The sequence below is a fragment of the Mustela putorius genome, unplaced genomic scaffold (assembly GCF_011764305.1).
Source record: "Mustela putorius furo isolate JIRA1106 unplaced genomic scaffold, ASM1176430v1.1 tig00003856_pilon_pilon_pilon, whole genome shotgun sequence".
In the NCBI taxonomy this organism is placed as follows: domain Eukaryota; kingdom Metazoa; phylum Chordata; class Mammalia; order Carnivora; family Mustelidae; genus Mustela; species Mustela putorius.
The window spans coordinates 2,304,355-2,374,097 of NW_025422008.1; the positions used below are offsets into that span (position 1 = coordinate 2,304,355).

Here is a 69,743-nt window from a genome sequence, read left to right on the forward strand (position 1 = left end):
TGGATGGGTCTTGCTTTTTTATCCAATCTGATACCCTGTGTCTTTTGATTCGGGTATTTATCCCATACATCTGAATAGCTGTTGAAAGATATGAATTCAGTGCCATCATATTGCCTGTAAATTACAGTGACTTTCTGTATATTGTCTCTGTTCCTTTCTGGTCTGTGTTATTTTGGTTCTCTCTTTGCTTAGAGGACCCTTTTTAATATTTATTGTAGGGCTTATTTGGTAATCACAAATTCTTTTGTTATTTTTTGTTTGTCCTGGCCACTTTTTATCACTCCTTCTATTTTGAATGACATCCTAGCTGGATAAAATATTCTTGGCTGCATATTTTTCTTGTTTAGCACCCTGAATATATCCTACCAGTCCTTTCTGGTCTGCTGGGTCTCTGTCGATAGATCTCTTGCTAATCTAATGTTCCTAGCCTTGTATTGTAGGTTACAGACCTCTTGTCCTGAGCTGCTTTCAGGATTTTCTCTGTGCCTCTAAGATTCTTAAGTTTCAGTATTATGTGTCAGGGTGTTGACCTATTTTTATTGATTTTAAGGGGGGGGTTCTCTGTGCCTCCTAGATTTTGATGCCTGCTTCCTTTCCCAGATTATGGAAGTTCTCTGCTATAATTTGCTCCAATATACCTTACTGCCCTTCTTTTCTTCTGGGATCCAGTTATTCTAATATTGTTTCCTTTTATTGTATCACTTATCTCTGGAATTCTCCCCTTGTGATCCAGTAGTTGTTTATCTTTTTCTCAGCTGCTTTATTTTCTATCATTTGATCTTCTATATCACTAATTTTCTTCTGCCTCATTTATCCTAGCAGTTAGAGCCTCCATTTTTTATTGCCTCTCTTTAATAGCCTTTTTTTATTTTGACTTGGTTACATTTTAGTTCTTTTATTTCTCTGGAAAGGGACTTTCGGGCATCTTTGCTTTTTCAAGCCCAGCTAATATATTTATAATCATTATTTTGAAGTCTAGTTCTGATGTCTTACTTATGCCCATACTGATTAGGTCCCTAGCAGTCAGTACTTCCTCTTGTTCTCTTTTTCAAGGTGAGTATTCTATCTTGTCATTCTGTCCAGGGAAGAATGGATGAATGAAAGAACAAAATACTAAAATGGCAACAATGACTCCAGATTAATATACACTAAACAAATCAGTAGAGACCTGACACCAGGGTGAAAAAAGAGAGAGAGAAAGAAAAAGAGAATATAATCAGACAGGTGAGCAGAATAGAGCAAAATACTGGATTCTGTTTGTATTTTGGTCTGTTTTTTAGAAAATTAGATTCCAAATTATAAAGAAAGAAAAACTTATATATGTACAAAAATAAAATTAAATACAATGAAAGGATAGAATGTAACTATAAAAATGTAAATTAAAAGAAAGAAAAAATGAATGAGAGAAAAGCCACAACAACAGAAAAGGAAGGGATACAAACAGGTGAAAAAAACTAAGCAATACACTATTTCCCAAGTGTATTTTGGTCAGTTTGTTAGAAGAAACTACATCTCAAAATTGTAAAGAAAGAAAAGTTAAAAAATAAAAAACAAGAAAGAAAAAGTTACAAATACAAAAATAAAATTAAATACAATGAAAGGATGGAATGTAATCGTAAAGATGAAAATTTTAAAAGACTTTAACAAAATAAAGCAAGAAGAAAAACAAAAAGAAGAAATAAAAGATTGAATATGATCAGACAGGTTGATAGAACAGAACCATACACTAGATTTTGGAGGTATTTTGGTCTGTTAGAAGAAACTGCATCCCAAAATTATAAAGAAAGAAAAAATATATATATATATTTATAATAAGATTATATACAATGAAGGGATAGAACATAACGTAAAAATGAAAATTAAAGAGGATTTAAAAAAGGAGTTGATAAGGTGCATCTGGGTGGCTCAGTCGGTTGAGTGTCTGCCTTTGGCTCAGGTCATGATCTCAGAGTCCTGGGATCAAGCCCTGCATCAGGCTCCCTGCTGTGGGGGAACCAGCTTCTCCCTCTTTCTCTGCCATTCCCCTTGCTTGTTCTCTCTCTCACTCATTCTCTCGCTCTCAAATAAATAAATAAAATCTTAAAAAAATTTAAAAAGAGTTAAAAAAATAAATTGTTTGAAAAAGGAAATAAAAAAAGTAAAGTTGAAAGACTAAAGAATCATGGGGGAAAAAGCCATGAATTCTATGTGCTGTATTCCCCCTAGAGCAGGAGTTTTGTTTTGTTTTTAAAAGATTTTATTTATTTATTTGACAGAAAGAGATTACAAGTAGGTAGAGAAGCAGGCAGAGAGAGAGGGAAGCAGGCTCCCCTCTCAGCAGAGAGCCTGATGTGGGGCTCGATTCAAGGACCCTGAGATAATGACCTAAGCTAAAGGCAGAGGCTCAATCCACCGAGCCACCCAGGAGCTCTAAGCTGGAAGGTTGTTTTGTTTTGTTTTAGTGCTGGAGTTTCGCAGTTCTAACCTTGGTCTAGGCTGGATATTATTCTGGGTCTTATCTTTTTGGGAGGGAACTGTTGCACTGATTCTCAAGTGTCTATGCCCTAGGCAGAATTGTACTGCCCTTGCCAGGGGACTGGGCTAGGTAATCTGCTCTGGTTTGCTCTGTTTGTTTTTGTTTGTTTGTTTATTGTTGTTGTTTGTTTTTAAAGATTTTACTTATTTATTTGACACAGAGAGAGAGCACAAGCTGGGGCAGCGGCAGGCAGAGACAGGGGGAGGAAGAAGCAGGCTTCCCACTGAGCAGGGAACCCAGTGCAGGATTCGATCCCTATACCATGGGATTGATGAAGTTCTAGAACCTTGGTGAGGTTCTGTGGGCAGAGGTCCGGAGCCGATGATCAAGAAAGAATTCTTGAGACATCTTTGGTGCAAAATGGTGGTTTATTAAAGCATAGGGACAGGACCCTTGGGCAGGAAGAGATGCTGCCACAGGTTGTGAGGGATAGCAGGTTATATACCTTGTGGTTGGGGGAAGGTGAGGGGAAGGGAGGTTTCAACGGAGTTTTCATATGTTAAAGAGGGCCTACAAGGTGCTGGGAGGAGGTCTTGCCCTTGTGGCTTGATCCATGCCATCTTTAGGCCAGCCATTAACATAAAGATAGTTGGGAGATTCTTGGTGGGGTGTTATGATCCTGCTATCATTTACATTCCCTTCTACCTCAGCTTCCTCCAGTTCCATTTATGGTGGGGAGGGAGACATTAGGGCTTCGGGAACTGAGAATTATTTGCCTCTGGAAATTTGTGCTATTGATAAGGTAACCTCCCTGTTTGTAGATCTCTAGGACATCTGTAGAGCAAGGGAGATTCCTGTCCTGCAGGATTGTGATCTCTGCAAGTGAACTATTTATTGTTTTATGGCAGTCAGGGGTGCCTGAGGAATGCTACACATATTATGCAGGGGAGCAGGTGGAGAGGGGGGGTGTGAGGCGCCAGCTTCTGCTCTGTCCTCAGCCAGCCTCCTGCTCCCTCATCAGGATCATGACTTGAACTGAAGACAGATGCTTAACTGACTGAACCATTCGGCACCTTCTATGTGGCTTTTGTTCCCCAAAGTCTTTCCTCACATCTTTAGAGGATGAAAATGAAAATAGTAGCCTCCAGGAGCTCCTGGGGGGCTCAGTGGTTTAAATCCTCTGCCTTGGGCTCCAGTCGTGATCCCAGGGTCCTGGGATCCAGCCGCACATCCAGCTCTCTGCTCCACGGGGAGCCTGCTTCCTCCTCTCTCTCTCTCTGCCTTCCTCTCTTCCTACTTGTGATCTCTGTCAAATAAATAAGTAAATTCTTTAAAAAAAAATGAAAATAGTGTTAGGCCCCCCAAAAATGGATGCCCCAATAATGGGTCCATGATTAAAGGAGTGAGACTGATACAAAGCGAAGGTCAAGCAAAGCTTTATTTTGCGCCAAGCATCCAGAATCAAACTGATCGTCAAACAGACTGGTCAGAGCCACCTCTCTGCTTTCCAGGCTACCTTTTATAGAGCAAAGGCCATATGGTTGGGCCTGGCCATACACAGGCAGCTAATTGAATTACAATTCACCCCACAGTAGCCATGGAAACTAGCCCATCACCTTGGTAGCTAGGAGACAGTATGCGCCTGGCCTGACCTACCCTTGTATTTGAGCTTTGTTACCTGAGGCTGGTTTCCAGGACTTGTTTTTAAGTCCCCTGGGGGACTGCTTAAGGGTTAAACAACAGAGTTATTGTTTAACCTCAATGGAAGCCTCTGGCTAAAATAAAAATATAAAATAGGTCCTTACAATAGTAGCTCCAAATCTCTGGCCTGGAAGACAAAAAGTTGGAGCCCCACTTCTCCGTGTGATTAAGTTTTAGAATATAGGTGAGGTTAAGTGGGGTGGAGTCCGGAGGCAAGATAGAATTCTTGAGACATCTTTGGTGCAAAATTGTGTGGTTTATTAGAGCATGGGGACAGGACCGATGGGCAGGAAGAGCTGCTGCCCCGCTATCCTGAGGAGTGGCTGCTTATAGACACAGGAGTTGGGTAGGTGAGGACAAAGGGGGTGTTCAGAAGGGCTGTCATGGTAAAGAAGACGGTCAGGATACTGGAGGCCTGGTTATTGTCAAGCCAAGGCTGTTTTTCCCTCTAATGAGGCACTAACATGAAGACAGCTGGGAGTTTCCTGGTGGAAAGTCACATTCCTCCTATTGATGAGGGAGCAGGAGGCTGGCTGAGGACAAAGCAAAAGCTGGCACCTTGCACCCCCCTCTCCAGCCGCTCCCCTAGGTAATGTGTGTGACATTCCTCAGGCACCCCTGACTGCCATAAGCGGAAAAACAAATAGTTAACTTGCAGAAATCACAATCTTGGTTTACAAATGTCCTAGAGATCTACAAACAAAGAAGTTGCCTTATCAATTAGCACAATTTCCAGAGGCAAATAACTCAGTTCCTCAAGCCCTAAATAAAGTTAAATTTCTTCTAAACCCAAATCTCACTAACAAAGACACTTGATAGCAAAAATGTGAATCGCTTGCCAAAAGACAACACTGATCAAGCTGCAAGACCTCTGTTATCCCGGTACCTTGTAGGCCCTCTTTAGCATATGAAAGCTCCATTGAAACCTCCCTTCCCCTCACCTTCCCCCAACTGCAAGGTACATAACCTTGCCATCTCTCACAACCCCCGGCAGCAGCATCTCTTCCTGCCCAAGGGTCCTGTCCCTATGCTTTAATAAACCACCATTTTGCACCAAAGATGTCTCAAGAATTCTTTCTTGGTCATCGGCTCCAGACCTCAGCCCACCGAACCTCCCCTAGGTTCTAGAACTTCATCACTATCACACATCCTTGTCAATGAGCTTTAGGTTTAAAAGAAATTTAACTTTATTTACATTTCCTTCTGCCTCAGCCTCCTTCAGTTTTATGGAGGGGAGGGCAATGTTAGGGCTTTAGGAACTGAGTTACTTGTCTCTGGAAGTTAGGCTATTGATAAGGTAGCTTCTTGGTTGTAAATCACTAGGACATTTGTAAACTGAGGGACTCCTGTCTTGCAGGATTGTGGTCTCTACAAGTTAACTATTTTTTTTTTTTTCCCCCGGGCAGCCAGGAGTGCCTGATGAATGTCACACAGGTCACTGAGGTGGGGGGGAAGGGGGCATGTAAGGTGCCAGCTTTTGCTTTGTCCTCAGTCAGCCTCCTGCTCCCCCATCATTACTATCTAATAAAACCTTAGTCATGAGAACTTTCAGATAAATATTGGTGAGCTACATGCTTGGGGATGATTGCCAACCCGTATCTTGGAGGGTTTAGAGATAAAAGAAGTTTCCAAAGGAATTTTTATATGTTAAAGTAGACCCACAGGATCCTGGTTGGGGCGGGTTGGTCAGGCTAGGATTGCCTTTTGTCCCTTAGCAAAGTATTAAGGTGGAGGCAGTTGAGTCCCTAGAGGAATGTCACTCTGCCTGTTTCAGGGGTTTGTCAGTGGGTAAGGAAACTTAGTAACTTTTCTTCCGCCTCTGTTTCCCACATCAAGTGCACCCTTGGAGAAAAGCACAGTCACTCCTGTCTCCCTGGTCTGGCCACACTCTGTGCTCACCTGGCCTGTGACAGAGCATTTCTTTCTCCAGCATATGGTCCTGTTATGAGTCTTCAAACCCAGCAGATTCCTGTGGCATGCTCCTGTGCTGCTTCTCCCAGGGAAGGAAGGGGAGTCTCTCCCAGTTCTGCTGCTTATTGGGCCCCTGCAGTGAGGGGCCCGACTGTGCTATGGAGCACAGTTTATGGCAACACCGAGCTGAGAGCCCACTCCTGGGCTCCATCTTTGTAGCTTTGTGGCTTCCCCACTCTGATACCTGGGAGCTCTGCCATGCTCAGTCACCCCCTCCTTCTTTCTGTGACCCTGAGGGTTCTGTGGCCACACTGTCCCAGGGAGGGTTCCACTCCAGCAGGGCAGACTTATAAAAGTTCTGATTTTATTCTCCACTGCTCTATCACTTGCTGATAGCCGGTTGATGGAGCCCCACCGTCCCTCCCCCCACTCATATATTGCTGATGAGGGAGCAGAAGCCTAGCTAAAGACAAAATACAAGCTGATTTTCTGTGACACCACCCACCCATAAGTGGGACTTTCTTCCAGGAAGCTCCCAACTATCTTACTATTTTTTAAAGATTTTACTTATTTGAGAGAGAGAGAGAGAGACAGAGAGAGTGGAAACATAAGCAGGGGGAGTGGGAGAGGGAGAAGCAGGCTTCTAGCCTAGAAGGGAGCCTGATGTGGGGCTCAATCCCAGGACCTGAGCTGAAGGCAGATACTTAACAACTGAACCTCTTAGTGCCCCTCCCAACTATCTAATGTTAATGTTTTACCAGAGGGAAAAACAACCTTAGGTTGATAATGGGCTAGACTTCCAGTTTCCTGGGGGTCGTCTTCAACATGTGAAAATCCTTTTGAAACCTCCCTTTTTCCTTACTTCCTCCAACCCCATTGTATATGATCAATTTCTGCTCACAACCCTAGTGCAGCTCTTTCAGCCCACCAGTCCTGTGCTTTAATAAAACCATCTTTTTGCACCAAAGATATCTCAAGAGTTCTTTCTTGGTTGTCAGCTCTGGATCCCATCTGAATCTCACCTATATTCCAAAACCACAGCATTTCCTCTGATTCTCTTCTACAAACCTCCTACCTTGCAGGAAGTGGTGGCTTTTCTATTTGTAGAGTTGCAGCTGTTCTTTTATTAGATCTCAGGTTGTTTGCTGGTGTTCAGTCTGGTTTCATAGCTATCTAGCTGAATTCCTGGGACCAGACGAAATTAAGGTCTCCTCCTCTTTCACCATCTTGGACTTGATTCTGTATTCTATATCTTTTACCAGGGAAATTGGAAATCTTGGCTCCTAGTAACCTGGACATACTTGCCTATTTGCTTTATACTAAAATATACATAAAACATATATACATAAAATAGCTTTAAAACTGCAACAATTAGGGACGCCTGGGTGGTTCAGTTGGTTGGACGACTGCCTTTGGCTCAGGTCATGATCCCGGAGTCCTGGGATCGAGTCCTGTATCGGGCTCCCAGCTCCATGGGGAGTCTGCTTCTCCCTCTGACCTTCTTGCTCATGCTCTCTCTCATTCTCTCTCTCTCTCAAATAAATAAAATAAAATATTAAAAAAAACCCTGCAACAATTACTACTCCTAACAATAAAATTACTAAATAAAATTTTATATAAATTTGTTGTTCTCTTACTCCTTAGAATATTTACCATAAAGGATGTACAGAGTTCTATATTCAAAAGTCACCAGAAATAATTATTTTCTTTAATAGGTACCTTAAAATTTGTTAAATAAATAGGTTTTATTTGCTTTAATTTCTAATATTAGACTTTGCTTTTTCTTTCAAAATTAATTTCAAAAAAATTAATTTCAATTTTGAGGTGCTTGTGATGAAGTTCTAGAACCTAGGTGAGGTTCAGTGGAGTGAGGACCATTGCTGTGAGGGAGGTGTTAAAGTCCCCTACTATTATTGTATTATTGTTGATGTGTTTGTTATTAATTGGTCAATATAATTGGCTGCTTCCATGTTAAGGGCATTGAAGGACGCCAGGTCAGAACTATACTATAGCCTATAAGTTTTAACATTCTTTTTATAACCAGCTTATGCTAACTAAGAAACTGTGGCCAGCTGACCATAGATAAGGGAGTCAGCAAGCAGCATAACAGGATAACGAATAGCAAAAATCTGTGTTTAACCCAGCTGTTTCTGGCTTCTGTATAATAATGCTTCTAATGCTCTGCTAAGAAATGAAAAATTGCTTAAACCCTCAACTCTAAGGAGCAAGAGGCTGGCTGAGGACAAAGCAAAAGCTGGCGCCTTGCACCCCCCCCTTCACCCGCTCCCCTCCATATGTGTAGCATTATAAATAGTTATAAATAGTTAACTTGCAGAAATCACAGTCCTGCAGGGTAGGAGTCTCCCTTGGTTTGCAAATGTCCTTGAGATTTACAACAAAGAAGTTACCTTACGTTTGATAGCAGGAATGTAACATTTCACCAGGAGACTCCCAATTGTCTTTATGTTAGTGCCTCATTAGAGGGAAAATAGCCTTGGCTTGATAGTAACCAGGCCTTCAATATCCTGATAGTGCTTTCATTCGCATGCGTGGGCTAACTACCGGCCAGTTCTGCTTCTGTAAGATTGCTTTGTCTGCTTTCGCACATGGGTCCTCTGATCCACTCCACTGACGCCAAGTATGCCTGTTCAAACTATCAATCAGTCAGCTCAGCCCCTCCCGAAACTTGTTTGTCCATAAAAATCCTGCACTACCCCAGCCTGGTGTGCTCAGCTAGCAGGAGCTGCTGACCACCCGCAGGCGCGCGCTGACCACCCGCAGGCGCCTGCGAAACAATAAAGAACGTCTTGCTGTTTGCATCCTGTGGCAGTGTTGAATTCTTGGGTAAGGGGATCCGCAGGTCTTTCAGCATAAGTATTTATAATTGTTAGATCTTCTTGTTGGATAGATCCTTTAATTATGATATAGTGTCTTTTCTCATCTCCTATTACAGTTTGGTTTAAAATCTAGTTTGTCTGATATACGGATTTCTACCCCAGCTTTCTTTTTATGTCCATTAGCATGATAAATGGTTCTTTCCCCCCCTCCCTTTTTTTTTTTTTTTTTAGATTTTATTTATTTATTTGACAGAGAGAGATCGCAAGTAGGCAGAGAGGCAGGCAGAGAGAGAGGAAGGGAAGCAGGCTCCCTGCTGAGCAGAGAGCCCAATGCAGGACTCGATCCCAGGACCCTGAGATCATGACCTGAGCCAAAAGCAGCAGCTTAACCCACTGAGCCACCCAGGCGCCCAATCTGGTGGTGTCTTTGTATCCAAAATGAGTCTCTAATAGACATCATATTGATGGATCTTGGTTATTTCTTTTTAAAAATTTTTTACTTATTTGTCAGAGAGAGAGAGAGAGAGAGAGAGAGAGAAACAGAGAGTGAGCACAGGCAGGTGAGTGGCAGGTAGAGGGAGAAGCAGGCTCCCACTGAGAGGGAGTCCAATGTAGGACTCAATCCCCAGACCCTGGGATTATGACCTAAGCAGAAGACAGATGCTTAACTGGCTTAGTCACCCAGGCATCCCTGGTCTTGTCTTTTTTTTTTAAAGATTTTATTTATTTATTTGACAGAGAGAGATGACAAGCAGGCAGAGAGGCAGGCAGAGAGAGGAGGAAGCAGGCTCCCTGCCGAGCAGAGAGCCCAATGTGGGGCTCGATCCCAGGACCCTGAGATCATGACCTGAGCTGAAGGCAGCGGCTTAACCCACTGAGCCACCCAGGCGCCCCTGGTCTTGTCTTTTTAAATCCATTGTGATACCCTATGTCTTTTGATTGTAGCATTAGGCCATTTACATTCAGGAGTAATTATTGAAAGATATGAATTTAGTGCCATCTATTATCTGTAAAGTCCCTGTTATTGTAGATTGTCTGTTTCTTTCTGATTTTTGTTAGTTTCGGCTTTTCTCTCTGCTCAAAGGATCCCTTTACTGTTTCTTTCAGAGCTGTTTTAGTGTTCACAAATTTGTTTTGTTTGTCCTGGAAGCTCTTTATTTCTCCTTCCATTCTGAATAACAGCTTTGCTGGATGAAGTATTTTTGGCTGCTTATCTCTCACATTTAGCACAGTGAGTATATCATGCCAGTCCTTTCTGGCCTGCCAGGTCTCTGCAAATGGGTGTGCTGCCATCCTTATGTTTCTACCCTTGTAGCTTTAAGGACATCTTGTCCCAGGGCTTCTTTCAGGAATTTCTCCTTATCTCTGAAATTTGCAAGCTTCACTACTATGTGTGGAGGTACTGACCTATTTTTATTGATTTTGAGGGGCATTCTTTGTGCCTCCTGTACTTGAATACCCATTGCCTTCCCCAGATTAGGAATGTTCACAGGTATAATTTGTTCAAATAAACCTTCAGCCCCCCTCTCTCTTTTCATCTTCTGGGGCCCCTATCATCTGGATATTATTTTGCTTTATGGTATCTCTGATTTCCCAGTGTCTCCCTTGGTGATCCAGTAGTTGTTTTCCCAGGTTCCCTATTTCCCATCATTTTGTCTTCTATATGCTGACTCTCTCCTGCCTCATTTATCCTAGCAGTGAGAGCCTCCATTTTTTACTCCATCTCAGTAATAGTTTTTTTGTTTTGTTTTAGTATTAGCATTTTTAAACCTACCTAGTATCTTTATAATCATTGTTTTGAAAACTAGTTCCAACATCTTACTTATCCCTATTGATTAAGTCCCTGTCAGTGAGTACTACCTCCTGTTCTTTTTTTGGGGGTGAGTTCCTCTGTCTCATCAATATATTGAGAACAGAATAGATTAAAGAGAAAAGATGAAAATAATAACAACAGAAAAAAACAAACCAGAACAAAACAAAAACAAAACAAAATAAGAAAAAAATCCAAGAAGAAGTAAACCAGAACAAAACAATAAACTAGATCCTGGGTGTATTTTGGTCTGTGAAAAGAAACTAGATCCCAAAACTGGAAAGAGAAAAATTTATATATATACAAAAATAAAATAAAATAAAATACAATGACAGGAAATGTACAATGAAAAAATATATAATGTATATATGAAAATAAAGATAAAAATGAGTAAAGAAAATAATTGAAAAAATAAGAAAATAGGGGTGCCTGGGTGGCTCGGTGGGTTAAGGCTCTGCCTTCGGCTCAGGTCATAATCTCAGGGTCCTGGGATCAAGTCCCGCAGCAGGCTCTCTGCTTGGCGGGGAGCCTGCTTCTTCCTCTCTCTCTCTGCCTGCCTCTCTGCCTACTTGTGATCTCTGTCTGTCAAATAAATAAATAAATTCTTTAAAAAAAAAAATAAGAGGGGCACCTGGGTGGCTCAGTGGGTTAAAGCCTCTGCCTTCCGCTCAGGTCATGATCCCACAGTCCTGGGATCAAGCCCCACATCAGGCTCTCTGCTCAGCAGGGAGCCTACTTCCTCCTCTCTGCCTGCCTCTCTGCCTACTTGTGCTGTCAAATAAATAAATAAAATCTTAAAAAAAATAGCTGGAAAAAATAAAATTGAAAGACTAAGGAATAATTTTTAAAAATCCCACAAATGGTATATACTGTTTTCCCCAAGAGCTGAAGTTGTGCAGTTTTCTATGATCAGTAAACTTCGCTAGTGAATTGTTCCTGCTCATCTTCTGGAGGAGGAGCCGGTTGTGCCGATTTTCAGGTGTCTTTGCCCTGGTGGAAATGTCTCCCTTGCAAAGTGGCCAGGCTTAATGTCAGAAGCTCTGGATTCCACTATGGGGTGATATTTTGCTCCTTGAAGGCTTTCAGCACTGATGGTGAAGCTTCAGAGCTGGGTTCTTGTCTCAAGGAGTCAAAGAATGAATCTCCCAGATAAAGGAGAGTGAGTAAAGTGATAAGAGTTTTAAGCAAGGATACAGGAAAAGCTCCCAGGAGTGAGAGAAGTCCAGACAGGGTTGCAACCGAGGTCTTTTAAGGTCTTTTAAGCAGTCCTTTATTGAAAGCTAACCAGGGAACTTAAAATCTTTTTGACTTCTCTACTGGCAGCACCATTGATTAAGGACTAGTGATAACATCTTTCATGGCTTACTTCCTTTTAGGGTTTGATTATTTTCTGTTGACCACAGGAAACTGTCATAAATAAGACTCTGCACTTGAACACTAGGGCAGGGTGGTCTGGAGTTTTCCCTTATCTCTGGTTTCCTTCCACTTCTGCATTTTGGGGATTTCTGTGAGCCTGATTGCATAGCCCTCTATCTCTCCCTACCTAGCCCTTCCTGTCCCTTTACGCAGTGGGGAGATGAAAACGGTGGCACCATGATCTCTAGCACTGGAACTGAAAGTTCATGCCCCCTACTCTTTAGTGATCCCTCACAGAAAAGCAGTCAGTCACCCTTGTCTCCCTGGTTTCCATCTGAACTCTGTGTTCACTCCACCTGTGACTGACCATTTTTAGCTCAGGAAAGTGACCCAGTTTCAAGTCTCCAAACTTTATGGGCTCCTGTGACGTGGACTTGAGTCATTCCTGGTGGGGGATTGGTGGAAAGGGAGGGAAGTCTCTCCAGGCTTCTGCCTTGTAATAGGCCCCTACCTGGAGTGCAATTGTGCAAGTGTAAAGCCTTTTGTGGTTTATGGCAAAATTGAGCAGAAAGTTGGCACCTGGACTCCCTGTGTTCAGCCTGCTTCCTTGCTCTGATGTCTGGGAATCCTGTAGCATTCAGGCACCCCTGTTCTTCTTGTGACCCCAGGGATCCTGAGATAATGCTGTCCCATCTGAAATCTTTGCTACCTAAGCACCTTTAAGCCAGGGACATCCTCCACAGCAGCAGACTTTAAGAAGTTCTGATTTTGCATGCCACTGCTTATAAAAATCTGTGGTAGACTCTTTAGGCAGGCCCCCTTCCCTCTGCAGTATCCTCTGACATATATATTGTCCCTGATTCACATCTCCCATCACCTACCTTCCAAAAAGTGGTTTCGTTTCTTTTCTGAAAAGATTTTTATTTCTGAAAGAGCAAGAGAGAGAGAGAGAGAAAGAACACAAGCAGGGGGAGCAGCAGGCAGAGGGAGAACTAGGATCCCTGCTGAGCAAGGAGTCCGACGCTGGACTCAATCTCAGGACCCTGGGATCATGACCTTGATGTGGTTTTGGAATATAGGTGAGGTTTGGTGGGGTGGGGTCCAGAGCCAATAACCAAGAAAGAATTCTTGAGATGTCTTTGGTGCAAAAGGGTGGTTCTTTTATTTTTATTTTTTTTTAAAGATTTTATTTATTTATTTGACAGACAGAGATCACAAGTAGGCAAAGAGGCAGGCAGAGAGAGAGGAGGAAGCACGCTCCCTGCTGAGCAGAGAGCCCGACGTGGGGCTCCGTCCCAGGACCCTGGGATCATGACCGGAGCCGAAGGCAGAGACTTTAACCCACTGAGCCACCCAGGTGCCCCAAGGGTGGTTCTTTTAAAGCACAGGGACCTGTGGGCAGAAAGAGCAGCGATCGGGTCATGAGGAGTGACCCATTATATACTTTCAAGTTGGGAGGGGGTTAGGGATAGTAAATCTCTAAGGAATTTTGGAAGCAAGGTTTCCAGGATTCTGAAGGGGCTAGCTATTACTGGGAAAAGGTCATTTATTATTGTTTAATAAAACCTTAGACATGAAACCCTTCAGATGTATATCGGTGGGCCATATACTTGGGGAATGATTGCCAATATGTATCTTGGGGAGGAGAAATAAAGGAAATTTCCAAAGGAATTTTTATGTTAAAGTAGACTTACAGGATTCTTGGGGGAGCAGGGCTATGATTGTTTTTTGCCCTTAGGAAAGTTTTAACATCCAGGCAGTTGAGTCCCGAGAGGAATGTCACTGCCTATTTTCAAGGACTTGTCAATGGGCTGCAGATAGTAAGGAAATTCAATAATTCTTCTTCCACCTTTGTTTCCCACATCAATTTCTATCATTTAATAATATGTCCTGAGGATTGCTCCATATTACTACATGCAGGTCTTTTTCATTCTTTTTATAGCTGCACAGTGTTGTTGTCTGGATGTACCAGTTTATTTGGTCTCGTACTGATGGACATTGTGTCATTTCCAGTGTTACAACAACTAATGCCAAAATGAATGCACTCATGCATGTTCACTGTGGAAATATATACTGAGTAGATTATTAGAAATGAAGTTTCTGAGTCTAAGGGTGATTAATAGATGTAATTTTCTTAGATGGTACTAAATTCTATTCCACAGGGATTCTATTAAACATTTTGCCCTCCAATCAGCAATGCTATGGTGGGACCATTTCTCTACAACATTACTAACAGCTGCTTTGACAAACTTTGGCACTTTTGTCACTGTGATCAATGTTATGCCAGTAAAATGACATCTCAAATCTCTGGGGGAAAGACAGGCTTTTAATGGTATTAGAACAACTGGATAGCCTCTGGGAAAAGATAAAATTAGAGCCACACTTCACATCACACGCTACACTAAGCCCCAATAAATCAGAAATTTAAACATAATGATACCATATAAGTACTAAAAGAACACATTGATAACATCTACAACTTGTGGGTTGGGAAGACCTTTCTAATTATGATTCATTCAGAACAGAGAATAAAATACTAACAAATGTGATTATAAGATATTAAAAATACATGTGTTTATTTACTTATGAGAGGGAGATAGCACAAGCAGGTGGAGTAGCAGGCAGTGGGGAGGGAGAAGCAGGCTCCCTGCTCGGTTGATCCCAGGAGCCCAGGATCCTGACCTGACCAGAAGGCAGATGTGCAACTGAGTCACCAGGCACCCCAGGAGACTCTTAACTATAGGAAAGAAATTGAGAATTGCTGGGGTGGGAGGAGGTTGGCAGGATATGGGATAACTGGATGATGGGCATTAAGGGGGGCACTTGATATAATGAGCAGTAGGTCTTACATGCAACTGATGAATCACTAAACTCTACCTCTGAAACTAATGATTTGCTATATACTTTGTATTGGTTTGGCTTTTTAAGAACATTTTTATTTAAATTCTAGTTTAAGGGCACAATATTGGTTTCAGGAGTAGAATTCAGTTATTTATCACTTATATACAACACCCAGCACAAAGGGTACACATTTTGAATTACTAAATTGTTTAGAAACATTAGGAAAGCCGTTGCATACTAGGATTTGATTTCCTGCTTGTTATGCGGAGTCCATATATTTTGCATATATTAGCAATTTTTATAAGTAAAAATGAGAAGTACCTGGCCTGCTCAGCCTGAGCAGCATGTGACTCTTGATCTTGGGGTTGTAAGTTCGAGTCCCATGTTCTGTGTAGATTACTTGAAAATAAAAAAAAAAATTTTTTTTTAAGATTTTGAGAGAGAGCAGAGTCTGAGGAAGAGCATGGGTGTGTGGGTGGGTAGGGAGACGGAGAGGCAGACTCCTCACTGAGCAGGGAATCCAACCCAGGGCTCAAGCCCAGCACCCTGGGATCATGACCTGAGTGAGTCGAAGGCAGATACTTAACCGTTTAACCAACTGTGCTGCCCAGGCAACCCCAAAATAAAAAAATCTAAAAAAAAAAAAAAAAAAAAAAAAAGTAAACATGAAGGACAGAGGTTAAGAAGGAGGAATAGGAATATTCTCTCTAGTTAGAGGAACCTATACTGATAAAAACATAACAGATGAATGAACCCGAAACTCCTAAGTGAACTGTATTCCACATTATTTCATCTATTTTCCGAATTGGGACATTATTCTCATTCTCCCACATGAGAGGTATCACTCTGTGATTCAGCCACAAAACAAAAACTCCCAAGTTCCCCTATTATCATCCCACTGTGGGCATGTTCAATCATGAGCAACCACAGCACACTTAAACTTAGCCAAAAATCAGACCTAGTGTTCAAGAGCCAATGAACTCAGAAATGAGATTCGTGGGCGCAGCCAAGGAATATGAGCTGAAAACAAAAAGGGTCCAGGTCTACCCTAAACCAGGTAGACGTTATCTCCAGAAATAAGTGATAAAGTACTCAGAAACATTTAGTTACTTGAGCACTAATTACTATTTTCCCTGCACATAATTTATTAACATATGAAGCAATCAGTGGAGACACTGAATCAGGGATGAAGGCAAAATAAAGATGTAAATTTCCACATTAGTGGACCCCAGGGAATGAATGAAATCTCCCAGTATTCATGTCCCATTGCAGCCCCTTCCCTGTAGAATCTGGGCTTGGGTTACATGGCTTGCTTTGTCAAGGGGACATTAGCAAATGTGAAGAATACAGAGTCTTGATAAGTACTTGTAACTTGGAGCTTGTCCTCTTGAAATGCTCTCTTGTGAAGCCAGAGCATGTAAGAGGTTCAACCACCCTGAGACAGCCATGCTGTGAGGACCTGAAAACCAGCTATGTAGTGAGGCCACACTGAAAAGCAATGAGGTGCCAGACATGCAAAAGAAACTTCTTGGGTCTTCTAGATCAGGTGCCATAACCACTTACTGAATGCAGCTGAGTGATTCCAGCTGATGCCATATGGAACAGAGTAAACTACCCAGCAAAGCTCTCAGATAGCTTAGTCCACAGAATCATTGTTTTTTGAAGCCCCATTATGCAATGACCTTTGTGCAGCAGTAAATTAAGTACAACACAGGATTTATAAGAGAAAGGAAGGGAAAAACCTGCATTCTGGGAAGAGTGAATTTTATTTTTATGTTTGAGGTAAATTGATTAGCTGGAACCTAGCAAATAAGTCAGTCTGAAACTATCTTTGAGTAAGTTCCCTAGGGATAATAAAACAATTTTCTTGTTTACTCATTGTTAAGAAAACCCTGAGGGTTTACCTATGGGGCATACTTGTGTAGTGTCCACCAGTGTCCTTTCATTAGCACCTTTGACCTTGTTAGTTCAAATTTGTACAATTTCTCTTAGTAGGATTTTATAGAAGACGACTGACTGAGATTGGGAAAGGCTGAGTAAGCTGGGAGGATATGAAGCCACTCTGACCCTCTAAATTTTTTTCCTTGTTTAAAAACAACAGCAGGGGCACCTGGGTGGTGCAGTTAAGCATCTGCCCTTAGCTCAAGTCATGATCCCAGAGTCCTGGGATTGAGCCCCAAGTTGGGCTCCCCAGCTCAGCAGGGAGTCTGCTTGTCCCTCTCCCTCTTGCTCCTGTCCCCCACTCCCACTTGTGCTCTCTTGCTAATAAAGAACTTAAAAAAAATAAAAATATCGCCAGTGGCATCAGTAGTCGGTCTAGCCCTTTAGTCAACAGTGAAGGCTACCTCAATAAAAAATGCTCCATGAAGTCTCAAACTCTTACAGACAACCCTGAATCGTGAGTTACAAATGTGGCACTGTACTGAGGAAGCAGGGATGAAGGAGCACTGGAGTCAGGGCCCTGGAAATGGAAGCTGCTTGGTGGGGTCAAGTGGTCTATGGAAATCAGGATCTCCCTGAATGGTAGGAACATGAGCATGAGCATGGTAGGAATATGAGAATAAAGACAGAGACCAGTGACAGAAAAATACAAACTGAAGTAAGAGAAATAGAATGAAGAGCTGAAATACTCACAGAAGCACACAAAGTGAAACAGAACTATTTTTATTTATTTGAAAGATAGGGTGAATCCATTACTGGTGACCAGAGCTCTGAGGCTACACTTTCTCCTCAGGGAGGTGGGCTGGAATGGGGTGGGCTGCGTTTGGCAGGGACTGTGGTGGTTTGAGATCTGGGTAGATGAGAATTTGAATTTTTTCAGATTGGAGCACCTCTCACAGCAATCCAGAATCCACCTGTGTGTCCTTTTAGCTCTATGTCTCCCATCACCCCTATCTTCCTGGGGCATCCCCAATTTTTCTCTACAAACCTCTCACCTGCCTGGCTCCCCAGCTGGGCCTCAGGCCGGTCTCCCCAGAGTAGATGATCAGGATCATTGAGGAAACGCTGGCTGCGTTGGCATGTTAGGCAAGTCTGTACTGTCCAGCGCTGTCCCCTGCAGCCTGGAAGAAAGGGGTGTGTGTGTGTGGCAGGAGTGCCCAGGTTTAGTAGGAGAAGAAAAGATCTCCTGGATCCAGTTTTGCCTCCACTGTTTCTCAGTAGGAATTCGAACACTCCCCAACTTTGAATACAAATTTGAGGTGTGTTAGCCCTGCTTAAAGTCTGTCAGTTTCTTGGTATCCCTTAAGATAAAGTCCAGACTCCTTAATTTGGAAGAGGATCTGCCCTGTTTCCTTCTCCAGCCTTATACGTTGGCCTTGTCTACCTCAAACTCCAGGCTCCTGGACTCTAGTCTCCTTGACAGCACCACAAGCTCTCTTGTCTCAGAGTCCTCAAACTTGCCTGAATTTCCATTTCTCACTTCTTTTGCCTATCAGGAAGGTAATTTAGCATTTTAGTTCCTCAAGCAAAGCATTTTACTACACTATCTTGTTTCTTAGTCCGTCCTATCAGACTGTAACTTCAGTGAGAATAATGGATCAATACTTGACACATCTTAGAAAAATATTTGTTAAATAAATCAGTGAATGGTGATGTGAATCCTGTCCTCCACCATGCAAAAATGGGGAGGGGGGTTACCTCTTACAGCAACATCATTTCCCTACTGCCCAGCCTTTCCTTAGTTGGTCCAAGTGAATTCAGCAATTCAACCCAGAGCTTGAAAAATCCGGCAGCTCTAAATTTCACGCCAGACGCCATCTAAAGCGAGCCCACTGGTGCTCCTCATTCATCCCCATTAGGGGCACTCACGTCTCTGGCGCTGGGTGCAGGTGAGGCCCGGGATGAGGAGGGAAGAGCAGCCACGACAGAGGGTCCTCTTCACCGAGGGGTCCCTGCGGAGGGAGTGGGATGGTGGTCCGAAGGCCCGCGCTCCCTCTCCCATTTTTCCCGCGTCCCGCCCGCAGCTAGATTCCCTGAGCGTCTCACCGCCGCAAGACCAGCCGCTTTGCAATGGTCCTCTCCGTGTAACAATAAAACCTCGCCAGCGCCTGGTTCATGGGGTCCTGTGCAAGGACACAGTGGGCGGCCTGGAGGAAGGAAACCATTACTTCGTGGCCAGCTACACCCGACCGCCTCCCCGTAAGTCACCAGACGCGGACTCACCTGGTACAAGAAGCTGAGCCTTTGGAAGGCCTCGCGGTCCTTAACCGGCCCAGCCATCTGCGCCGCGCGAGGGCCTCACGCACGACTGTCCGCAGGTCCCGCCCTTCCGATAGCCCCGCTTCAGGCGCCCGCGCACGGCCTCCTGGGAAGTGTAGTTCCTGGGCCGGTGAGCCTCTCTCCGCGATCCTTACTTTGGCGCCACCCTGCGGCCTCACCGACCCCAGTTGTTCGTAAAGCCATACCCACCCCTGCAACCCAAGTCCGGGGTCCCTTTCTGAGTTTTGGCTTCCTTCTAGTCTTCCTCAAGCCCATGATCAGTTATCCTAGGTAGGAAAGTCACTGCTCACTAGAACAGGAGAGGACCTTAAACTTCAAAACATTTTTAGGACAGAAGACTGGTTTCTTTATGCAGATAGGTTGGGGAGATGGTTATGTGCAATTTATACCCAGCTAGAACTTCTGCCCTACTCTCCTGAAGCCAAAGGCAGATGCCTTAAAGATCTACAGATTGAAGGAACAGAAGTTAAACATTCAAAGAAAGCACTGGTACCACTGGGAGTGAAATTGGAAAGGATCACCAGGGTGATCAAGAGAGAGAAGCAGAGCTTATTACCATTCTTTTCCACTGAACAACAACAACAACAACTACAACAACAACAACAAAACAAAAAAACTTCCTATTATGCAGTGCTGGAGACACAGTAGGTGATCCTAGTTAACTTCTCATCTTAGGTACTGGAGCACAGAAACTTTTGACATCTCCTGCCCCTGAAACTCTCCCCTCTCCCACCTCCCCTATCCCAATCATATACTTCACATCCCTTATTCTGACCTCTGTCTCCTGTTTGTTCTGTTTGACATCCTGTGTTTACTTCTGCCTCATAATGACCACCAGCTCCTGAAGTCAGAAGTAGAGGGATGTGAGCTGGAGTGGCAGAACATGAATGAACCTTGGGATAGGGAGAGGGCAGCATTAGGCCAGGAGAGTAAGGCCTCTCTCCCTTCTCAAACCCTGTCAGACCACGCAGGAAACCAGGCCTCCAGCTCAGAAAAAATGGCCAAAACCTCCTCTGGGATTAATTTCACAAGGATCCCTAAATTCAAAGGAGGAGTATGTTTAAAATGTAGACATCCAGGCCCACCCCAGACCTTGATCAATCACTGAGGGCAAACCCCAGGATCATGCATTCTTAACACCAGTGATTCTTAAGCATCAACACAAGGCCATTGTCAAATTACCACACAACACAGAGATCACTTCAGTGGATCCTTTGTTCCATATTCTGTTTTACCAACCAAAGCATCTTGCCACAAAGAACCACAGTCAAGGCACAAAGGTAAGAGGAGAGTTTGGACAAAGTCCTGTTGAGGTGGTAGGAGGAACTGAAACACCCTCAATAAACTGCAGTTTCTTGTCCCAATCTTCTGTGAACCCTTCATCACCCAAATAGCAGATATTCCAAATCATTTTAGTTTGGTTTGGCATGCATTGCTTTAACCTTTTTTGACAACATATGTACCCTAGAAGTTGTTTATTTTGGCCTAATGTTAAAATGATTTACATTCTCTGATAGGGGAAATGGCAAAAGGTGAAGGATGGCAACAAATAAGCAAAAGACTGGCTCCTGTGAACACTAGTTCCAGGCCATATGCACACAGACTAAAGGAAGTTGCCTATCTGACCCTTCCCTCGACATACCCTCTCTTCTACCCTTTCCTCAGAGTGAGAAAGACTCCATTTCCTTTCTCCCTTTTTGGCTTGGACACCTTAGCCAAGGAGTAATGTTGACAACTAGGGATCAGCTATACTTAGTAACATTCTTTAAGGCCAGGGCTTTAGATAGAAAAACCTTTCTCTTTCCTCTAATACCTGACTGTTCTTTCCAGGTTCCCTTGGGAAAGCAGTGAAGGGTAGATACGTCTTGAGGGAGATTCCTCATCTCTGCAGGAGAAAGGTGACTGACTGACATTTTGGAGACAACCAACTCTAAGGAGGCAGGCACTAAGCCAGCTTTGCTGAAGGCTGAGGCATGGACCCAAGTTCTCCTCTCCTTTCTTCTCACACTCTCCTCCCCACAGTCCTACCTCTGGCCAATCCTAATGGCAACTTACTCTGGGAATGGAAGACCAAGGAAACCCCTTTCCCCTTCATTAGTTGCTAGGAATCTGTTCCTTTAGCCCCTTTCCCGACTTTCTTTCTAATCTTGATGCTCAATCTCTGCCCTCAAAAAAAACAAAACTCCTTAACTTCTAGACCCATAAGAGCAACTATTATTCATCTTTATTTTAGTCTAGGGGTACACAGACCCCTCTGATCTTCCTCAAGAAATAGGACCATTCTGGGTCAAACAACCCCCTAAAAGGATGTACAGGGGTTTCTGTTTCCTCTTCTGGTTTTGAGCAAGTCAGACCCTCCCATAGCCTTTCTGTTTCCGGAAACGCCTCTCCTTCCTTCCCAACCTATACATGTGCAATAGAAAACCTGATGGACTTCAGGGAAGTCAACCCCTGGGAACTAGCTCCCCACCCTGCGAGAAGGGAGACGCAACTGTGCTCTCATCCTAGACCAGTCCTATCTACTCCTCCATATAAACCATTCTAGAAACCAAGGTGCTTCTCCTAGACAGTGCAGGACTGGAACCAGGCAGACACAAAGACGTTCCAGCAGGTCACAGGAAGGAAGGCCCATAGCTCTTGACCCTGACTCACCCCAATTATTACCACATCCCTACCTGTCACTCCCAATCTGTTGGGGGCCTGATGGTAAGTGGTGCAGCATTCTTCCGACCAGCCCGGATGCCTGGATAGAAGAGGGGCCAAAGTTTCTCAGTAAAAGTATCAGTAAAAGTGTAGATATGAGAGCGGTCTGTGACATTGTAAAAAGACAGTGTGCCAGCCTCATAGTCTAGGAATATGCCCACCCGCTTGGGTTTCACCTTGATGTGCAAAGGGGTAAAAGGCGTGGTGGTGGCTGCATATTTGTCCCCATTCCACAGCCGCACCCGCCAGTAGCCAGTCTCAGGGAGTGGAGTCAGCTCGCCCTTTCGGCTCACGGAGTCCCGGCACACGCCCACTGCCCAGTGGGTCTTATCACCCACCTCCACCTCCCAGTAGTGTCGGCCTGAGGTGAAGCCCTCAGTAGCCAGGACACAAGGGTAGAAGGTGAACCGCCGTGGTGTGTCAGGGAGATCCCGGAGTCTTGTCTCCACAAACTTGACGCTCTTACGATCTTCTGACAGGACTAGGTTAGGGTGAGCAGTCTCTGGGTCCAGGGTCACATCCGCTGGCGGGAGAAGCCAGAGTGGGGAGCTAGATGAGATGGGAATAGCTAAATGCCCCTGCCTCACTCTTCCAGCCTGCCTTTACAGAGCCTGCTTCCTTAAAGATCCCCAGAACACCATAGTTTGGTTAACTTTCTCAATCCATGGTGTCACCTAAGGGAGAGGAAGGAACAATGGCTTCCCTTCTCACCCTGGCCCTAAAGTAAACAGTTAATGATCTCTTGATTCTGCAAGGGCTGATTTTAGGGTCCTGCCTGATCCCTTCTCCATCATCCTATGACATCATCTCACTATGTGAAGAAGCACAAATCACAGTCTAAGGGCCAGAAAGAACAGAAAATGTTAAGAAGGATAACAGCAAGACAGCATTATGGTCTAGGGATAGGGTGACCATTTATCTGGAATAGTCCTGGTTCATGACTATTTTCTCTGAGTAAGTATTAATGATACTCCCTTTCACTCTCAAGGGGGGACAAGTTTAGCATATTATTTAACCTCTCTGGGTGCCTATTTAGAAAAGTGTGGGCCTAAGAATAGATGACACCTAACCCTGTTACTCACAGTGAAATTGAAAGCCAGGTGAAGGGATGGGCACAAAAAGTGACAGATGGGATAAGTGAAGCCCAGATAAAGTGGGATCTAAAGACTTTCTTCTCTGCTGATTCACTCTGCTAGTTTACTTTTGGGAACAACTCACCAATTAGCTGTTTAAGGATTTTCCTTAGGGCAAAGTACTGTCGGGGGAAATTGCTGAAGTTCTTTTCCAGCTCTATAGACACTGAAGTCACCTCCATGGTCTTCACCTTCTCACATCTAGGAGGGATAGGGAGATAGGGGAAGAAAGGGCAGGATCAGGGGAAGCTCAATCTGAGTGAGTATGAAGATATTCTCTTTAGGGAGAAACTAAAGTTCTCCATCCTCCCACTTTCTCCCTCCTATCTGAAGACAAGTACTCACTTACTGCTTTCTTTTGCCAATCTATGGAGAACCATATGGCCCCTGGACAAAGCCTTATTTTAAGAATGAGTCTCAGAACTTTCTGGAGGTATGGCTATATTTCATGCAAGTAGTAATCACTCTCTCCACTCTCTCAGCCCCTTCCTTTGTCTGTCCTGTTTGGACACATTTCCACCCACAGGCACAGGGAGAATCTGGTTCTACATTCCCTTGGAATTTTCCTTACCAGGTTAGTCCTGATGTTCAAAAGGGAAAAGGTAATGGACTATTACTCCCAATGATTTCCTCTCTAACTGGCTTCATGGATGCAATGAACCTTCTCCCACATCCTACCCGGACTCTGCGTGACTTTCCTTCTCCCCTAACTTCTTACTGTACTCCTGGTCTCTAAGCCAAGACCTAACTCACTCAAAGAGATGCAAGAATCACTTACTTTTCCAGGGTACTTTTGACATCCTAGAGGGAAGGAGAAAAGAAAGCAATATTGGTCCTGGTAGTCAAGGGTCCTATAGGCAAAAGGTTCCCCCCACTTCCCCAAAGTCCTAGATCTGTACCATAAGAATAGGGCAAACTGAGCATCACAATGCAAGGGGAAGAGCTCCAGAGGGATCTGAGTATATCTCTTGCAACCTGATCCCCATTTTCAACTTTTGGTTAGCATTAAGCTTGGTAATTTATATCACTTCCAAATGGTTTCTTATGTCTTTGTCTTGCTCCTTAAGGACACTGGGAGCTCAATGCAAAGGACAGGGATTGTGTCTGCTCTTTACTCTGTCCCCCAAGTACCAACCACACACCTGTCTCCTTGAGGATCAGTACAGACTGGTGGCATAGGAATGAATCACACTTTCCTGTTGTTGTTTGTTATCCCCATCTGGTACTGATTAATAAACATTAATAACTGTGTGCCAATCCTGATTTGTGAATACTTGGGGTCCAGAAGACAAAGAAGAGAAATCTCTGCCCCCCCGAGGATTTCCCAGTTTAATGTGGAAGGCAGAACACACATACATGAAAGGACACAAGAGTAAGTACCAAGCAATACATAACATGCAGATAAATGTACAACGAGGCCTCACTGATCCAAATGCTGGTAATCTGATCTCTAAAATAAGAGACATTTCCTACAGGCTTGCTAACACCATTCATCTGCTTAAAAGAACAAATTATTTCAAACATTTAGAGGCATTATTTACATTTCAAAAGTAATATATTATTCATACATAATTTCAAGTGTCCTTCAAACTAGGTTTGAAATTTTTTTTTAGTAGTAGGTAAATCAATTTCCAGGACCTTAAAGCAATGGCAGCTACTACATTTACATAATTTTTAATGTGTAGTTTTTTTCACTAATTCAGAACTGATTTCCCTTCTTTCAAAGGGAATTTTTTTCTTTGGTACAAATTAAGCACATAATTGTTCACAAGACATAAGAACACAGAAATGATTAGAAGGGGATGGGAGAAATCAGAGAAGCCTTTCTATAGAAAAAGATCCTTTGAGTATGTCTGGAATAAAGAACTGGATTAGAGAAGCAGAGAAGAGTGAGCATCCCAGGTTGACAGAATGGCCTGTGCAAAGCTATACTGCACTTGACCTGAGGGGCTATGCAGGGGCAAAGGTCGAACCTTAAGCATCTCGAAGCCCGACTGTAAGCACTTGCCCTCCACCTCAGCAGCCAAGTGGGCCAGGTCCCGGCGCTTGTCTCCAAGGTGAGCAGCATTTTCTCTGAGACGCTGTAGAATGTCCTGTTCTTCCTCCTCTAGTCGTGAAAGCAACATCTGTTGCTCTTCATCCAGCCGCCTATGAAGCTCTTCAAATTCCTTTAAGATCTGTTGCCGGCGACACTCCACGAGTCTCTGAGAAAAGAGGGAAGGTGTTATATTTAGCAGGACCAGTGGGGCCTTTCCCTACCCACCATGTGTATGAATTAACACAGACTTCCAGTGTCATTGGAAATAGCTTAACAGGATACACATGTTTCTCTCCATTGAAATCTCCTTCTGGAAGTAATGGCTCCATCCCCATTGTCACCCTTACTGATTATTCGGGAATGAAGACCACTGGGGAAATTTTAAAAAAATCAGTGTTTAGGGGCGCCTGGATGGCTCAGTGGGTTAAAGCCTCTGCCCTCGGCTCGGGTCATGATCTCAGGGTCCTGGGATCGAGCCCTGCGTTGGGCTCTCTGCTTGGCGGGGAGCCTGCTTCCCCCGTCTCTCTGCCTGCCTCTGCCTACTTGTGATCTCGCTTGCTATGTCAAATAAATAAATAAAATCTTTAAAAAAAAAAATCAGTGTTTAAAAAATTTTTAATTTTCTTGGGCCACCTGGGCTGCTCAGTGGATTAAGCCTCTGCCTTCAGATCAGGTCATGATCTCAGTGTCTTGGGATCGAGCCCCGAATTGGGCTCTCTGCTGGGTGGGATGCCTGCTTCCCCCTCTTTCTCTGCCTGCCTCTCTGCCTACTTGTGATCTCTCTGTGTGTCAAATAAATAAATAAAATCTTTTTAAAAAATTTAGTTTTTTTTATTAACTTCTAAAAAAGCTGTACTTCTATGGTTTAGTGAAAAGAAAAAGCAAGATGTAAGAACTCAATAATATAATGGCATCTACTATTATGGATACAAGCTATATCTGTTAGTCCCAACTCTAAAGTTCTAGCTAATACAAATTATCAAGAAAAGGGAAGAAATAAGTATTGGAAAGTTAGAGATAAGATGGTCATCATTTGTATATTGCTAGACATCTACCCTCTAAAAACCAGAGAACCAACTGGAAAAGTATCAGAATCAGTAAGATTTTAGTAATGGGTTGTTACAAAATATATACAGTTGATTGTTAAACAAAACAGTCTGTGAAGGTCCATTATATATATACCCGGATTTTTTTTTCCATAAATAGGTTGTATAAAGGTGTTTTTTTCCCTTATGATTTTCTTAATAACATTTCCTTTTTCTAGCTCACTTGATTGTGAGAATACAGTATATAATACAAATAACATATAAAATAGGTGTTAATCACTGTTTATGTCATCTCTAATGCTTCTGGTCAACAGTAAGGTATTAAGAGTTAAGTTTTTCAATGACATGGATGGAACTACAGGGTATTATGCTAAGTGAAATAAGTCAGTCAGAGAAAGACAAATATCATATCATTTCATTCATATGTGGAATTTAAGAAACAAAACAGGAGCATAGGAGAAGGGAAGGAAAAATAAAACAAGATGAAACCAGAGAGGAAGACAAACCATAAGAGACTATTAATCATAGGAAATAAACTGAGGGTTGCTGGAAGGGAGGTGGGTGGGGGGATGGGGTAACTGCGTGATGGGCATTAAGGAGGGCATGTGATGTGAAGAGCACTGGGTGTTATATGCAACTGATGAGTCACTAAATTCTACTTCTGAAACTAAAAAAAAGAGTTAAGTTTTTGGGGAGTTGAAAGTTATATGCAGATTTTCCTCTGCAATGCTAATCTTGTTCAAGGGTCAACTGTATATTGATTTCAGCAACAAACCCTTTTAATAGTTTCAAGTCACTTCAGAGAACTGACAGTTCCCATCCCAGGATTAGGTTCCAGAGTTTGTGAATTAGTTGTTGAAATTTGAAACATGTTTTCTCTCAGCTACCATACAAAATTAAATTTCTAATCTTCCTGAAATTTGATAATATAGGCCTAAAACACCAGCCATAATACTTTCTGAAAGTTATCACTTAGCATGTCCTTCCTTCTGTACTTCCACTGCAACTAATGATCTGCCCAGATGGTAGTCTCCAAGTGTCATATGATTGATGAAGAAAAGTAAACCCAAGAGTGAAGTAAAAGAGGAGCAGAGACAGGGACTCTGGAAATAAAAAGTAGATAGGGACTGAAAGGCAGGGCTGAGGGTGAATAGAGAGGGGCTGCAAAGCCAGTGTGGGTCTTAGAAGCACAGGATTTCTGGATTTCAAGCTAGTTCTCAGCAGAAGTTGGCTAGCTCCAGTTCTGGAGCTGCTGCTGCTTCCCATTTCACTGGCGGCTCCTCAGGTGCACAGTGGAACAAAATATACTCTTAAAACATTTACCCTGTGAAAATTATAAAAGGAAAACTCACTAAAATGTAGGTAGGATGCCAGCAGCGGGAGCTCAACCGCTGGTCAGTTGTAGACCCAACCAGAAGAGATGTACCTTGTAAGTCCATAATATCTTACTACCCCAAGAGGAGGAAGAAAGGTTTGTTTTTTGCAGGGCAACAAGCCCAACCAGTGACAAACTGTCACAACCTAGTCAATGAAAAGTCCCTATACTCTGAACTCCCAGTTTACTTCAAGGACTCTTCATTTATGAGAGTCCCTCCTAAATACCCCCTTTCCTCTTTAGAAGAGTGGTCCTCTCCTTTGTTCTCTAGACTTGCCTATGGTTTTGCCTTAGCTTGCTTGTCCTGAATTGCAATTCTCTGCTATTACTGAATAATCTCATTGATGCAGGTAAAATAACTGAATTTTATTTCTTAACCCCTAAGTAAAACACAACTTTTTTCTTGGTGTGTATGCACACATGTGTGTGTTAGTATATGTTGAGAGGTGATGTATGGGTAGAATTTAGGATTCATACCTGTGGTAAATAGGAAGCAAAGGGCTGTCTTCTATATAATTCCATAATCCCTTCTCTTTTTTCCCACTCTATATATGTAGGGCACTGGTTCTTAATGAGGATGTTACTTCCCACTAGAGATATTTTGGAAACAAGGGGCATTTTTTTGTTTTCCATAACTGGGGGTACTCTAGTAAGGCTGCTAACATGCCAGTATGTGAGATAACTCTGCAACATGCACTGTCCTGCACTATTTTCTATGTTCTGCCATATATTTAAAAACATAAGCCTGGACTTGAATGTCATTTTATACATAAACAGAGTATGTATAATATACCTGAATTTTTTAGAAATGGCTGAATAAAACTAAGACTGTATTTTTTTTTAGAACTTAACCAAAAGTTACTTATTTTGAAAAATTATGTCACGAAGAGCTAAGCTGCTTGTGATGCTTGACAACATTACTATGCAATTATTTCAGTCTGAATTTGTATTTGTGGCATTGTTGATGATGTCACATATAGGTACAAGGATAAAACTACATTGTGGTGTCTTTCAGGGTAGCTGTGCCCAAATACTTATATATCAGATTTTATTCAAATCACTTTCCTTTATGTTGTATGTGTGTGTATGTATTTGGGCATAAGTCTCTTTTAAAAATTACACAGATAAGTTATTTTATCTTTAACTTTCACTTCAGCATCATTAATTACTAATTATTTATGTTTAAAAGGGGCACTGGGCCTGAATCTGGAAGTAGGGATGAGGGAGAGGTAGGAAGGAGAATTCAAATGGTCACAAAAGGAATGTTGGTGGTAGTTTCAGAGACCACTGAATTTTCAAAAACATCACAGTTCCGTTCAAAAAAAATTTTTATTCCCCTCTTTATCCTTTACCTTTAAGAAGGTGATCAACAGGAACAGGAAAGTTAATGACTGGGAATAAGCTTCGTTTTCACATATTTTAAGTTTCTCAGGAGCCCTCCAAAAGAACAAAGAACTTTTTTTTAAAGTTCACCTTTGCAATCAAAATTAGTTAAAATTAAAAAAAATTCAAATGCTTGCTTTATTCAAATATATAAAGGACTAAGGTAATACTTAGTAATACTTAATAATACTTGCTTTCTGTCAAAATGTTGTCATTGTTAAAAAATTAGTGTCTCTACTATTTTCAAACTTGCGTTTAATTTCTGGTGATACCAGAATCTCAATTCCAAAAACTCATTATTTTTTCTGGAAGCTTTTAATGAGGTCAAATTTCTATGTTGTCTTCTTATGAATTTGCAACTGTGCTTTTTGTGCCATGTCATTATATATTTTCTCCACTTGACTATAAGCTTAAGCAGGACAGGGACTGTTTTTGATCATCATTGTTCCCCAGTGTCAGAATTTGGCCTATACTGGAAGCTTAGTACATACTTATTGATTCATGCAGAGCTAGTATCCCTGATTTTGCCACATATTGGCTGTGTGATTTGGACTAAATAGTTATTCAAGTTTTGTTTCCTCCTGTGATAACTGAGGGTAATAATACCTACTTTACTAAGTTCATTTTTGCTAACGATGACCTTCAGGACTCCCTTTCCTTTGTGTTATAGCTCCTCTAAGTCCCACATGTTCATTGGCCTGAACTCTTAAAACTTTAACCTGGGCAGAACCTTAAAATCAAATGCAACCCTGTAAGTTTGGAATGTCATGGCATCCAATGAATTCATATATGGGACTCAATAAATAGTTATTACTGCCATTATTAAGAATTGTTCACTGTCCAATAAAATAAGACAGATAGCAAAATATCATGCTACAAATGTGGTAATGCTATGAAGAAGAAGCAAAATTATATGCAAATTAAGAAAGTTAATTTCTGGGCGCCTGGGTGGCTCAGTGGGTTAAGCCGCTGCCTTCGGCTCAGGTCATGATCTCAGGGTCCTGGGATCAAGTCCCGAATCGGGCTCTCTGCTCAGCAGGGAGTCTGCTTCCTCCTCTCTCTCTTTCTGCCTGCTTCTCTGCCTACTTGTGATCTCTCTCTGTCAAATAAATAAATAAAATCTTTAAAAAAAAAAAAAAAAGAAAGTTAATTTCTGAAGGGTCAAGGAAGGTTGCATAGGAAGTGGCTTTTAGGATAGGATCCTATAGATGTAGGATGGAGAGAGCAACAGTCTAGGAATGAACTAACATCATCTAACATACCTGAACTTACTTAAGAGAATGTGGTCCTAAAGTCACTGGGTAGTTCTGGGAGCTCTTTGTCTGCTTCTTCCTTCTTTCTCCCCAGAGAACCTTCCAAATTCTTCTCTCCTCAATCCCTCTAAGAAACTCCTATACCCTGTTCTCTCCTTGATTTACAAGAAAAACGGAGACCAATGGGCATGAACTCCCTCAACTTGCCACATGTAAGATGTTCTGTCTGTCCTTCCTTCACTACCTACATCTTTCTCTTCAATACTTAATTCATGAAAAATAATTTCAGTACAATGTATAATGACAAAGAAGCCTAATAAAATACCATTATTTTTGAGAGAACATTGAATGAATCAGACCTGGTGGATTAAATAATGCATGGTTAACTGCCTGCAGAGCAGCCCAAATGGAATCACCTGCCTTTACCTTGAGCTCTCCAGGCTTCTTCTCCTCAGAGGACTTGCAGCGGGTGATCTCCTGCAGCTTCTGCTCTAGGGGCTCCAGGCACTTCTGTAATTTTTCCTGAGGGTGGAAGTGGGAAAGAGGGGACATTTGGGGTTGGCTGGCACATCCTACATTCAGAGGTTAACTCACTTATTTTAAACCCATTTATTTGCTTCCTATCCATCTCATCACCTCTTGATCCCACTTCCTTCCTTGCCTGTCATTTGGGGTGTCGATTTCTGGTCCCTCCTCCTGCCACCAGCTTGTCCCCATCATATTCCTTGCTCACCAAACTTTCCTCTCACTGAATCTCACAGTTGTCCAGCTGTCACCAACTCCGTGTCTTTCCCCAATCCTATCATTTTCTTACTCAAGTGGTTGCCTTTTATGGTCAAAGTGACTTTCTGTATTCTAGCATCCTTCTTTACACTTGTCCTGCTATCCAACTCAAACCACCTACAAATATAATAAAGTCTTTATTACTTATACTGTAAACTACTTTAAATCTTGTGTCCAAGATTTTATTAACATAATTAAAAAAATACTTGGTCAGTGCTAAGATATTAAAATCTTTCGTTCTTATTACATGAACATTTACCCTGTGTCCCAACAGTAATTAAATCAGATACCACATTACCTATTATCTAGGCAGATACAAATGGCAGACAAGTTCAGCTTAGTTTGGTGGGGGATCAGCCTAACGAATGTTATCTATTCCCACTACCAATGGGAATATAAGGAACATTCTGAGTAGGGGGACAGAATGAAGAAATCAAACCACTTTTTAGTTCTTCCTAAATTTCATCATCTCCAAGTGGTTTCATTCATTTATAAAAAATGATACATTGTAAGACCACACAAAGCAATATTCCACATAAGACTCAAATGATGTTAGGAAAAGTCAGAAAGCAATTTTGAGGCACTGCTCAAAACTTGTCATGCTTGAGGATAACTGATCAGATGTACTGTGTGCCCTCTGTGTATGTAGCTCTGAGGGGACTAGAGAGTAAGGACCAGATACAGTCTTGCCCTCAGGAGCTTAGGATCCTCTACCCAGGGAGTCTCCCATCCTCTGCACTCCTCCCTCTTGGCCCACATTGGTGTCATGTGTCTGGTTCCCCACCTTGTACTCCTGTGTGGCATCATCCAGTGGCACGACGGTATGGGCCCGGTGGGTGTGGGAAATTGCACATATCAAACATACAGCCTCCTGGTCCTCATAGCAAAAGAGGCTGAGGGCCTCATGGTGCTGGGGGCAGAGGCTTTCATCTCGGATCTTCCGCTTGACAGCCTGGAGCTGCTTGGCTATTTCCACCATACTGCCTAGTTGTCGATTAGGCCGGAGACTGCGGTAGCGGGATGTCTTTCGACAGACAGGACAAGGGAAGTCCCTCTCTAGGTCCTCCCACCAGCGGGTGATGCAAGCTTTGCAGAAGTTGTGCCCACACTCAATGATGACAGGCTCCTTCAGATACTCCAGGCACACAGAGCAACTTGCTTCCACCTGTAAGTTCTCCAGCGCTGCAGCTGTGGAGGCTGCAGAGGCCCCAGCATCTAATAGACTTGTCTCTGCCATTATTTAACTTAGGGATGGAAAGGGGGCAGAGAAAGATAAATATTAGTTGGAAGTTTAGTTTTCTGGTATCCCTGGCCTGACATTTACTCCCATGATAAATCCTAAATCTGGTTAGTCCTATTTTGATATTTTACTCTTCCCTTCCACTAGATTCAACATTTTTTTTTTTTTTTTAAAGTAGGCTCCATGCTCAGTGTGGAGTCCAACACAGGGCCTGAATGCAGGACCCTGAAACCTGAACCAAGGTCAGGAGTTGGACACCTAACTGACTGAGCTATCCAGGCACCCCTCACCCTCTTTTTTGTTTGTTTCCAAAACCTGTGACTCCCAGCCACCAATCTATTTTTTTTTTTTCCTCCTCAATACAGACACCCAACACCCATCTGTTTTGTCTTTACCTCTGCTTTTTCGTTAGAGGCTTCCTTCAACCCTACCCCAGCATACTTCTCCTGATCCAGACTTATCCCACATGTGTCTTAAAACCAGACCAATGTATCCCTGGTTTGACATGTTTTTCTAATAGACGAGAAAGGGGCTTGGGAAACTGAAAGGTGCTATAAAAGTCAAAGTATTACTTAAGATTTCTTAAGTATATTTTAAGGCTTAATATGACAGAAGAATTTTATTACAATAGATCCTTGAAGCATAAGCCACTGTTCTCTCCCTCTTTCAAAGGGTGAAAAAAGGAGTAAGTTAGGCAAGAGTAACAAGCTCTTCTTTTCAGGAAATTTGAAATTATTCTTTATTAGACTAGTCTAGAGAAGGTGTGCCTCTTGGAGTGAAATGATTCACACAACATCCCATATCTTTGTGTGCACTTGGATATTTGGAACTGCTGAAGAGTGATAAATAGGTGGCAACTACACTAAAGAGTATATTAGTACATACTTCTTGAAAAAATATACTTCTTGGAAAGAGGCTGAGGAAGTCTTTTCTAAAATTCAGCAGTGATTGGAGTCTTTTGAAACAGCCACTGAAAACTAATTCCTTGGAGGTACTGTACCTCCAACTAATAGGTTCTAGAGTGGTTGGGAATTAGAGAAAGAAAAGTAAAGAGTCAATCAAAGTCTCCCTCAAGTGAAGGCTCAAAATATTGGAAATGCATCAAAGGGATTTATAAAGCAGAAGGCTGGTCCCCCACTCCTTCCTTGAAAATCACCGCTTTTATCCATGAAATAGTTGATTTCTCTATCTACCACCTCTTCCCCACCAAGAGACCCAACAGAAGAAAGGAAATTTAGTAGGTCTAAGAGCTAAGAGAAAAGTGGTCATGTAATGAGTTGGGTTAACAATGATTATTGTATATACTGATGGCACACATGAAAAGTGTTTTAATTTGGAATAGGAACTGATAACTTATTTGGATCTGAACTCTTCCCTCAACCAGGAGAGAAGTTCAGTCAAATGGTTCTTCTTTACCAAAGGGTAACCAACTTCAACTAGTGAACCTGCCCCCTTCTTCTAGAAATTAGGCGGCCTCCTCACCTGGGGTGAGTTGAACTGTACGCAGAGTTAGGGACCAGGATGGATCTAGACTGGCAAATAAGTGGTGTCAAAGAGAAATGGGGAAAAGGTTAGGAAAGCAGAGAGAGGACTTGGAGTTACAACCCAGAGTGAGGTGTCTCTGGGTTGGTCATTTCTTTCCCTCTCTATTCCTAGAGTCTCAGTAGAAGGGCAAACTTCAGGGACATCCTTATTTTGTTTCTACCACTGTCTGGGGTCCCACCTTGCGACCCTTTTCTGAGCGTCGTCCACAACTCAGTCCCACCCTCGTCTCCATCTTCTCTCGCCAGATCTAGCATAAGGGGATTGGAGAGGGGGAAAGGAAACGTAGTGGTTGACAGGGAAGGAGGAATGCGTGTCCAGGTAAGGAGGAGGTGTGACGTGAAGGTGGGATGCCTGCCGCTATGACGCAGCCGAGGCCCGCGGTGACGGCGTCAGAGTTTCACCCGGGGAGGTGAGCGGCAGCGGGACCGGGGAACGGCGGGGTAGCCAAGCAACGCCGGACGCGCTGACGTCGCCGGGGCGGCAAAACGTCCGCCCGGGCCCGAGGCGGGCGGAGGCAGCTGTGGTTACGTGCGGGGGGCCGGTGACGCAGTCGCGGGGCGCTGGGACGCGGCGTGCGGAGTCGGCCGGCAGGGGCAGGCCCCAAGGCCCGGGCGCGGCGGCGGGACAGCACCTACCTTCCCGGCTTCAGGTCCGGGAGTGCGGGGCGCGGAGCCGCCGGAGCGCAGCCTCCCTCCTTCCTCCTCCCCCCGCCCCCGCCCCACAGCGCGACACACAATACTCGCCGGAAGCGGAAGCCGCGCCGAGAGGCTCGTGTCAGTGGAAGTCGGGGTGTCGGCTGGCCGCGGTGGGAAGGCCTAGCGGTGCCTGCGGGAGGTGGAAAAGGAGGGGGGCCAGAGGTGAGAACCAGCTGGAGGAGTCAGGAACGAGAAGGGACCCGGAGGGGCAGGTATCTGAAATGTGGTCGTCCAGGTGACCGGAGGACTCCTCTGGAGAAAGAGGGCCGCGCATGCGCCTGGTGGAGCGCTGAAGCCCCATTGCCCGCAGGGCGCCGGCGGGATCCCGGGACGGTGGCTGTTCGCCAGGCTCCGGGGCCAGGCTCTGGCCACGCTTGCTGGTCCTGGGTAGGGCTGGGAGCCCCTGAGGGCAGGGCAAGGGCGGCTGCGGACTTTGAGCTACACTTATCCTCTTTTCAGGTCAGTCCACAGAGAAGGTGGCGAGCTGAAGCGGCGGCCAGTTACGTGGCGGACCTGCGGGTCTCAGCTGGCACGTCACTTCCGACTGGTTGAGTTTTAGCCTTTCCAGGATTAGGTAAGTTGTCCCTGCCTTGGGCTTCAAATGCTCTTCGCTCTACCCTCTGCAGGCGGGCTTAAAGACATTGTTTAACACCCCCCCGCCCCCCCAGTGGAGTGAAAGTCTTGCCTTTCTGCTGCTCGGGTTTTTATCTTCAACTCGCTCGGCGGCTGACCACAAGCAAGCTTGCAATAAACCGCGGTTAAAGTGGTTGCTGCCTAACGGTCATTCTTTCCACTTTGGAGACTATGACTCCAGATTGTCCCAAAGAGCAGATGATGCTTTGCATTATAGCCTCCCTGCTTTCCTCTTCTACTGGAAGCTTTGCAGGCCTGTGACTTTGGAGGAAGAGCCTGCTGAAAGAAGTATGTTGAAACTAGGGATGAGATGCTGAAAAGAGGTGATGGAGCTGGGGAGGACCTAGTGCAGGGTGGAATAGTGATGAGACTGGAGAGGAGTTGGTGCTAGGAGTGTCTGATATTGTTCATCAGAAAGTCAGCTTGTCCCACCTTCTCTCCCCCAATACGTGGCATGCAGAATGAAAGACATGGGCAAATTTTGGTGTACCCATTTCTAGGAGGAAATGGCTGAAGGGCCCCTCTTGTTCCTGTGTAAGTTGTGATGTTTACAAACACAGTGTAGTATTTAACCTTACATCCTGGGAGCCAGAAACTGTTTACTTGCAGAAAACATCAAATGTGCGAGGTATAGGGGTTTAGGATCAGGCATATAATTGGTCTCCTTGAGCTTTTTTTTCTGGTAGCCAATGATTTGAAGAGGATTAGACTTGGGAAGATTATTTTTCTCATTGTTATTTGACTGTTAGGAATTTTAGCTGTGGTAAAATTCAGTTTATAAAACGCCTCAATCTTTTTTTGGAAATTTTATATAATTATTTGAGAGAATGTGCGAGAGAGAGAGAGAGATCAGGAGCCTGTCAGAGGGAAAGGGAGAAGTGGAGGCCCAGCTGAGCAGGGAGCCTGCTGAGGGACTCATCCCAGGACTCCCAGGTATCATGATCCTGGGGGAAGGCTAACTGACAGCCACCTGGGTGCCCAAAACACCTCAGTTTTAAGATAGGGTAGTTTGAAAGCCACTAACTGAGGGGTCAGCCACTTTAGCTTTGCTTTGGAGGGAGGGTGGTGACGGTGAGGTTCTGGTTTTGATTTGTTCATTTGTAACTTTTTAAAGTGTTGCTAGCATTCCATACTGGCTTTCCGTTTGTAGGTAACCATTCCGAGGAGGAAGAGTATTTCAAAAGTCTGTGAAGAATGTGTTTGCCTGGAGACTGATTATTAACAAGATTTTATGCTGAGTATGGAAGGAAAGGTGAGAGAATGTTTAGATAAAAATATAAAATTACGGGGCGCCTGGGTGGCTCAATGGGTTAAGCCTCTGCCTTTGGGCCAGATCATGATCTCAGGGTCCTGGGATCGAGCCCTGCATTAAGCCCTGCATCTCTGCTCAGCAGGGAGCCTGATTCCCCCTCTCTCTGCCTGCCTTTCTGCCTACTTGTGATCTCTCTCTCTATCACATAAATAAATAAAATCTTAAAAAAAATTATATAGGGCATGTACTAGGATATAGAATAGGGGTTGGCAAATCTTGCCTGTAAAGAACCAAATAAGCTGTATTTTCTGCTTTGAGTCTCATACTTCCTCTGTATTTGTAGTGTGAAAACAGTGTTAGTACTAAATGAATGAGAATTGCTTTGTTCCAATAAAACTTATTGTATGGACACTGAAATTTGAGTTTCATATGTCATAAAATACTTATTTTTCTTTTGATTTAACCCCTAATCATTTAAAAATGTAAAAACCATTTTTTAAAAAAGATTTTATTTATTTATTTGTCAGAGAGAGTGAGCACAGGTAGACAGAGTGGCAGGCAGAGGCAGAGGGAGAAGCAGGCTCCCTGCCGAGCAGGGAGCCCGATGGGGGACTTGATCCCAGGATGCTGGGAGCTGCTTAACCAACTGAGCCACCCAGGTGTCCCTGTAAAAAGCATTTTTAGTTTGTAGGTCGTATAAACACAGGTACCCCTGATATAGAACAATAATGAAGTACCCAGGATGTTTCAAGAGAGAGTAATTGTGAACAAGTAATTGTCACACAATGCTGTGACATCTTATTTCTATCTGTGTGAAATATTACATAAAATAATAATAAAGGAAACCTTAAATCTTTTTTTTTTTTAAAAGATTTTATTTATTTATTTGACAGAGAGAAATCACAAGTAAATGGAGAGGCAGGCAGAGAGAGAGAGAGAGGAGGAAGCAGGCTCCCTGCCAAGCAGAGAGCCCGATGCGGGGCTCCATCCCAGGACCCTGAGATCATGACCTGAGCCGAAGGCAGAGGCTTAACCCACTGAGCCACCCAGGTGCCCCTATAAGAACATTCTTTAAACAAACTGTTTTCCTTGTTCAGAATTGAAAGGAATTGTAGTTCAGGGGACGGAATAATGCTGAGTTATAATGTTGATTTATTTATATCAAGGCATTTCCACCAAAGGAGTATGCAAAAATGCATTGCAGTAATGACATGGAGAATTAAAATAAAAAAATATATACATTGTAATGTATTTTTTTTTTTAAAGATTTTATTTATTTATTTGAGAGAGAGAGACAGTGAGAGAGAGCATGAGCGAGGAGAAGGTCAGAGGGAGAAGCAGACTCCCCATGGAGCTGGGAGCCCGATGTGGGATTCGATCCTGCGATTCCGGGATCATGACCTGAGCCGAAGGCAGTCGTCCAACCAACTGAGCCACCCAGGCATCCCACATTGTAATGTATTTTTAAAAAATTTATACCTAAATCCAATTTAGTTAACATACAGTGTATTGTTAGTTTCAGGGATAGAATTTAGTGATTCATCAGTTGCATGTAAGACCCAGTGCTCATTATATCAAGTGTCCTCAGTTAGCCCATTCTGCACTAATTCCCCTCCAGCAACCCTGAGTTTGTTCCCTGTAGTTTAGAGTCTCTTATGGTTTGTCTTCTCTGTATCTTACTTGTTTTCCTTTCCCTTCCTCTGTGTTCATCTGTTTTGTTTAGAAAATTCCAGATAGGAATGAAATCATAATGGTATTTGTCTTTCTCTGATTGACTTGTTTTGCATAGCCTAATATCCTCTAGTTTCATTCATTTTGTTGCAAATGGCAAGATTTCTTCTTTTTGATGGCAGAGTAATATTCCATATTGTATATAACACACATCTTTTTTTTTCCCTCTATAAGTGAAAAGCCAAATTGGGCTTTTTTTTTTTTTTTTTAAGATTTTGTTTATTTTTTTGAGAGTGTACACATGAGTGGGTTGAGGGGTGCAGAGGGAGAAGCAGATTCCTACAGAGCCAGGAGCCCAATGTGAACTTGATCCCAGGACCCTGGAATCATGATCTGAATTGAAGGCAGACCCTTAACCAACTGAGCCACCCAGGTACCCTGGGCTTTTTTTTTTTTTTAAAGATTTTATTTATTTATTAGACAGAGATCACAAGTAGGCAGAGAGGCAGGCAGAGAGAGAGAGAGAGAGGGAAGCAGGCTCCCTGCTGAGCAGAGAGCCCGATGTGGGAGATCATGACCTGAGCTGAAAGCAGAGGCTTTAACCCACTGAGCCACCCAGGCGCGCGCCCCCCCTTTTTTTAAACTTAAAACCAATTTAATTAACATATGGTATATTATTATTTCTAGGGGTAGAATTTAGTGATTCATCAGTTGCATATAACGTGCAGGGCTCATTATATCAAATGCCCTCCTAATGCCCATCACCCAGTTACTCTCTGCCCTCATCTACTTCCCCTCCAGCAACTGTGTTTGTTTCCTAGAGTTAAAAGTCTTTATGGTTTGTCTCCCTCTCTGATTCCATCTTACTTTTTTTTCCTTTCCTTCCCCTATGTTTGCTTTATTTCATAAATTTAAATATTTCCACTAATGTCGGGGGCAGCTATGTACATAGCAGACAACATGGCGCTTGCGCCTGTGGCTAAACAGAGGACCTGCGCACCACCTGAAAGATGATTGGCTGTGCCCAGAACAGGTAGCCCGAGGACACTGCGCGCTTTTTATCATGCTATCAGGCTTCCTTTCACATGTCCAGTCTGCTGATGGGAGGAGAGGGGATACAAATAGGGGTAAAAATCCGGGTAAGGAGAGAACAATAAAGATTCACAAGCTTGTCACTCCGTGTCTCCAGGTCGTTCTTGCTGGCGAGAGCGACACACTAACATGGATATGAATGAAATCATATATTTGTCTTTTTAATGTCATTCTATTTTATTTTATTTATTTTATTAGTTTAGTTTAGTTTCAGTATTCCAAGATTCATTGTTTATGCACCACACCCAGTGCTCCATGCAATATGTGCCCTCCTTACTACCCAGAACCAGGCTCACCCAATCCCCCCCATCCTCCTCCTCTCCAAAACCCTCAGTTTGTTTCTCAGAATCCACAGTCTCTCATGGTTCATTAATACCTCCGATTTCCCCCAATTCACTTCTCTCCAGCTCCCAGTGTCCTCCATGTTTTTCCTTATGCTCCAGAAGTAAGTGAAACCATATGATAATTGACTCTCTCTGCTTGACTTATTTCACTCAGCATAATCTCCAGTCCCGTCCATGTTGATACAAAAGTTGGGTATTCATCCTTTCTGATGGAAGCGTAATACTCCATTGTATATATGGACCACATCTTTATCTACTCATCTGTTGAAGCGCATCTTGGCTCTTTCCATAGTTTGGCAACTCGCCATTCCTGCTATGAACATTGGGGTACAGGTGGCTCTTCTTTTAACTACATCTATATCTTTGGGGTGAATATCCAGTAGTGTAATTGCAGGGTCATAGGGTAGCTTTTTTTTTTGTTGTTGTTGTTTTAAAAGATTTTATTTATTTATTTGACTGAAATCATGAGCAGGCAGAGAGGCAGGCAGAGAGAGAGAGGGGGAAGCAGGCTCCCCGCTGAGCAGAGAGCCTGACTCGGGGCTTGATCCCAGGACCCTGGGACCATGACCTAAGCCAAAGGCAGAAGCTTTAACCCACTGAGCTACCCTGGCGCCCCAGTAGCTCTATGTTTAATTTCTTTTTAAAAAATTTTTATTTATTTTTTAAATTTCAGTGTTCCAGAATTCATTGTTTACGCACCATACCCAGTGTTCCATGCAATACATGCCCTCCATAATACCGACCACCAGGCTCACCCAACCTTCCACCCCCCACTCCTCCAAAACCCTCAGTTTGTTTTTCAGAGTCCACAGTTTCTCATGGTTCGTCTCCCCCTCCAATTTCCCCCAACTCCCTTCTCTTCTCCATCTCCCCATGTCCTCCATGTTATTTCTTAGGCTCCACAAATAAGTGAAACCATATGATAATTGACTCTCTCTGCTTGACTTATTTCACTCAGCATAATCTCTTCCAGTCCTGTCCATGTTGATACAAACGTGGGGTATTCATCCTTTCTGATGGAGGCGTAATACTCCGTAGTATATATGGACAACATCTTCCTTATCCATTTGTCCGTTGCAGGACATCTTGGTTCTTTCCACAGTTTGGCGACTGTCACCATTGCTGCTATGAACATTGGGGTACAGAGGGCCCTTCTTTTCACTACATCTGTATCTTTGGGATAAATACCCAGTAGTGCAATTGCAGGGTCATAGGGAAGCTCTATTTTTAATTTCTTAAGGAATCTCCACACTGTTTTTCAAAGTGGCTGTACTAACTTGCATTCCCACCAACAGTGTAAGAGGGTTCCCCTTTCTCCACATTCTCTCCAACACACGTTGTTTATTGTCTTGTTCATTTTGGCCATTCTAACTGGCTTAAGGTGGTATTTCAGTGTGGTTTTGATTTGAATCTCCGTGATGGCTAATGATGATGAACATTTTTTCACGTGTCTGTTAGCCATTTGTATGTCTTCATTGGAGAAGTGTCTGTTCATGTCTTCTGCCCATTTTTTGATGTGATTATCTGTTTTGTGTGTGTTGAGTTTGGGGAGTTCTTTATTAGATCTTGGATATCAGCCCTTTGTCTGTAGTGTCATTTGCAGATATCTTCTCCCATTCTGTGGGTTGCCTCTTTGTTTTGTTGACTCTTTCCTTAGTTGTGCAGAAGCTTTTGATCTTGATGAAGTCCCAAAGGTTCATTTTCCCTTTGTTTCCTTTGCCTTTGGAGACATATCTTGAAAGAAGTTGCTGTGGTTGATGTCAAAGAGGTTACTGCCTATGTTCTCTAGGATTTTGATAGATTCCTGCTTCACATTGAGGTCTTTTATCCATTTCGAGTTTATCTTTGTGTGTGGTGTAAGAGAATGGTTGAGTTTCATTCTTCTATGCATAGTCGTCCAATTTTCTCAGCACAATTTATTGAGAGACTGTCTTTTTTCCACGGATAGTTTTTCCTGCTTTGCGGAGGATTAGTTGACTCTAGAGTTGCAGGTTCATATCTGGGCTCTCTACTCTCTTCCACTGGTCTATGTGTCTGTTTTTGTGCCAGTACCATGCTGTCTTGGTGATCACAGCTTTGTAGTAAAGCTTGAAATCAGGCAACGTGATGCTCCCAGTTTTGTTTTTCTTTTTCAACATTTCCTTAGCAATTCGGGGTTTCTTCTGATTCCATACAAATTTTAGGATTGTTTGTTCCAGTTCTTTGAAAAATGCCAGTGGAATTTTGATTGGAATGGCATTGAAATTATAAATTGCTATAGGCAGTATAGACATTTTAACAATGTTTATTCTTCCAATCCGTGAGCATGGCCTACTTTTCCATCTTTTTGTGTCTTCAGTTTCTTTTTTGAGTGTTCTGTAGTTCCTCGAGTACAGATCCTTTATCTCTTTGGTTAGGTTTATTCCCAGGTATCTTATGGTTTTTGGTGCTACAGTAAATGGATCGATTCTCTAATTTCCCTTTCTGTATTTTCATTGTTAGTGTATAGGAAAGCACTGATTTCTGTACATTGATTTTGTATACTGCTTCATTACTGAATTGCTGTATGAGTTCTAGTAGTTGGGGGTGGAGTCTTTTGGGTTTTGCATAGAAAGTATCATGTCATTTGCAAAGTGAGAGAGTTTGACTTCTTCATTGCCAATTCAAATACCTTTTATTTCTTTTTGTTGTCTGATTGCTGTTGCTAGGACTTCTAATACTATGTTGAATGAGAGTGATGAAATTGGGCATCCTTGTCGTGTTCCTGATCTCAAAGGGAAGGCTGTCAGCTTTTCTCCATTAAGGATGATACTCGTGGGTTTTTCATAGATTTTATAAAGTTGAGGAATGTTCCCTTGATCCTTATACTTTGAAGTGTTTTAATTAGATAAAGATGCTGTATCTTGTCAAATGCTTTTTCTGCATCAATTGAGAGGACCCGGTGGTTCTACTCTATTCTCTTACTGGTTTATTCTATCACATTGATTGATCTGTGAATGTTGAAGCACCCTTGCATCCCATGGATAAATCCCACCTGGTCATGGTGGATAATCTTTTTAATATACTGTTGGATCCTCTTAGCTAGGATCTTGTTGTGAATCTTGGCTTCTGTATTCATGAGGGATGTTGATCTGAAATTCTCCTTTTTGATGGGGTCTTTGCCTTATTTCCTCTTAGGACCTCTTTTGCTGTATCCCACAGGTTTTGAACTGTCATGTTTTCATTTTCATTTATTTCTGTTCGCTTTTTAAATTCTTCTTTAATTTCCTGGTTGACTCATTTATTTGTTAGTAGGATGCTTCTTAACCTCCATGTATTTGTTCCTTCCAGAATTTCTCTTGTGATTGAATTTTTAAGTGGGTAGTCTGAAAATATGCATGGTATAACCTCATTCTTTTGGTATTGGTTGAGAACAGATTTTTGACCCAGTGTATGATGTATTTTGAAGAAAGTTTCATGTGCACTTGAGAGGAATGTGTAGTCTGTTGCTTTAGGATGAAATACTCTGAATATATCTTTGAAGTCTATCTGGTCTAGTGTGTCATACAAAGCCCTTATTTCTCTTCTGCTTAGATGATCTGTCCATTGCTGTGAGTGGGGTGTTAAAGTCCCCTACTATTACTGTATTAGTATTAATGTGTTTTGTTAAGCTTGTTATTAATTGGTTTATATATTTGGCTGCTCCAAGTTAGGGGCATAAAGATTTATAATTGTTAGATCTTCTTGGTGGATAGACCCTTTTATTTTGATACTGTGTCCTCCTTCATCTCTTTACACTCTTTGTTTTAAAGTCTGATTTCTCCAATGTGAGGATTGCTACCACTGCTTTCTTTTGATGTCTGTTAGCATGAGAAATTGTTCTCCAACCCTCACTTTCAATCTGGAGGTGTCTTTGGGTCTAAAATGAGTCTCTTGTAAACAGCATATTGATGGTATCCAGTCTGATATCCTATGTCTTTTGATTGGAGCATTTAGTCCATTTACATTGAGTAATTATTGAAAGATACCAGTTTAGTGGCATTGTATTACCTGTAAAGTCACTGTTAACTGTAGATTGTCTCTGTTCTTTTTTGAGCTTTGTTTCTTTTGGATGCTCTCTTTCTCAGGAAATCCCCTTTAATATTTCTTACAGGGCTGATTTAGTGTTTACAAATTCCTTTAGTTTTTGTTTATCCTAGAAACTATCCCTCCTTCTGTTCTGAATGACGGCCTTGTTAGATAAAGTATTCTTGGCTGCATATTTTCCGTACTTTGCACAGTGAGTATATGAGGCCAGTCCTTTCTGGCCTGCCAGGTCTCTGTGGATGGGTCTCCTGTTGGTCTGATGTTTCTACCCTTGTAGGTTATGGACCTCTTGTCCCTAGCAGCTTTCAGGATTTTCTCTGAATTTGCAAGCTTCACTATAATATGTGGAGGTGTTGACCTATTTTTATTGATTTTGAGGAGGGTTCTCTGTGCCTCCCAGACTTGATTCGCTGTTTCCCACCCCAGGTTAGGGAATTTCTCAGCCACTATCTGTTCGGATAAACCTCTTGTCCCTCTCCTTTTTTTCCTGAGACGCCTATTATTTTAATACTATTTTGCTTCATGGTATCGCTGATTTCTTGAATCTTTCCTTCATGAGCCAGTATGTTTCTCTCTCTTTTCCTCAGCCTCCTTAATCTCCATCATTTTGCCTTCTATAATTATCTCTTCTGCCTTGTTTAATCCTAGCTGTTAGGGCCTCCCTTTTTTTACTGTATCTCAGTAATAGAATTTTTAATTTCAGCCTGATTAGATTTTAGGTTTTTTTTTTTTTTTTTTCCTCCAGTAAGGGATTCTCTAGTGTCTTATATGCTTTTTAAAACCCAGCTAATATCTTTATAATTGTTTTGAAAACTAGTTCTGACATCTTACTCAGATCCATATTGATTAAATCTCTGGCAGTGAGTACTACCTCCTGTTCTTTCTTTTGGGGTGTGTTTTTCTGTCTCATGTCCAGAAAAGAATAAATGAAAGAGAGAAAAAATAGAAAAATAACAACAACACCAGAAAAATACAAACTAAACAAACTAGAAGAAAAGCAGAAAGAAAACAAAATAAGAAAAAAATCAAACAAGAAATAAAATGGAACAGAACAATAAACTAGATCCTGGGTGTATTTTGGTCTTTGTGTTAAGGCAATCTAGATCCCAAAAGAGGAAAGAAAGAAAAACTTTTATATATACTAAAATAAAATGAAAAGAAACTAAAAGTAGGAAACATACATTTTATATATATTATATATATTTATAAACATAAATGTTACATATGTATATAAAATAAGAAATATTTTATATATATGTATAAATTGAATAAACATAAAATATATGTTTCTCTCTTTATACATATATATGCATATATATATATATATATATATATATATATATATATATATATATATATAGAATTAGGGGTGCCTGGGTGGCTCAGTCGGTTAGACAACTGTCTTTGTCTCAGGTCATGATCCCTGGGATAGAGTACTGGGATGGAGCCCTACATTGGGTTCCCTGTTCAGCAGAGACCCTGCATCCCCCCTCCCTCTGCCTGCTGTCATACCTACTTGTGTCCTCTCTTTGTGCCAAATAAATAAAATCTAAAAAAAGAATAAAAAAATTAATAAATAAAGAAAATTACTTAAGAAAAAACTAAGAGATTACAGAGTAATAAAAAAGCCACTAATGCTACATACTGTTTTTCCCGCTAGCTGAATTTTTGCAGTTCTCTGTGATCTGTAAATTTGGTGTTAGCCAGATGTTCCTGCTTGTCTTCTGGGGGTGGGGCCTGTGTTGTTGCCCTAGTGAAGTGTCGGCCCCTTTGTCAGGGGTTCCCAGCTCAGTGTAAGCAGCTCCAGATTGCACTGTATGGCACTGTTTTGCTCCCTGAAGGCTTTCAGGACCATTTCGGATGAAAATGGAAGCACCCCAATCTCTAGCCCAAGCTGAAAGTTCACATCCCCACTCTCAGTGAGCCCTCACAGAAAAGCACTCAATCACTCTTATCTCCCTGGTTTCTGTGTTGTGTTCACCCAGCCTCTGACTGAACGTTTTTTATCTCAGGCACACGACCAAGTTTCCAATCTCCTAACCTCACGGACTCCTGTGGTGTGTACTTGTGCCATTCCTCCCGGCTGAGGGAGGAGGGACTTGCCAGGCTACTGCGTTTTACAAGGCCCTTGCTTGGAGAGTGGTTGTACCATTGTGCAGCAGTTCATGGTTTATGGCAACATGGAACAAAAAACATTCCTAGACTGGTGTTTCGGCCAGCTTCCCTGAAACGACTGCATTCAGACATCCTGGCTTTTTCTGACCCCTGGTATCTTTTTTTTTTTTTTTTCAAAGATTTTATTTATTTATTTGACAGAGAGAAATCACAAGTAGATGGAGAGGCAGGCAGAGAGAGAGGGAAGCAGGCTCCCTGCTGAGCAGAGAGCCCGATATGGGACTCGATCCCAGGACCCTGAGATCATGACCCGAGCCGAAGGCAGCGGCTTAACCCACTGAGCCACCCAGGCGCCCCGACCCCTGGTATCTTGTAACAACGTTGTCCCACCTGGAATCCACCCCACTTTGCTACCAGAGCAACTTAAAGCCAGGGATGTCTCCAAGTGTAGCAGACTTCTAAAACTTGGGATTTTGTACTCCACTGCCTGTAATACTTTCTGGTAGACCCCTTAAGCTCCCTCCTTTCCCTGGTTTATCTCTCCCTGGATGCACATCTCTGCACTTTCTACCTTGTAAAAAGTGGTTGCTTTTTCTATTTGTAGAATTGCAGTAATTCTTTTCTCAGATCTCCAAGTGATTTCATAGGTGTTCAGAATGATTTGCAACGATCTAGCTGAATTCCAGAGACCAGACAAAATTAGGATCCCATACTCCTCTGCCATCTTAAATCCTCCTGACCCATTTATTCTTTTTTTTTTTTTTAAAGATTTTTTATTTATTTGACAGGTCACAAGTAGGCAGAGAGGCAGGCAGAGAGAGAGAGGAAGTGAAGCAGGCTCCCTGCCAAGCAGAGAGCCCCATGCGGGGCTCGATCCCAGGATCCCGGGATCATGACCTAAGTTGAAGGCAGAGGCCTTAACCCACTGAGCCACCCAGGCGCCCCCCATTTATTCTTTAGTAGGGTACTCTTTATCATCCATGTATTTGTGGTCCTTCCAAATTTTTTCTTGTGATTGAATTGGAGTTTTAAAGCATTGTGGTCTGAAAATATGCATGGTATAGCCTTTTTAAAATTCAAATTCAATTTGCTACATTATAGTAGTTGTTTTTTTTTAAGATTTTATTTATTTATTGGACAGAGAGAGATCACAAGTAGATGGAGAGGCAGGCAGAGAGTAGTTTTTGATATAATGTTCAATGAATCATTAGTTGCCATAATCTTAATCTTTTTGTACTGGTTGAAGACCTGATTTGTGACCCAGTGTGTAATCTGTTCTGGGGAATGTTCCATGTGCGCTTGAGAGGAATGTGTATTCTGTTGCTTTAAGATGAAATACTCTGAATATATATTTGAAGTCCATCTGGTCCAGTGTGTCATTCAAAGCCTTTATTTCCTTGTTAATCTTCTGCTTAGATGATCTGTCCTTTGCTGTGAGTGGGGTGTTAAAGTCCCCTACTATGACTGTATTAGAATCAATGTATTTCTTTTCTTTTTTCTTAAGATTTTATTTATTTACTTGACACAGAGATCACAAGTAGGCAGAGAGGCAGGCAGAGAGAGAGGGGGAAGCAGGCTCCCCACCGGGCAGAGAGTCCAGTGCGGGGCTGGATCCCAGGACCCTGAGATCATGACCTGAGCTGAAGGCTTAACCCACTTAACACATAGCCCCATCAATGTGTTTCTTTAAGTTTGTTATTAATTGGTTTCTATATTTGGGTGCCCCATGTTAGGGACATAAATATTTACAGTTGTTAGATCTTTTTGTTGGATAGACCCCTTTAATATGATGGTGTCCTTCTTTGTCTCTTCTTATAGTCTTTGGTTTAAAATCTTGTTTGTGGGGCATCTGGGTGGCTCAGTCGTTGGGCATCTGCCTTCAGCTCCGGTTGTGATCCGGGGGTCCTGGGATCGAGGCTGCTTGGCGGGAGGCCTGCTTCTCCCTCTCCCACTTCCCCTGCTCGTGTTCCTTCTCTTGCTGTGTCTCTCTGTCAAATAAATAAATAAAATCTTCAAAAAAAAATGCTGCCCCTCCTCCACACCTCATCTTCTGGGACCCCATTTACATGGATATTATTTCACTTTATGGAATTGCTGAGTTTTCTGAATCTCCTTTTGTGATCTAATAGTTTCCTTTCTCTCTTTTCAGCTTTCTTATTTTTCATCATTTGATCTTATAACTGATTTGCTCTTCTGCTTCATTCATCCTTTTTTAAATTTTTTTATTTTTATTTTTTATTTTTTTATTTTTTTAAAGATTTTATTTATTAATTTGACAGAGAGAAATCACAAGTAGATGGAGAGGCAGCCAGAGAGAGAGAGAGAGGGAAGCAGGCTCTCTGCTGAGCAGAGAGCCCGATGCGGGACTCGATCCCAGAACTCTGAGATCATGACCTGAGCCGAAGGCAGTGGCTTAACCCACTGAGCCACCCGGGCGCCCTCATCCTTTTTTTTATAGTTTCCACTTGAGACTGCATCTTGGTAATAGCATTTTAAATTTAAATCTGGCTAGATTTTAGTTCTTTTATTTCTGCAGTAGGAGATTCTCTAGTGTATTCTATGCTTTTTTCAAACCCAGCTAGTATATTTATACTCATTGTTTTAAATTCTAGTTCAGTTATCTTAGTTACTTACATCTGTATTGATTATATGTGCTGCCGAAGCAAGCACTCCTCTGTATTGATTAAATCCCTGACAGCAAGTACTACCTCCTGTTCTTTCTCTGGGGGTGAGTTTTTCCACCTTGCCATTTGGAAAAGAAAAGAAGAAAGAAAGAAAAAACAATAAGAACAACAATGACAATGAAAAAAAAAAACAACAAAATCCAAACCAAACTGAAACAAAAGAAAAACCAACAAAAAACAAAACAAAACAAAAAATTAGATCCCGGGTTGTTTTGTTTTACTCATTAAAATAAACGAGATTCCAAGATAGGAAAGTAGAAACACCTCTATATACATAAAAATGAAGTAAAATAAAATTCAATAAAAGGAAATAAAAACTGAATATATATATATATATCATGTGATATAAAAATTTAAAAAGAACAAAAAATTGGAAAAAATAGTAACATAACTGAAAAAATAATACTAAAAGCCTAAAGGCTAGAAAAACAATGCTATACAACTGTTTTCCCCAAGAGTTGAATCTTTGTAGCCTTCTATGATCCGTAAACATGGTGCAAGCCAGTTGTGTGGCGCTGATTCTTAGATGTACTTGCCCTATTGCAAATGTGCTTCTTTTTGCCAGGAGGCTGGGCTCAGTCTGAGTGGCTCCGGATTCCACTAGGTGGCACTGTTTTGCTCCCTGAAGGCTTTTGGCCCCCATGTGCAGGATGAAAATGGCGGGAGGCCTGCTTCTCCCTCTCCCACTCCCCCTGCTTGTGTTCCCTCTCTCACTGTGTCTCTCTCTGTCAAATAAGTAAATAAATAAAATCTTAAAAACAAACAAACCCAAAACCTTGTTTGATACAAGTGTTGCTATTTCAGCTGCCCCTTCCTCCCACACCTCATCTTCTGGGACCCAATTTGCATGGATATTATTTTGCTTTATGGAATTTCCCTAGCCCTTGAGCTGAGTTGTGTCCCCCACTCTTCAGTGAGCCTTAACAGAAAAGCAAGCAATCACTCCTGTCTCCCTGGTTTCTGTCAGAACTCTGTATTCACCCAGCATGTGACAGAGTGTTTTTATCTCAGGCACGCTGTTTCAAGTCACTAAATTTACAGACTCCTGCTACATGGACTTGCACTGTTCCTTCCTGCGGGGGACGGGAGGGGATTTCGCCATGTTTCTGCCTTTTGCTGGGCCCCTGCCCAGAGAGTGGATGCATGATGGTGTTGCAGTTCACAGTTTACGGCAACACAGAGCAGAAAACTGGCACCTAGACTTGTTTTCGGCCGGCTTCCCCATTCTTATTCCTGGGAACCTGCCACACTCAGGCACCTCCATTCTTCTTGTGACCTCAGGGATCCTGAGACACCCTGTCACACCTGGGATTCTGTCCCTCCCACCTTGCCACCTGAGCAGCTTTAAGTCAGGGACTTAGACCACTGTAGCAGACTTCTAAAAGTTACAGTTTTGCACCCTGCAAAGTCATGCACATTCTTTGCACCCTGCAATTCTTCCAACTGACTTCCTGATTGTACCTGTTCTCCAAGGTGAGAAGTGAGGCAAAGCTTAGCCTCTTTCTTGCTCATGGCACATCCTCTCACCCTGCCTTTGCTCCCTCCTGGAGTCTCCCTGATGGAGTGAGAGGAAAGCAAGTAGGATGGTAGGAACTTGACTTTCATGTTGTAAAGAGAAAATAAAACAGACGGACAAAGGAAAGGGAAGGAAAAATAAGATAAAAATGCAGAGGGAGCAAACCATAAGAGATTCTTAACTATAGGAAACAAACTGAGGGTAGCTGGAGGGAAGGTGGATGGGGGGATGGGATAACTGGTTAATGGGCTTTAAGGAGGGCACTTGAAGTAATGAGCACTGCGTTTTATATGCCACTAATGAATCACTAAGTTCTACCCCTGAGACTAATAATACACTGTATGTTAACTAAATGGAATTTGTATGGATAAAAAGAAAAAAAAAAAAAGCATGTCTGTCCTCAAAAAAGAGAAGGACTGCCTTATGGGGAGGACTGAGTACCTTGTGAGTTGGCAGACTGGAGGCTCGGTGTCTTGCTAGATGTAGGCAGGAGGCTGGCTTAGTTTCTGGTCTTTCCAACACAGCTACTTGCTTTAGCAAAGCCTGCAAGTAGAGAAGATAGTAGAAAGTCAGCTGGCAAAATGGAAGTCATGATTATATATATTCCAAGATCACCACTGCCACATTTTATTGGTTGGAATATATTCCGGGTCCTGCCCACACTCAGTAGGAGGAGATTCCACAAGGCCATGTGGATCAGGAATTGGGGACCATTGGCCTTACTATAGAATCTGTCTGCGCAGGGATGTTCCAGGTGACAGATGACAGGAATGGAGGGTAGCAAGGTCTCTGCACTGCACATGCTCATACACAGGGTGCACAATCACCGAACAAGATAATTATCAACTCTCGGTTTGATTTTGGACCAGATGATTTGCAGAGCTAAGCTGTGTTATCCAAGCAGGGTCCTAGATACAAGAATCATGGCTGTTACTTGGAAAGGTCTGTCTCAGCTTTATGGAGAGATCGCCCTCCCTGAGTATTTCCACCTTCCCTTGTCAGACCTTCTAAATCTCTAGGAAAGCACCATAACTAGTTCAGTGTGGAACCATTTTTTTTTTTTTTTTTTTTTTTTGCTTTTCTTTGTCCTGTTGCCAGGGAAATCCTGATCTCCCATTATTTCTACCAGTTCCTCAATATCCTGCAGTCCCTTCTTGTGATTCTACTTTGTTGGTTTCTTTCCTTTCATCCAGATTCTTTCTTTCTTTCTTTTTTTTTTTTAAAGATTTTATTTATTTATTTGACAGAGAGAGATCACAAGTAGGCAGAGAGGTAGGCAGAGAGAGAGGAGGAAGCAGGCTCCCTGCTGAGCAGAGAGCCCAATGCGGGACTCGATCCCAGGACCCTGAGATCATGACCTGAGCCGAAGGCAGCGGCTTAACCCACTGAGCCACCCAGGCACCCTCATCCAGGTTATTTCTTAGTGATTTTTCTTTTATATTGATGAGTCAGTTACATTAAAAAGTCACTGTCCTCTAACTTAACCTTTCCACTAATTTTTGGACCAAATGGGCAAAGGTTCTCTTTCCAATCTCAGCTTCTTCCCACACAGGGACAAGACAGTAGTAGGATTCCTGTAGAGTCAGGAGTTGGTATAGAACCTCATCGCATGAGACAGGTAGGTCACATAGGTGTATACTTGTATCTTCTTATGTCCCTAGCATTTGTTAAAGCACCTGGCCCACAGTAGGCACTCAGTTAGCTTCTGTGTGGAGGCTGTTTCCCCAAAACTCATTATAATAGTTGCATTTACCAGGTTATATACCTGACTCTGAATCCCTTCATGTTTCTCTCACTGAGCCTAGCAGGGAGCTAACATCTATTACTGCCCAATATGTGTCTGCTAAATGGAAGTGGCAATTCAAAGTTTTTTAAAAATTTAAGTTTTTTTAAAGTTAAGTGACAATTTCTTTGGCAATTCAAAGTTTTTTTCAACTAATTATGCACAATGTTTGAAAAATTCACATAACATGAAAGTATAGAGTGAAAAGTAAATTTCATCCTCTGTCCCATCCATAATTCTTCCAAACTTCCTGGACATAACAGCTGTTAACCAGTTTCAACAGTATTAAAGGGAGAGATTTCCATTTTAGCAGGTTTTTCTTTTTTAAAAAATATTTTATTTATTGAGAGAGAGCTAGAGCATGATTGGGGCAGGGGAAAGGGAGAAGTAAGCTCCCTGGAGCAGGGAGCCAGATGTGGGGCTTGATCCCAGGACCCTAGGATCATGACCTCAGCTGAAGGCCGATGCCCAACCAACTGCAGCAGGTGGTATTTTACCAAGTATTCTATCTGTATTTTTGTTCTCAATTAATATTATATTGTGAGACTATCTCACTATTTACATGAAATCTGGCTCAAGATTTGATAATGACTGTTCTGTTGCTGGTAATTTTTAAAACTTTAAGTGAAGCAAAAATCATAGTCATTCCATAGTGACAGAGTTTCATGGAGCATATTGTCACTCAGATTAAAAATAGCCTGATTCATTCACCAGCCTCCCCTGAGGCTACTTTTGTTTGTGTGACTACATTCCAGCTATGGTGACGCAGAATGAGGTAGTAGGTGTTGTCATAAAAGGATGGAAACTTCCTGTTCTTCTGCTCTCCCTGCCCTGCTCACAGACCACGGACTATGGTCCTAGGTGTCCTAGTTCTAATAAGGAAACTTCCCAGGTTCATTGTCACCAGCGTGTCTGGACAGCCCCGTGGTGCAGAGTGACCCTATAGCCCCGGACGTCTCACCTCACTCATGGGACACACACAAGCTGCTGTCTGGTCAACACCACTGTTAGCTGGGTTTCTATTGTGCACGACTGAACTAATGTATATGGAGAGGGGAGGGCTTCCTGGAGGGGGTGGCAGTGGTGGTCTCTTCTGGAGATGAGCAGAGACGGATACACGGGGGGCAGCACTGGGGGCTCCCTGGGACACTGTCCGTGTTGAAGGGAGAACTAGGCCCCAGGGGCAGCACAGGGAGACTGAAAACTGTTTTCTTCTCATCTTTGTAGCCATAGGGCTGCCCTGGAGGCATGTGTGGACTCATCAGCTGTTACATTTGGAGGGCTGTGTTTCTTCTCTTCTCTTCCTGTACTTTTTACAGAATTCCTTTGTTGACTGCAGCCAGGATGAGAATCCCTGGTGGTGACCTTTCCTCCTCCCCCTCCTGTCTGAGGGCAGTGGCTGTGGGGGCTGAGATCTAGGGAAGAAACCCCCTCAGAGGGAAAAGGAACACAGGGTCATTTGTCATTGGATTCTGTCATTGGATTCTGCACTTATTCAGGCTGGCTTTGGTGGCCCACCTTGAGCCTGTGGACCCCAGACCCCTCATATCTTGTGTCCTGGTGATTCCAGATACTCACTGAATGACTTCACTCTATTCTGTGTGTCACCAGCAGGTCACTATGTCCAACTTCTGTTCCCAGAGTGGGTATTATTACACAAGGGCATGATACGGGAGGATGGGAACACTGGGGCCATCTTGGGATCTGCCTACAGCAGGGGTGACTTTGGGAACCACCTGAATGTGTGGCCTTTCACAGGCCCGTGGCTAGGAATGCAGAGACTAGACCAAAAGAAGAGCTCAAGTCCGAGGATGTTGGTGATCACTCCCCAGGAATCCAGATCAGAGTCGGGTTGTCACACATAGTTGCAGGGGGCCAGGGCCTGAGGCTCCACCAGTTAGCGGACCACGTGTCAGACTCTGACTCAGGATGGAGATGGAGAAGACGGGACAGTGCTGCAGGCATTTGGCACAGGTGGTGTGAGTGGCCGTCGTGTCATCCTGCTGCCAGGAGCAGCAGTGACAGCAGTCCTAGCCTCAAGGTGCGGTGGTGTGAACCGTGGGACCTGTGCCCAGCAGTGAGGCAGTGGTTCCTCTTTGGGCCTTGACCTGGGGTGCGATGGTGGATTCTGTTCCTGCCTGTGCAGCCTTGGGCCTCTTCTGTGGCTTTCCCTGAAATAAAATGAGGCCCAGTACTCTCTATCTATAGTACATATTTTCCTATTTATATAATTTATATATTTCATGTATTTTAAGTTATGCTTTAATATATTATGCATACTTTATATTTTTGTATTATGTATTTATAATATATAAGATATATGTTTCTCTATAAATATATGTAGTTTCAGTTAAAGCAACTTGGAATCTGTTCAAAACAAGGAACAAGAAATCCATGAAGGAATATTTTCAGGAGAGCAGGGATTCAGTTTTTTTTTCCAGTTTTTTTTTTCAGTTTTATTGAGAAATAATTGACATGTAACATAGGTTTAAGTGTACAACCTGTTGATTCATTTATGTACTACAAATGATAGCCTTGGCTAACACCTGCATTATGATACCCAGTAACTTTTATATCTTCTTCTTTTTGGGGGGGGTGGGTGGGAACATTTAAGGTCTACTCTTAGGGATGAATGAGTTTTTCTTTATGTTGAGCTGATAACTGCTTCCTAAATCTTTCATCTGGTTTTGCTCCATGGGAGAGAAAACATGTTTCTCACAACATATCTTGCATTTTTCTTCCTATGAAAAAACTGTTTAAATGTGTATGTAAGGGGTGCCTGGGTGGCTCAGTCGGTTAAGCGTCTGCCTTCGGCTCAGGTCATGATCTCATGGTCCTGGAATCAAGCCCCGCATCCGGCTCTCTGCTCAGCAGGGAGCCTGCTCCCCCCGCACTCTCTGTCTGCCTCTCTGTCCACTTGTGATCTCCCTCTCTGTCAAATAAATAGATAAATAAAATCTTTTAAAAAAATGCATATGTAATACCCTTCCCCACACTGAGTGCTCCATCAAGGACTTCAGTGCTTCTTCCCTCTCTGGCAAAGCCCCAGAATTGCTTGTGTTTTTGTTACAAAATACTCAGGCCTCTCCCCAGACCTACCATCTTGGAATGTTGGGTATGGGCTCAGGAATCACTTACTTAAGCAGCCTTACAGGGGAGGCTGATACACAGCCATGTAGGAATCCTGCTTCATGTGATCACTACTCAATGTGGGATCTGAAGAATAGCAGGAGCAGCACCAGCCTTGTTATAAATTTTAGAATCTCATACTCTACCCCAGCCTGTCTAGCTCTTCATAGTCCAGGAAATTCTTGTGTGCACTAAAGGTTGGGCCTCCTTGGTCTTTTCTAGGTGCAGAACCAAACTATGCAGTACAACTCTGGGTGTGCACTCTCATCAGCTTGTTTAACCCTGAGGAGTTCAGGGTTCTGTACTGTTCCTCTTTTTTCCTGTGGCCATCACCCCTTTAAGGATGTCATCTCTGGTAAAGGCTTTAAATGTGGTTTATATGGCATGACCTCTCACATCTATTTCTCCAACCCAGATACTTCTCCTACCCTGAACTCTATATCCACCTGTCAATCTCACTTGCATTTTTTTTTTAAAGATTTATTTATTTTAGAGACAGAGGGGAGGGGCAGATGGAAAGGGAGAGAGAATCCCAAGTGACTCCCTACTGAGCCGGGAGAGGGTGTCTGATGCAGGCCTTAATGGCATGACCTCAAGATCATGACTTGAGTCAAAATCAAGAGTCGGATGCTTAACCAACTGAGCCACCCAGGTGCTCCATGCTTGCATTTCTAGTAGACATCTCAGATTAATCATTTCATAAATTGGATGCTTGTGATGCTGTTTACTCAAATGTGCTACTTCCAGAAACTTCCCCCTTTCCACTGAAGGCACTGCAGTGTGAAATATTGGATGCTGTCCTTAATTCCTCATTCTCTTTCTCCCTAGAATTAATCCATGAGGAAATGTTGCAAAGTCCATCTTTAAATATATCCAGAGCCCAGTCATTTCTACTATCTTCCCTCCTCACACCCCAGATATACAGCTAACATCCCCCTCCTGGGACACTGCACCAGTTTCCTACAGATTATATACTGGTTGCTTGCCCTTGTACCTCTCAATTCTACACAGCAGCAAGCAGAGGCTTCTAAGGAGAGGTGGTACTAGGTGGGTCGTCTTTTTAAAACCATCTTGTAACTGCACGTTATGCAGAGAAAACTGAAACCCTTCTAATACACTAAGGCCTGGACATCTGATGTTATTTCAGCTGCTCTCTGTTCCAGCCACAGTGGCCTCCTTGCCCTTCCTTAACACAGGACATGCTCCTGCCCTAGTGCCTGTGCACTGGCGGTTCCCTGCCTGAAAAGAACTCCCCCCAGATACCCTCTTACACAGTTCCTTCATGTCCTTCAGATCTCTCAAAGGCACCTTGGTGAGGCTCATTCTGATCACTGTAGTAAAGTAGCCATCTTCCCATTCCCATCATAGGTGTCTCTCTGGATCGCCTTCTACACTTACTTCCCAATACCTAACATACACATTTCCCTTGTTTACTAGCATATAGTCTGCCCCTTACTCCAGAACATATGCCCCACAAGGTGGGCAAATTTTTTCTGTTTTTCACTGAGGTGTCCTAGATGTTAAAATGTTCCTGTATCTGACAGTTATCAGTTGAATGAATGATCTGCATGGAGTACCTCTCTCTTCTAGATGAGCCTCAGGCCACAGCTATTCATGGCAGCTACCACTTTTCTCCCCATTGTTGGTCTCCCTGCTCCACCAGCATTGCCTCTATTCCACACCATCCCTCCTGTACAGCACAGGAAACAATTACAGTTCTCCATTCAGAAAAGTTGTACTTAGAGGCACCTGGGTGGCTCAGTAGGTTAAAGTCTCTGCCTTCGGCTCAGGTCATGGTCCCAGGGTCCTGGGATCGAGCCCCACATTGGGTTCTCTGCTTGGCAGGGAGCCTGCTTCCCCCACCCCCACTGCCTGCCTCTCTGACTACTTGTGATCTCTGTCAAATAAATAAAATCTTCAAAAAAAATTGTACTTAGGCTTATGGGTTATATATTCCAGAGAAATGTGAATTCAAATCAGACACTGCTTTATAACTTTATAAATAGGATTGGAAACAGAATGAAGATCACTAGATCTAAGGGGCAGGGGGTTAGGTAGCTGAGCAGAGAAGACAAACTGAAATTTAATAAGGATGCGAAATGATCAGATCCTATCTCTAACTCCAGAATCTGCTTTTTTAAAAAAGATGGTGGAAGATGCAGAATGATCCAGAATAGCTGTAGAAGAAGAAGAGATGGATGGGTCTGAAAATTCATCTTGCAATACCACAGAGACTCCTGTGTGTAAGGGCTCACTGGGCCTTGTGGAAACAATGAGAGGCCATAGGACCCCTGTGATGGTCACAGACTGGGGATACCAGAGGAATATGAGACCAGAACTTGTACACAAGAATAAGAAGAGGCTCAATTCTTTATATAAACAAATAAAGAAAAAAAAACAACACCCAAAAACTGGGGGGTGAGGATCTAATCCAAGCTGGAGCCTAGCCTGACCTGGTCAAGGCAGCTTTTGATGCCCGTAGTCCTAGAGACAGGTGATGTCTGAGTCCCTGTGATCATAGGTCCTGGTGGAATAAGTTTCCACTGAAGGGACCAGGGAATAGCAAAGATGACTTAGCTAAGGAGTGACCATGTTAAAGCCCGCAATGCACTGAGTACTAACCAGGCACGGTTCTGTCCACAGTTGGCTACTCAGCCTCTCCTGTCCCACCTACAACAGACAGCACAGCAATCAGGCATCTGGAAGTTTCTCTGCTTCCATATATTTCTTGTCTCAACTTTAGGAGTCTTCTTTATTACCATATCAGTTCTATATGACAAGAATAGAAAACAAATTCATATCCAGATTTTCTTTTTCTTAATCTTTAAAAAAAAGATTTTATTTATTTATTTGACAGACAGCAAGAGCAGGAACACAAGCAAGGGGAGTGGGAGAGGGAGAAGCAGGCTTCCTGCCAAGCAAAGATCCTGATGAGAGGCTCAATCCTAGGATCCTGGGATCATGACGTGAGCCAAAGGCAGATGCCTAATGACTGAGCCACCCAGGTGCCCCTGTATCTAGATTTTCAATAGAGAAGTAAAATATTACTTCTCAGCCAAACATGAAGTAAAGACAGGGATGGAGATGACCCAGTCCCATCTCTGCTAGAGCAGGAAAGCAGATCAGGGAAGAGAGCACAGGTCAATTTGTCATTGGGACAGAACAAACAGGATGTGGTCAGAGCCCACAGAAGATGAGACTAAAGGAGGAGCTATGGGGTAGGTGAGCTCCCTGTGGGGTCCTGTCTACACTATCCCAGGGTCTCAAGAATCACTCCTTCCATACTTCCAGTCAGCTGTGAGTAGCTCCCTTCTTTTCCACATCAGGTCAGAGGCCAGGAAGAAGACTGGTTATGGTATCCAGAGAAATATCCTAGTACTGTACCAAAATGAACTGTTAACTGAAGAACTGTTAACTGAAGACATGGCTGTATTGGAAAACAAAGAAAGGATATGTAGGGGCAGTGGACCAAACTTCTGGAGGTCTATCTACATCAGGGAATTGCCCCTGACTTTCAACTGCTGGGGATCAGGTCCCCAATGGAGGAATGTAAAGGTGAAATAATTTATATCATTTAATATAATATTATTTAATATAAAGGTGAAAAATTTGTCCTTCATTTGCACAGGTCTTTACTAAAGAGTTAATGTTAGCAATTGGCTCCAGAGTGGGCAAGTACAGGTACGTGGATGGTACCTCTCATTAACAAGGCAGGACAAATTTCTACCTGGGGCTTGAAACCTCTCAGTGGGACAAGAAAACTCAAATTCCCCTCCCACTCCCTTCCCTACTTGAGTGCTTCCTCCTCCACATCACAGTTCCCACCACTACAGCTCCAGTGACCACAAGAACCAGGGCAGCAATGGTGCCCATGATGGGGATGGTAGGCTCAGTTGGCGGCTCTGGGAAGGGAAAGTGAGGGACCCAGACCTCAGGTTTGAGTCATGACCTCGAAGATGTTTTGCAGAAGAGCTACTTTCTTGGAGAAGATGTTCCAACCCCAAATCCCTCCTCACCCCATCTCAAGGTGATGGGCTGGGGCAGCCCCTTGTGCTGCACATGGCAGATGTATCTCTGCTCCTCTCCAGAAGGCACCACTACAGCCGCCTGTAAGGGCCTACTTAATCAGAGGGAGCCATTTTGTTGTTTATGCAGTAAACTTAAATTGACCCTATGCAGTAAACTTAGATTGACCCTGCCCCTCCCATAGGAACTTACTTGCAAAGCCCAGATACAAGGGCGGGTCAGGCCAGATAGAGACAGCCAATCAGTGGGGCGTGCATACTGTCTCCCTAGCTACCAGCCCCAGGTAGCTAAGCCTAGATATAAGGGCAGGTCAGGCCAGGTAGAGGCATCCAATCAGTGGGGCACGCATATATCTAGGGTGAATTGTAATTCAATTGGCCGCCTGTGTGTGACCTAACATGACCATGCAGTTTTCTCTGTGCATTGCAGTCTCATTGGCCACCTATGTATAGCCTGGCTAAACTACTTCTATAGTTTAGAAGGGAGGGGTCACCTCTTTGCAAGAGATGGCCCTGACAGGTCAGTTTGATTCTCGATGCTTGGCGCAAAATAAAGCTTTGCTTGACCTTCGTTTTGTATCAGTCTCGCTCCTCTGATTACGGACCCTAACACCGCCCACTTCTGGAAGGTTCCATCCCCTGCAGGCCTGGTCTCTACAAGCTCTGTGTCCTGGGTCAGATCCTCCTCAGCATGCTGCCAGGTCAGAGTGATCTCCACAGGGTAGAAGCCCAGGGCTCAGCACCTCAGGGCGACATCATGGTCCGAGATGGGGTGGCGGGTCACATGTGTGTTGGGGGGTTCTGGGGAAGAAGAATCAGAAAATCTACACTTTGGGTTACCTTCATGGGTCACAAAACAGCACTTGTCACCAATCTGAGGATGGAAAAGACAATTGGTTTAGGGATCTGAAATAATGTTTTAGAAGCAAGGAGAGATTCCAGGACAGGAGAGTGGAGGTCTAAAGTGGGGAATACACTAATGGTCCTGACTGTGGGGGACCATCAGTGACTCAGAAAACCTGGAGTCAGACCTCCAAGGATGTTCTCAGATGGAGTACAAGTCTTGAGAGGGAAAGTCATGGATTACAAGGTGATTGCCAGGATGGAGGGGACCATTTCAGGGATGTTCTCCAATTGCCCCCCAGGAGAGACTGGATTCCTCAATTGTCCTTTAGAGAAAAGTGGTCCTCTGGGTGAGTCACTCTTTAGTAGGAAAATGAACACACAAGTGGATCTCGCTCTCCTCACCTGTGGGAGGGCAGTGTTCTGATATTGAGTCCATTTCCCTTCCTGGTGGAAAGCCAGCCCCAGAGGAGGGGAGATCAGGGAGGCCCTAGTACCTGTGCGCAGCAGCATCTCCTTCCCCTTCTCCAGGTGCCTGTGGAGCCACTCCACGCATCTGTGCTCCACGTAGTTCCTGTACTGCTCTGTCACACCAGTCGCCTCCCACTTCTGACCAGTGATCTGTGCGGTGGAGTCTGCCTTGGTCCAGGAGCACAGGTCCTTATTCAGGGCGATGTGATCCATGCCATCATAGGCATCATGAAGGTACCCGCGCAGAAAGCGCCCATCAGGCCCCACGTCGCAGCCTATCACTCTCTGGAAGGTGTGAAACCCTGACCCCGGCCCATTGTCATTAAATCCAATTGTCATTAAATCCAAAACCAGTAGAGTACCCAGGGTTCTTCCCCGCTGGGGGGATGGCGGTGCCCCGCAGCCTCGGGGTGTCGCTCCAACACGGAGACTTGGAGCTACCCCGGCCGGCCATCCGGCGGTCCCTGGGAATGGAGGTCATGGTCTGTCTCCTGCCCGTGTCGCTCACCGGCCTCGCTCGGGTTGCAGTAGCTGCCCACTTCTCGCAGCCTCCCTCAGAGTGTCTGTGTGCACGTCCTGGAGTCCCGGGTCTGCTGGGCCCAATACTCCAGCCCCTCCTGCTCCACCCAGGGCGCCCCCGGCTCCATCCTCAGACTGGCAGAGTCGCTGTCAAACAGCGGGAACTGCATGTCGTCCACATAGCTGTGTTCCAAATACCGGGGCTCCCTGCGGCCAGGCTGGGACACCACAGTGAACAAATACCTCAGGGAGTGGGAGCCTGCAGGTGCGGGGAGGCTGAGACCTCGCCCGACCCCTCCCCCTGTCGGGGTCGCGCCCCTAAGATGGCCCCGACTACATAGCCCGAGCAGCACCGACAGCCTGAAAAACATTCACCCTGGCCACACGTGATCTCGAGCTCCTCACATGAACACCGCATGCCACCACTGCCTACGATCCCCAGATACCTCCTGTTCACGTGAACACCTCTGTGATTGGCTGTTATGCCCTATATAAGGCAAGGGAACTTCCCCGCAGGGGAGGGAGAAAGATGACCAGGGAATAAACAAGAGCTTGTGCATTGACCTGTGTGTGTGTTGGTGTTGTCATCTCTGCAGGCAGGGAGAGCGCGACACTTGGTGCCGAAACCCGGGAATTGTGAGTATATTTAAAAATAGCAAAGATACAGTGAAGGTAGAAATTCTGATACTGGTTGAGATATGTTATGATTTACTGATAATATTGAGGTATATTTAACTTTTTAATTTTATGTGCATTGATCTCACATTTAACAGTTTTGTCAGAGTGAAATACAATGTTTCCATTTTGTTTACTTGATTTTTAGAAGTGGTAGTTCTAACAGGAAGATTTGCAGCTTTTTAAACTTAGCATTTTAGGGAGAAGGTGAGAGAAGGCAATACATGAGTACCTTTTCCCCCTCATCATATTGCACGTTCATCACTAGGACGACCACAAAGGAAAGGTTAGAAGTTTGCTGAAGAGCAACCACAAAGGGACAGCAGCTGTATGTTCACGGATCGCGACTGTAAAGGTAAAGCTAATGGGGTCGGAAATTTTTAGACTCCGAATGGAGAGCCCCTTGCGGGCACTTTTGAAAGCTAACGGAACCCCTCTTGAGAGTTATTTAAGAAGTTGTTTTTCAGGAGGCGGGAATTTGAATAGTAAACCTGCGTCATCTCTGTGAAACCTTAAGATGATGAAATAGAACCTTTCTTTGTTCCTATTTCTTTAGTTATCACTGTCTTATCTAACACTTTGAACCAGTTAACTCAGTTGGAGCATGGTGCTAATGTGGCTAAGGATGGGAGTTCAATCCTTTTATAGGTCCCTTAACTTTACACACTTACACAGAACTCTTCATAGCTACAGATTGCCACTTCTTGTAGGTATATATCTTGCAATTCAGCTCTTAGTCAAAGGGAAGGTGAGGAGTATAGCTTAGCATAAGCCTTTCATCTCAAATGGAAAGACAGCTTAAATAATTGGTATATGTGATACTATAGACTTTTAATCTAATATTTAAATTAAACATAATAATGTAATATCTAAAATATGTGTCACTATAATTTTCTCTGGGTAAGACCATTTTCTAAATAGTATCTTTTAAAAATTAAATTTCAATAAATTAAGTTTCAGTAAAAATTAGGTACAAATACAAATAAAACATAGTAAGAAAAGGTGAAATCCTGTTAACACTGAGTTCTTGTGCCTAAGTTTGGGTTTATTAAAGGAAAGTATACTTGGTGCTATACAAGGCAGCAGAGTCTTCAGTTCACATATACTATTCAGTATCACACAACTCCTAATTTCTGTTCTTGGCCTTTGCAGTTTATGTTAGTACCAGTTCATGTTAGTACTTTTCTCAGTTATGAGTTATGATTAGTATTATTTTTAGTACAATTTTTTGGTAAAAGATGTTAGATAAGTAAATATTGTTAAACACTTCAGTTGCTCTTAAGCTCCTCACATGCTGTTTAATCAGAAGAGTGTTGATTTGATCTCCAGAAAGAACCAAAGAAAGAGTTTACAAAGTATTTTGGCTGTTGTACTGACCTAGATTAGGATAGTTGCTGTCTGTCATTGCTCATTTGATATTGCTCTGCTAAACAGTATCCAGAACTGAGGGACTACCCAACATCTCTATGCCTTTTTACCTCTTCTACCGTCTTAGGTATTCTATACTTGACTTTGCTAACTTTGCAGGTCTAGGGATGAGAAGTTTATTGAGGTAATGGAGGGTTATAATCAAGTAATTTGCTTCTGCTAGAGATAAAGTGAATGGATTTTGTAATGAGTGGTCATGATCAGAATAAAGGTTAAAAGGAAGCAAGCATTATCATATGGTTTTTAAAACTAATCTTTTGGCAGTAATTTCAAAAGTAATTGACACAGATTATTTACTTGAATCCTGAGATGTGAGGATTTGGATCTAAATCCTGTATCCACTTTGGGGAATCATTAATATCAGGACTAAACTCTAAGGACTACTGAGGAATTAAATCTAAATGACCTTGAACATTCTTGATACATGTTATGTCCTAATCTTAAAAATGGTCATTTAGATTCAGAGCTACATTTGTGGCCTTTGAAATAGGCCAACTTAGAACATTTCTGTATTTGGCAAGTTGTGCCCCTCTTATCCCAGCACCCTCCTTTGGAGTAAACCCACGTGGAATACTACCCAATCATGTGTGGCAAATGGATATTACACACATCCCTGAATTCTGCAACTTAAAATATGTACATGTCTCAGTAGACACATACTCGGGGGTCATTATGGCCTCCTTACATACAGGAGAAAAGGTCAGAGATGTCATTCAACATTGTTTGACAAACTTTGCCTCTTGGGGCATCCCAAAACAAATCAAAACTGACAACGGGCCTGCTTACACATCACACAGCTTTAAAAATTTTGCTGATACATTTCACATACATCTAGTCACAGGCATACCCTACAACCCTCAAGGGCAAGGAATCGTCGAACGTGCACACTTGACCCTGAAAAATCAATTAATAAAACAAAAAGGGGGGGCTCCTGGGTGGCTCAGTGGGTTAAGCCGCTGCCTTCGGCTCAGGTCATGATCTCAGGGTCCTGGGATCAAGTCCCGCATAGGGCTCTCTGCTCAGCGGGGAGCCTGCTTCCTCCTCTCTGCCTGCCTCTCTGCCTACTTGTGATCTCTCTCTGTCAAATAAATAAATAAATAAAATAAAATCTTAAAAAAAAATAAAACAAAAAGGGGGAATAGGGGCCACCTACAAGTCCCCTAAGGACAAACTCAATACCGCTCTCTTTACTTTACATTTTTTGGTCATGGATGCAATAGGACGATCGGCAGCAGATCGCCACTCAGGAGGTCAATCTCAATGATTGGGTAAAATGGAAAGACATTCTGACAGGTCTATGGAAGGGTCCGGACCCGGTCCTACGATGGGTCCGTGGTTCCGTTTGTGTTTTCCCTCAGGACCAGCTGACTCCTGTTTGGGTTCCAGAACACCTGCAGTACATCCAAATTCTCTCCACCAGTTGTATCCAGCCCTTATCAGGCATATGCATCACATCTAACTTGTATTCTAATCTCTCCCGAGCAGCGAACCTCTCCCGAGAATGATCTCAGATGCTCAACGGCACCTGGTCAGCCAAATTCCACAATCTGACAGCCTCCCTCCAGATGGAGATTCTGCAGATCAATGCCATGAGAGTCAACCCTCTCACGGCCTCCCAATTCCTACAAACTATGCAGGCAGTGGTGGCTTTTGGGAAATCCTGGTTTGGGACTATTGCACTCGGCTGTATTGTGCTCTTCGTCCTCCTCCTGGCGCTGCGTTGGATAAGGGCCCTCCAACACACATTAGCCAGAGACCGGCAGGCTGTACATCAAGCCTTGGTAGCCATAGAGCATGAGCTCACCCCAAGTATGGCTTAGCATGCTGGACCGGTAGTCAATGATGGGTAATGAGGACCATAACGGTGTACCAACCTAAGACAGAAGCTGCAGCATGCTCTGCAGTATTTGATGATGGGTAAGGGCGCAAGTTGATCATCCCAACCTAAGACAGGCACGGTCCCTTATCCATACAAATAAATAAAGAAGGGGGAGCTGTCGGGGTCGTGCCCCTAATATGGCCCCGGCTACATAGCCCGAGCAGCACGGACAGCCTGAAAAACATTTGCCCTGGCCACACGTGACCTCGTGCTCGTCACATGAACACTGCATGCCACCACTGCCTGCGATCCCCAGATACCTCCTGTTCACATGAACACCTCTGTGATTGGCTGTTATGCCCTATATAAGGAAAGGGAACTTCCCCGCGGGGTGGGGGAGAAAGATCTACCAGAGAATAAACAAGAGCTTGTGCATCGACCTGTGTGTGTGTTGGTGTTGCATCATCTGCAGGCAGGGGGAGCGCGACATCCCCCCAACCCGGGTCCGATCCAGGTGGATGCGGCAGGAGGGGCAGAGGGCGAGGGGTTCACGTGTCGGAAAGGGGGCGGTGGGTAGGGCAAAACATCTGTGAGGTCATGTGGTAAGGTCTCCGAGTGCCAGGCGGCGGAGCAGTGCTTGGGTCTGGCAGCCGCCTCCCTCCTCCCACGCTGAGGCGGTTTCTCCCTCACTCACCCGTCCTGGTCTTGGTCAGGGCCAGGGGCACCCCCGACAGCAGCAGCAGGAGGAGAGCTGGGGGACGCATCACTGGCAACCACCTGTTCTGGGGAGAAGCCGAGTTGCCTGGCCGGCAATGAAAATACCAGGAACACTGATTGCCTTCTCTAGAAACCCAATAGGCAATGAGAGTGCGAACTGGGGTCGTCTCATGAGTATCCAGGCAGGAGGACCTGACACAGGTTTGGAGAGGAAGTGAAACCAGGGGAGATGCGGACTCCGTTAATAAGGGGCTTTCTGGCCCAAGACACCGCCCTCCTGCCGGACCCTCAGAGACAGGCCTAGGGATTTGTGACTTTGTCCTGATCCCTCTTCTCCTGCAGTGAGTGGTCTTGTCATACTGTCTCACTGAATCAGTGACTCAAGCATTTTGTTTTCAGGATATCTATACGATTTTACAATTTAGTGAGTACTAATATCCAAGGATAATTTTGTTTATGTGGGTTATACCTATCAATACATAACTGGGGCGCCTGGATGGTGCAGTGGGTTAAGCCTCTGCCTTTGGCTCAGGTCATGATCTCGTGGTCCTGGGATGAATCCCGCATCAGGCTCTCTGTTCAGCAGGGAGCCTGCTTCCCCCCCTCTCTCTGCCTGCCTCTCTGCCTATTTGTGATCTCTGTCACATAAGTAAATAAAATTTTTATAAATTTTTTAAAAAAATTTATTTATTTATTTGACAGAGAGAGATGACAAGCAGGCAGAGAGAGAGGAGGAAGCAGGCTCCCCGCTGAGCAGAGAGCCCGATGCGGGACCCGATCCCAGGACCCTGAGATCATGACCTGAGCCGAAGGCAGTGGCTCAACCCACTGAGCCACCCAGGCGCCCCAGTAAATAAAATTTTTAAAAGAAATACATAACAGTACTAAGAATAAAAGAGGTTTAAAAATTTTTTCAAGAGATCATTTTGAATGATGTTAATAAGCCATTGCATGTTAACAAAAATTTGGTGAAAAATAACTATTTCCCGAAATACACAGGGAAGTGAGAATATTGATCTTTGTACAATTGCATTGTTGCAAGTCTATCACATAAGAAGCCTGCTGGATGTTCACATTTGCAATCTTTTTTATTTAAATTCAATTAGCCAACGTATAGTACATCATTAGATTTTGATAGAATGCTCAGTGATTCAGTAGTTGTGAATAACATCCAGTGCTCACCACATCACCCATTTCCCCTATTCCCCCACTCCCCCACTTTTTGCAATCCTCAGGTTTTTTCCCCTGGTGTCCAGAATCTCTCATGGTTTGTTTCCCTCTCTGATTTCTTCCCAATTTTCCTTCCCTTCCTCTATGGTCTTCTTCTTCTTTTTTTTAATTTAATTTTTTTTCAGTGTTCCAAGATTCATTGTTTATGCATCACACCCAGTGCTCCATGCAATACATGCCCTCCTTAATACCCACCACCAGGCTCACCCAACCCTCCACCCGCCTCCCCTCCCAAACCCTCAGTTTGTTTCTCAGAGTCCACAGTCTCTCATGGTTCGTCTCCCCCTCTGATTTCCCCCAACTCACTTTTCCTCCCCTTCACCCAATGTGCTCCATGTTATTTCCTATTCCTTTCCCACAAATAAGTGAAACTATATGATAATTGACTCTCTGATTGACTTATTACACTCAGTATAATCTCTTCAGTCCCATTCATGTTGATACAAACATTGGGTATTCATCCTTTCTGATGGAGACGTCATACTCCATAGTATATATGGACAACATCTTCCCCTTATCCATTCGTCCAGTGAAGGGCATCTTGGTTCTTTCCACAGTTTGGCTACCGTGGCCATTGCTTCTATGAACGTTGGGGTACAGATGGCCCTTCTTTTCACTACATCTGTATCTTTGGGATAAATACCCAGTAGTGCAATCGCAGGGACATAGGGAAGCTCTATTTTTAATTTCTTTTTTAAAAATATTTTAATTTTTTATTTGACAGACAGAGATCACAAGTAGGCAGAGAGGCAGGCAGAGAGAGAGAGGAGGAAGCAGGCTCCCTGGTAAGCAGAGAGCCCGATGCGGGGCTTGATCCCAGGACCCTGGGATCATGACCTGAGCCGAAGGCAGAGGCTTTAACCCACTGAGCCACCCAGGCGCCCCTATTTTTAATTTCTTTAGGAATCTCCACACTGTTTTCCAAGTGGCTGCACCAACTTGCACTCCCACCAACAGTGTAAGAGGCTTCCCCTTTCTCCACATCCTCTCCAACACACGTTGTTTATTGTCTTGTTCATTTTGGTCATTCTAACTGGTTTAAGGTGGTATCTCAATGTGGTTTTGATTTGAATCTCCATGATGGCTAATGATGATGAACATTTTTTTCATGTGTATGATAGCCACTTGTATATATTCATTGGAGAAGTGTCTGTTCATGTCTTCTGCCCATTTTTTGATGTGATTATCTGTTTTGTGTGTGTTGAGTTTGAGAAGTGTTTTATATATCCTGGATAAGAGCGTTTTGTCTGTACTGTCATTTGCAAATATCTTCTCCCATTCTGTGGGTTGCCTCTTTGTTTTGTTGACTGTTTCCTTTGCTGTGCAGAAGCTTTTGATCTTGATGAAGTCCCAAAAGTTCATTTTTGCTTTTGTTTCCTTTGCCTTTGGAGACATATCTTGAAAGAAGTTGCTGTGGCTGATATCAAAGAGGTTACTGCCTATGTTCTCCTCTATGATTCTGATGGATTCCTGTCGCACATTGAGGTCTTTTATTCATTTGGAGTTTATCTTTGTGTATGGTGTAAGAAAATGGTGGAGTTTCATTCTATGCATAGCTTCCCAATTTTCCCAGCATAGTTTATTGAAGACACTGTCTTTTTTCCACTGTATATTCTTTCCTGCTTTGTTGAAGATTATTTGACCATAGAGTTGAGAATCCATATCTGGGTTCTCTACTCTGTTCCACTGGTCTATGTGTCTGTTTTTGTGCCAGTACCATGCTGTCTTGGTGATCACAGCTTTGTAGTAAAGCTTGAAATCAGGCAACGTGATGCTCCCAGTTTTGTTTTTCTTTTTCAACATTTCCTCAGCAATTTGGGGTCCCTTCTGATTCCATACAAATTTTAGGATTGTTTCAGCTCTTTGAAAAATGCCAGTGGAATTTTGATTGGAATGGCATTGAAAGTATAGATTGCTCTAGGCAGTATAGACATTTTAACAATGTTTATTCTTCCAATCCATGAGCATGGAATGGTCTTCCATCTTTTTGTGTCTTCTTCAATTTCTTTCATGAGTGTTCTGTAGTTCCTTGAGTACAGATCCTTTACCTCTTTGGTTAGGTTTATTCCCAGGTATCTTATGGTTTTTGGTGCTACAGTAAATGGAATCGGTTCTCTCATTTCCCTTTCTGTATTTTCATTGTTAATGTATAGGAAAGCAACTGATTTCTGTACATTGATTTTGTATACTACTTCATTACTGAATTGCTGTATGAGTTCTAGTAGTTGGGGGTGGAGTCTTTTGGGTTTTGCATAGAAAGTATCATGTCATTTGCAAAGCGAGAGAGTTTGAGTTTGACTTCTTCATTGCCAATTTGGATACCTTTTATTTCTCTTTGCTGTCCGATTACTGTTGCTAGGACTTCTAATACTATGTTGAATGAGAGTGATGAAATTGGGCATCCTTGTTGTATTCCTGATCTCAAAGGGAAGGCAGTCAGCTTTTCCCCCTTGAGGATGATACTCGTTGTGGGTTTTTCATAGATAGATTTTATGAAGTTAAGGAATGTTATCTATCCTTATACTTCGAAGTATAAGGATATACTATCCTTATACTTTGAAGGTTTTAATTAGATAAGGATGCTGTATCTTGTCATATGCTTCTTCTGCATCAATTTGTGAGGACCAGGTGGTTCTTCTCTCTTCTCTTATTGATTTGTTTTATCATGTTGATTGATTTGCAAATGTTGAACCACACTTGCAACCCAGGGATGAATCCCACCTGGTCGAGGTGGATAATCTTTTTAATGTGTTGTTAGATCCTATTTTCTAGGATCTTGTTGAGAATTTTAGCATCCGTATTCATCAGGGATATTGGTCTGAAATTCTCCTTTTTGGTGGGGTCTTTGCCTGGTTTGGGGATCAGGGTAATGCTGGCTTCATAAAAAGAATCTGGAAGTTTTCCTTTTGCTTCAATTTTTTGAAACAGCTTCAGGAGACTAGGTATTATTTCTTCTTTGAAAGTTTGGTAGAATTATCCAGGGAATCTGTCAGGTCCTGGGCTCTTGTGTTTTGGGAGGTTTTTGATCCCTTCTTCAGTCTCGTTACTAGATATCAGTCTATTCAGGTTGTCAATTTCTTCCTGGTTCAATTTTAGAAGTTTATAGTTTTCCAGGAATGTATCCATTTTTCTGCTGCCCCTCGGAACAATTTGTTACTTAAACTGTAACCCCTGGAGGATTTTACTAGTTGCCAAGCACATTTAGACATGGCCTTAAAAAATACTGATACTGACAACAGGTCTTTGGGGAGAAGGACGATGTACGACCATGAAGCTGGGCAGCTGGGGATGCCCAGCTCGCTCAGGGTGGAACACCGCCCCTTCACTGAAGCCGGGCAGCCAGAAATGCCTTGCCCGCCCAGGGCGGAACGCCGCCTGCTTCAGGGAAGCCAAGCACCCGGGAATGCCCGGTCAGCTCAGGGTGGAA

At 43.2% G+C, this 69,743-nt stretch overlaps 4 protein-coding genes across 12 annotated transcripts; 1 reads left to right on the forward strand and 3 right to left on the reverse strand.

The window, feature by feature from the left end:
- Positions 1-13,483: 13,483 nt before the first annotated feature.
- RPP21 (ribonuclease P/MRP subunit p21) lies at positions 13,484-19,217 on the reverse strand. Of its 3 annotated transcripts, XM_013050536.2 has the most exons (6): positions 19,076-19,217; positions 18,899-18,999; positions 18,722-18,804; positions 17,848-17,973; positions 15,233-15,310; positions 13,484-14,143 (listed from the first exon to the last, which is right to left on the reverse strand). In XM_013050536.2, the coding sequence occupies exons 1-6, from the start codon at positions 19,130-19,132 to the stop codon at positions 14,007-14,009; spliced, it is 582 nt and encodes a 193-aa protein (XP_012905990.2). In that variant the 5' UTR covers positions 19,133-19,217; the 3' UTR covers positions 13,484-14,006. The 3 variants fall into 3 exon arrangements, with proteins under 3 accessions (XP_012905990.2, XP_012905991.1, XP_012905992.1); XM_013050537.2 differs by lacking the exons at positions 13,484-14,143; positions 15,233-15,310 and adding an exon at positions 17,560-17,702; XM_013050538.2 differs by lacking the exons at positions 13,484-14,143; positions 15,233-15,310 and adding an exon at positions 17,560-17,702 and having other exon boundaries at positions 17,841-17,973.
- On the reverse strand, positions 19,082-34,357 carry LOC101682400 (E3 ubiquitin-protein ligase TRIM39). 7 transcript variants are annotated; one of them, XM_013050534.2, is made up of 9 exons: positions 34,267-34,351; positions 31,631-32,090; positions 30,490-30,585; positions 24,942-25,172; positions 23,747-23,769; positions 23,054-23,169; positions 22,174-22,358; positions 21,808-21,875; positions 19,082-19,217 (listed from the first exon to the last, which is right to left on the reverse strand). In XM_013050534.2, exons 2-9 carry the CDS (start codon positions 32,081-32,083, stop codon positions 19,196-19,198), a joined length of 1,194 nt encoding a protein of 397 aa, XP_012905988.1. In that variant the 5' UTR covers positions 32,084-32,090; positions 34,267-34,351; the 3' UTR covers positions 19,082-19,195. The 7 variants fall into 7 exon arrangements, with proteins under 7 accessions (XP_012905988.1, XP_012905986.1, XP_044921156.1 ...); XM_013050532.2 differs by lacking the exon at positions 19,082-19,217 and adding an exon at positions 33,810-33,878 and having other exon boundaries at positions 20,330-22,358; positions 34,267-34,357; XM_045065221.1 differs by lacking the exon at positions 19,082-19,217 and adding an exon at positions 33,569-33,878 and having other exon boundaries at positions 20,330-22,358; positions 34,267-34,357.
- Positions 33,646-36,136, forward strand: LOC101683689. Its single transcript, XM_045065227.1, has 4 exons — positions 33,646-33,656; positions 33,974-34,538; positions 34,786-34,900; positions 36,110-36,136. The coding sequence occupies exons 1-3, from the start codon at positions 33,646-33,648 to the stop codon at positions 34,876-34,878; spliced, it is 669 nt and encodes a 222-aa protein (XP_044921162.1). The 3' UTR covers positions 34,879-34,900; positions 36,110-36,136.
- A 22,215-nt stretch (positions 36,137-58,351) lies between these two features.
- Positions 58,352-60,267, reverse strand: LOC123387589 (patr class I histocompatibility antigen, A-126 alpha chain-like). Its single transcript, XM_045065228.1, has 4 exons — positions 59,863-60,267; positions 59,231-59,308; positions 58,606-58,696; positions 58,352-58,491 (listed from the first exon to the last, which is right to left on the reverse strand). Exons 1-4 carry the CDS (start codon positions 60,265-60,267, stop codon positions 58,352-58,354), a joined length of 714 nt encoding a protein of 237 aa, XP_044921163.1.
- Between the last annotated feature and the right edge of the window lie 9,476 nt (positions 60,268-69,743).

Coding starts and splice junctions, on each gene's coding strand:
- RPP21 (XM_013050536.2), bottom strand. CDS start 19,132: ATGGCTGGGCCGGTTAAGGACCGCGAGGCCTTCCAAAGGCTCAGCTTC. Junction 18,805..18,898: donor AAGCGGCTGGTCTTGCGGCG/GTGAGACGCTCA, acceptor CTCCCTCCGCAG/GGACCCCTCGGTGAAGAGGA. Junction 14,144..15,232: donor GCTCAGGCTGAGCAGGCCAG/GTACTTCTCATT, acceptor TAATCTACTCAG/TATATATTTCCACAGTGAAC.
- LOC101682400 (XM_013050532.2), bottom strand. CDS start 32,083: ATGGCAGAGACAAGTCTATTAGATGCTGGGGCCTCTGCAGCCTCCACA. Junction 23,170..23,746: donor GTCAAAAGTACCCTGGAAAA/GTAAGTGATTCT, acceptor TATCCCTCCTAG/ATGTGAGAAGGTGAAGACCA. Junction 22,359..23,053: donor AATCCTTAAACAGCTAATTG/GTGAGTTGTTCC, acceptor TTCTCCCGCCAG/CGGATGTGACCCTGGACCCA.
- LOC101683689 (XM_045065227.1), top strand. Junction 34,539..34,785: donor GAAGGGACCCGGAGGGGCAG/GTATCTGAAATG, acceptor TCCTCTTTTCAG/GTCAGTCCACAGAGAAGGTG.
- LOC123387589 (XM_045065228.1), bottom strand. CDS start 60,267: ATGACAATTGGATTTAATGACAATGGGCCGGGGTCAGGGTTTCACACC. Junction 59,309..59,862: donor AGAACACTGCCCTCCCACAG/GTGAGGAGAGCG, acceptor CTGACCTGGCAG/CATGCTGAGGAGGATCTGAC. Junction 58,492..58,605: donor GCCCATCACCTTGAGATGGG/GTGAGGAGGGAT, acceptor TTCCCTTCCCAG/AGCCGCCAACTGAGCCTACC.